Source organism: Centroberyx affinis, unplaced genomic scaffold (assembly GCF_046629955.1).
Source record: "Centroberyx affinis isolate AG114_WGS23_722 - 3 ecotype Tasmania unplaced genomic scaffold, CSIRO-AGI_Caff_v1 ptg002845l_1, whole genome shotgun sequence".
NCBI lineage: Eukaryota > Metazoa > Chordata > Actinopteri > Beryciformes > Berycidae > Centroberyx > Centroberyx affinis.
Genome location: NW_027280985.1, coordinates 122767 through 175903, shown reverse-complemented (window position 1 = coordinate 175903; position 53137 = coordinate 122767). Strand labels below are relative to the sequence as shown.

The following is a 53137-nucleotide window of genomic DNA, read 5'->3' as shown; positions in this document are numbered from 1 at the left end:
CTTCTTATATTGTCTCCCCTCTAGCTCTTCCTCCTTTAGATTCCTTCAAGCAACTGTTGGTAAACTATTACATACAATGTAACTAAGAATTATTTTTCTTTCTTTTCCAGTTATCAGAGAAATTGCCAGACAGGGACAAGAAACAAAAGCCACAGATGGAGACAGAATAGGATTATATGACTTGCAGTTGGTAATTCTATTTTTGTATTGTATATTAGTGACATTATGCATTGATCCAGGCAACTGTATATGTGGATCCGAAGTAGGGAAATGATGGAAATGAGGGGGGGGGAAATCATTAACACTGGTAACTGTTAAATATCCTGAAGTGTGGAGAGTAAACGGGTGGGAGGTTAAAGGGTGGGACTGGGGAGTGAGATGGCAACAGACAGAAATGGAAAAAAGGAAAAGGAAATCTGGCTTCACTGCTCATATCTGTGATCAACATGCACACATCATGCAAGCTCAACATATATATGGAATCCAATCATCACTTTTGTGTGTGTTGATTGTACATTGTCACTGTTCAAAGGAAGAAGTGCTGTCAGCGAAACTAAAGGCCAAAGACTTGGGAGTTGGGTTAAGGCCATCCTAAGAGGATCATGTTTCCTCTTTTTCTTCTACTGCAGAATGCATAATGAGAAAGGGATTAAATGTGTTGTTTTTGGGTGAGGACTCAACAAGGGATGTTCAAACTACAGAGGACATTTCAGGGCTTAATCACATTTCTGGTTGTCAAGCAGTAGCAGCCTCCTCCATCCCATCCCGCTCTTCCAGGAACACAGACATTTTCTAAAAAAAATAAATAAATAACAGGCTTCCTGTTTTTTATCCATATTCAAAGGATGATAAAACACATCATAACTGAGGAGATTTATGGCTGCCTTCTATGCTCAAATTCTCAAAGTCTATGTATCTCAAGTACAAAATGTTCCAAACATGGGGGGATATCAGTGGACTCACTGAAGCAATTTAAAATTAACTTCAAACACCATTCCTACTTTTAATACCTGTCAGAAATCATTCCAGAAACGGCAGCAGCAGAAAAATAGGGATTAGCGTGCTTAATGCTGAGTGTTAAACATCAGATTCCCACTTCAAAATGCTGCACAAGCTAGAGGCACAAGCTCATACAACTGTTTCCTCTGAATGTTCTCACAGCAAAGCATGGGCAGAATACAGCAAAAATGATCATTAGAAAATGCAAATACTATTTAAGCAAATAGTAAAATATATTTTAAAATACTGGAGGCAAATACATGTGGTTTGCATTTTGAAAATACAGGACATACATCTTTGAAACAATGAATCTGAATATTGTCAAATACAGTGCTGCATAGCATAGCTGCATAATTGCATAGTGCATAGCATTTTACAATTACAGAACCCTATTCATAAATACATTACACACGCACTTTAAAGAGCATTATGATTATAACATAAGCTAGTTATAAACTGGTTTTAAGATAGCTATCAACTGTTATGTTAGCATGTCTGCCAACAGGCTACGGAAGCTCCTCTGCTCGATTCTGATTCGTTATCCATTTCCTTTGCTTTCTCTGCCCCTTTTGTGTGAAGTGGGTAGGGAAATTTAACCAGGTTCTTGCTTGCGTATGAAACCCTGGTAGATGTTGCTTCTTGTATGGCAGCAGTGATGAGGCTCGATGGGCTCCAGCTGTGCCTCATCATCCGCTGCTAGCCGTGTCTCCACCAAACTCCGCCTGGTCAGGGTGGGGCTGCCGTAGAGGTTCGGTGTGGCGGAGCGATGCTGTAGTCTCCAGGGAGGTCATCACACCGCGACTGATCATTTTTCCTATAGCATAGTCATTTTTCTATACATTGACTTCCAGCTGAACAATGAGGTTTTATTGGGTGGTCACACTCTAAATGCAAAGAAACAACAGGAACTCCAAGCAAACATTTTGGGTGCCAAGGGTTTTTTGGAGGCTACTGATGCCTTCAACGTGTGTGTGTGTGTGTGTGTGTGTATGTGTGTACCTGTCTGTTTCCACTGCAGCCAGAGGGATGACTGGGAGGGTCTGTGAGGCCATAGTCCTCTCTCTGGGTCTTTGTAGCGGCCGCCAACTCCAAACTGACTGACTGGGTGAGATAAGGCGCTCAGAATCCACACAGTTCATTTGATCTATGGCTATTTGTATTCTAAGGCAGTTTCTCATTTTCACTTTGGGAAAAGGGGAAGAGGCGCGCCACTTTAATGTGGTGCTCTCCCTATCTGATATCAACCTCACGCACGAGAAAGAGAAATGAACTGACTGACAGCACTGTGTAGAGAGAGACGGAGGCAGAGGGGGAGGAGACACTGTGGATGGAGACATTCTGTAAAATGTTCTTTGGAGAAACTCAGAATAAACTTTTCTCTGGCAGCTATATCAGCCTGAGAACTTCCAACCATTTCACTCAGTGATTTGTGTGCTTTACACTTAGGATGTGTTTACCATTGTTTGCTCCGTTGGATTTTGCACTAGACCAAATAAAAGTAAGTGTAATATACATTTTTGCAGTAACACACACACACACACACACACACACACACACACACACACACACACACACACACACACACACCATTTTGATGTATATAAGAGTGTAGTTCTTAATAATAGCTAATAGCAGAAGAGCAAGGGAAATAATCAAATGCTCATTTCACACAAGGTAACCTGGGATACCTACATACCACACATAGCTGGTACAGGCCTGGATGCAGCTGGCTTCAATAATAAATTGTTTGCCAGCTGTCTAGCTTTCTGACATTTTTAAGAGGCAGACTGAAACCAACGTGATCTCATAAGATTTTGTTAAATGAGCATAAAGTTATATGAAGGTTCCTCCACCACAAATTGGATTCTATGACAACAACACAAATTGGAAACACCATTTTCACCTTATATTTAGGCAAGTAAAACAACTTTGGTTAAGGTTTGGGTTAAGATTATGGTTGTGGTTATCACTTTGTATGTGGTATAATCACTGGCAATGGATGTGCCAGTTCCAGTATCTCAGAAATGGCCGCTCTCCAGGGATTTTCCTGTCTAGAGTTTACCGAGGATGGTGTGATACACAAAAAGCATCCAGTCAGCAGCAGTCCTGTGAGCGAAAATCCCTCCCTTGATGATAGAGGTCTGAGGAGACTGGCAGGACTCGCTCGGACACGCTAACAGGTGGGCCACAAGCACGTAAATATCTACTCACCACAGCAGTGGTGCTCAGAGGGCCATTTCACAAAGCACAGCTCATCAAGTCTTGAAGCAGGTGGGAAACAGCAGCAGAAGACCGTGCCAGGTTTCACCAAAACTGGACAATTTAAAAGTGTAAAAATGTCAACAAAACATGTGCTTTTCATGCTGATCAGGGTCAGAATTTGGTATAAACAGCATGAATCCATGCGTCCATCCTGCCTGGTGTCAACAGTACTACAGGCTTGTGGTGGTGTAAAGGTGTGGGGAATGGTTTCTTGGCACCCATTAGATCCCTTAGTACCTATTGAGCATTGTTTGAATGCCACAGCAATTGGCGTTCAATGTTGCTGATTAGGTGCATTCCTTTATGTGAAGCACATTGAGTTTCCTAGTGTAGGAAATGTGCTATATAAAATTTTACTTACTTACTTTATGGTCCCAGCCCGCTGTTTTTCAAATGGAAACTTGGAGGATGTCATGTCACAAAGCACGTATCGTCTCAAGGTTCATGGACATGACCCTATAGACCACCTATGGGATGAGGTGGAAGGGGATGTTCACAGCATGAATTCACAGCATAAAAAATTTAACACTATGGAGTCAGTATGGACCAAGATCCTTGTGGAACAATTCCAGCACCTTGTCGAATCCATGGCTCTAAGAATACAGGCTGTTCTGAAGGCACAAAGGGGGTCCTGCCTGGCACTAGCTAGGTGCACCTAATAAAGTGGCCACCAAGTATATTTTCCAGTCTACTTTTATTATTTCCCTGACTGTGATTGAGGTGACCTTGAAGCAGCGACCTCTTGCTCAGATATAAATTAGCAATCACTCTCTGATTATGTATTTATTCAGTAGCCTTCACTTTCTATGATGTGTGGAGATAAGTAATCAGGAGTGGAAGATACCCTTTGTTCCCACCCATCAGGCAGTAGGTACCTGCTTAGGGCCTTTAGCTGGGTATGAAAACATTCTCTGCTATATTCAGAGCTGTAGGGGCTGATTCTGATTACTGCCAAAGGAACTGTAAACTGTCTGTTCCCAAAGTATACAGTACATGATATGGTAACTTCGGAGGGCGCTCTATAGCCAGTAGCTCTTCAGGAAATTGCCTTCCTGGCGAGTCTCCACATCTTATTTTAATATATTTTAATAACTGGGGTGTTGTGATCAGTGAAATTGCAGAACAGAATGTAATTTGTTCAGTTTTAGATGGACATAAATTATGCAAAACCATTACAAAGTTGCAAAAAATTGGTTTTAAATGGGCATAATTCTTCCAGGGCAGGACGCCCCGCTAAGAGTCTGGATTTTTGGGCCTCACTAAACATTTTTATCTGGCAACGGCCTTGACCAGAGGTTCCAAAATCAGCCAATCCTTTTCCTGTCCTCTGTGATAACTATCTCTCACCATGGTAGAGAGCAGAGGTAGCTGCACTGCAACAGTGTTTTGTTAATGTGTTTTCACCCCTATCAGGCCACACTAACCTCACAAACAAACACATAGAGACGACTCCCGTCGCTTGCACAAACGAAAAGTTGTTCAGGCGTAATTAAAAGCAATGTTGGAAATGGGAGTGATAGAAGAGTCCCTCAGCGACTGGTATTAGCCCCATTGTGTTTTCGCTCAAGCCCAATGGCACTGCTCTCTTCTGTGTAGACTATTGCAAGGTGAATGCCAGTGTCCAAATTCGATCCCTATCCGCTGCCAGGGGTCGAGACACTTATTGGACACCAGATTTGACCGTGGGCTACTGGCAGATTCTCTTGTCACCAGTGCCCAAGGAGAAAACGGCCTTCTCTGCTCCGTATGGGTTGTACCAGACATCATACTCTATAGCGACAGCTTGCAGCAGCATATGCAACACCTGAGGACTATCCTGCAGCCCTGGAGGTGGGCGTAGCTCATGGCCAGCCCGAATAAGTGTTCAGTTGGATGGAGATGAGAGGTACGGTATCTGGGGTACGAGTTGGGCTGTAGGCATGTCCACCCTCAGTTAGATATGACAGCAGCCATTGTGGCTTGCCTTAGGCCCCATGAGCAAAACACAGGACCACATGGCTTGTGGTTGGCTAAGCCTTGGATGAGGTGGCTCCTTTCCAGTCGACACTCAGGAAATAAAAGTCCCTTATGTCCAGATGTGTGTCTTAGGAAGCTGAATCTGAATTAAGTTATATCTTATTATATCTTGTTATATCTTGTTATATCATTTGTGCCTGACAAATTCAATTTAGAATTCATTCATTCAAACAATTTCTTTATTCAGCGGTTCATCATCAGTATGAAAATTTCAAATGTATGCAATTCAAATAGAATATCTGCTGTCACTAATCTCCTTCCATAAACCAGTGGTCTGTCAACAAATGATGAGTTAAAATTGGCCGATTGTCTGGGAATTTTCTGTACTCTGAAGCTGTGAAACTTTCATCTCTGTTTACAATTATTTGTAACTACAGATTTAAGATTGTGTTTGGAGAACAAACTCTATGTTAAGAGGACAATTAAATGTTATTTATGTTTAAAAACCTTTCAAACTTTATTCTTTGGCTGCCTGCCTGTCACAGTTTTTCCCAACTGATTTGACACATTTCTCCAAAAGAGGTTCATGCTCTCTAAACAGTTAACAAAGGCTTGGAAACAGACTCTCATTTTACAAAACAGCACAACTCCATTGCAAATGCGCCACTTTCTTTTCAGATCACATCTTTGTGGAAACAAAATACTGACAACAAAGCTACACATGTCATCTATTGATAAGATAATATATTCAGATATATTCACACAGAAAAACTAAGGATTAAACAAACATCCTTTGTTCCATGATCTGATTTTATGGAATTTTCTCAATAATTTGTTACTGAAATGTTTTCAGTTACAGGAAGCAAAACATCTGTTATTTGCAGTTTTACAGTTTAACAGGTAATATATTTGTCAGTTTGTGAAGATGGTCTATTTGTGATACAGTCAGGAGGTAGAGGTGTTGATGAACATTATAAATCACAATTTGCTTCAAAGGAAAGCAAAAACAAGTTTGCTGTTGTAACCAATGAAACTTTTCCTCATCAACTCTTTTTTATTTATGTCATGCCAGAGTATTTATGGTATATGTAGTTTTGCAATTTGTCTAAAAACAATGATATAGTATTATTCAACGATTACAAGCTACTATTAGTTTTGCAAATGTATAGAGTTTAGACAGCTTTAGACAGCTGAACATTGAATATTTTGAAAGCATTGGCCTTTTGAGAGATTTGTGCATAGTGTTTGGAAAAATGGTGTATGTAGTTTTGTATTTTGTGTTAGTTTTGCAAAATTATCAAGGGATTAGATGGCTGTGTTACTGTACTGTACTGTTTTGAAAGCAGAAATGTGTCAAATCAAGTGGAAAAAAATATATGTTAAATAAGCTAAATAAGTAGGCCTACTATCTTGGTCATTTTGTAGTGATTGGTGACATTATGGGGGCAGTTGTGAGAATGGGTTGGGGTTAGAGTCATAACACCAATATACCATGATCACTGCAAAACAGGTGTGTGCCCACTTTCCCCGCCCCATTTAAAGTGTCTTGGACATACCTATGATACCAGTATGACATTATGGCCATTCATCAGCATGTAGCAATTCTACTTTATTACCTGAAGGGCTTCCCATCTGCACCTGCCAGCAAGCCCAGGAAGGTCGGATTAGTATTCCACACAGAGAAGCGTCTGTCTGACTGACGTCTGATTGATCCAGGAGCTCCTGTGTGTACTAGCAGGAGAGCTTCTTTTGTCTTTCATTTCACCTGGTCTCCCAAGGTCATTAAAGATTCATGTGCTATGGCTTACAGTGTTTGTTAATTTTCTTTAAGCGGAGCGATGCAGAGAGACACTGAAAGGAAGCAGTAGTGCACAGATTTTTGTATCGCCTTTATATTTGCTAAGCCTTCCTCAAAAGTTCTGTTTAACCAATGAAGTGAAAGGAAGATAGCTGACAACTGAGAGAAAAAAGCTACATAAAAAGAGGTATCCAAGGCTAAGGAGCAATCCAGGCTTTTTATTTTTATTAGCAAATTCACTACCACACACTTTGCTCTATTTAGGTCAATGTAAACAAACTCACCATTTGTGATATTGATTGGATTCTTCTGCATCCTCAGTGATGAGCATTATACTATACTACAGATTAAAGATTAAAAATGCTAGATATAGGGTTTAATCATAAATATAGCACAGTGAAATGAGTTGTGATGACATATTTTAATGAAAAATGAATTTCGGTAGACTGGTAGAATAATGAAAAATGCCAATAGAAAGCAGCTCACAAGGTTGATACTATATCATAAACATGGTTGTTACCACAAGTCATTTGACAACAATATACGTATCCAGACAAAACCCTACATGGCTAAAGTGACAAAGATCAAACATGTGAAGCCAACTAGTATTTGGTTGTATGAGATTACTTTCTTTTGTTGGAACACTGGAGAAAATGAAAAAAAATCACCTTTACTTTTTTATTTATTCACTTTTTTTATTTATTACTTTGATACTTTCATGGTAATTACCATAAACCTGCTCATTTTTGGAGCTTATGTGATTGTAGAACTGCTGAAGCTGGCAGCTCCGCCTGACAGGCAAATGAAAACTCAGCTTTTTCAGTTGCAATCCATCAGTGAGCTAAAGCGTGCATTGACAGTTTGAGTCTATTCACTGTTCTGTGGATGTGTTTGCTGCAGACAGGCATTAACCCTTATCATGACACGTTAATCCAAATGATCATGTACCATTAGACCAGAAAAAACCTGCCATGGTCATCGAGGGTTCTTAGTTTTCAGAGTTTCAGACTAAATAACTCTGAGAAACGGGGAGACATGACAGTGAGACATTTTTGCTATTAGTCTTTAGGCAATACTTTGGAAATCGAGGCAGGTGGTGCTGGTGGTACTGCAGGAAGGGGGATAACTTCTCCCCATGGCTCATCATTGCCAGGCCCCGTCCCCCTTCACAGATCAGTCACACACACACACACACACACACACACACACACACACACACACACACACACTGGTGTCCAGACGGCCTCCCAGCCTTCCTACAAATGTAAGAGTTGGAGTCAGAGGACTGCTTGGGTGTCTGCCCTGCCGTTTTTCATTTTCATGCAATGCAAAATGAAAGACAAATGCACACCACACACACACACACACACACACACACACACACACACACACACACAGACACACACACAGACACACACGCATACAGCTGCTCGGAGTAGTCATGCATATGCATAAACTTCAGTGTTTCCCCTAGGTTTTTTGTAGCAGTGGGGGAAGGGAGTAGTTTTGGTTCTGGATGTGCTTCTGGTTCATTTCCAGTTCTACTCAGAATAGCTGCTGCTTAGTTTAAAAATGGCTCTAGTCTGAATACTTATATCAAGACGTATTGACTCAGTGCACTCTAATTGCCCAATTTGTGTTTGTTTGGGGTAAACAATAAGGCTAGATGATGAATTTATTGTTACATTTTTCTTGCAGCGGAGGCAATTTTCCAGCAGTGGGGGATTGCCAGTGCTGAATGAATGCGGGGGAAAAAAGTCACAAAAAAACACACACATGCACGCTCACATATCTCTCTACCAAGTGCAGCTTCTTCCTTTGCCTCCTACAGGCAGGAGGTAAGGAGAAGTCAGAAAGACAGCAAGAATAAGAAAGGGAGAGAGAGTGCAATGTACAGCTGTACTGTGTGTCAGCAAATCAGCGCTGCATTTGCTACAGCTATTCAGACACACGGGAAGGAAAATTAAAGAACTGAAATGGAAATGGTTCCGGGATTGAATACGCTTTTCAGACAGCTGACAATGAAATCTGCTGTCTCTCCAGTGAGTCCATCAGCACTGCTTTCTCATGGCTCAAACACAATCCATTATTCCTTCTCTTTGTTGAATCCAGCAAAAGAGAGTTTTCAAATAGATTCCCGGTGTCACAGGGAATTACCTTGAAGAACCATAAAGCAGCTCGTTGATGACACAGCACTATCTGCCACAGCACAGTAAGCAAGAACGCAAAAGCAACACAGCACATTGCATTCAGTAATGTCATAGTATTGTGTATTTCCCAGTGAGAAGTTTTTCGGGTGTACATAAATAACAGTGGAACAATAAGTTTGCTCAATAAATTCTGTACTGTGGTAAAAATTTTGATTAATAACACACACTATGGATGCATTCTTAGAGTGCTGCTCCAAAAACATCCAAAAAAAGCTCATAAAACTAAGGGAGCAGGCCGTGTTTTCGGAGAGGCTGGGAATTGATGAGTAAAAGAGAAAAAGGAGAGCAGCTTTATGAAGTTGGGCCCACTTCTTATGGGATAATGGAAATTATGCAAATGAGGCCTGGACCGTAAAAATATTAACACAGACAGAAGCCATGCAAATCATAAAGGTTCTTGATGCCGCAAAAAAAACGATAATTCCATTTATCCCCATGGCTTCTCTCTTTAAGCACAATGAATTTAAGTGTATAGTAAAGCAGATATATTAAGCAAAATAGCTCAATTGACATTTGGGAGAAGATTTTCTTTCAGGTGATGAATAACCTTTCTTACGTAGCAATAAAGGACACGATGCTCCCATTTGAGAGCAATCAAACAAAAATAATAACTGGATTCTAGAAATACCGCTTGTTGTCCTTTTCTAGGAAAATGGCCATAGTCTCTTGCAATGTTGCCTCATTCCAACAAACTGTACAGATATCGGCTGTGTGTCAAATCCCCCTCCACCTTATAATTAACACGAGGACAGTCCACTTGGTGATTTCAGTGCTGCAGATTAGCACGCAGCAAATATGTAATTATGCATCATCCACTGTGCTGAAATACGATTAGCCACAGGGCAGGAAGGTTGGTGTGTGTGTGTGTGAGAGAGAAATTGGGAGATAGTGAGATTGTGTGTCTCTATATGTGAGCGTTTGTGTGTGTGTGTGTTTTGTGTGTATGCACGCTTATACGTGCAAAACGCTGTAGCTTGAAAGAATCTGAGGGAGGTTAATAAATGCTAGCAGCAGTGGGGAGTGGCCCATTGTTCCAGATAGAGGTTTACATGAAAAGGGAGGAACTCTCTTAAATGACCAGGTCAATCAGAACGTACGGTGGGGTCAAGTAGCACAGACTAATTTCATATTCATTCATTCAAACCTTCAAACCTTTATTTAATCCTTGGTCACACATTGAGAGAAAGTCTCTCATTTGCAGTGGTGCTGAGGTAACAATAGAACACAGAAAACAAAGAAAAATTGGGACAAATGAATAAAAATGAAAAACGAAAATATTAGTCAAAATATTTTAATTCAAATTCATGAGTTTTGCAATAGATTCACATTTTGTTTAAATGCCCCAGTGATAATGAATCGATCTTTAAAATGCTTTGCAGTTCATTCAGGCGTTGTCTTAATACAGAAGGCATGTTAGGACTTTTCCTGATTTTTTTTTTGTCTGGATACGTACTATTTTTTTCCCCCATGTCTGAGCTATATGGAGGCAAATGTAAAATCTCCCCTTGTTATATTTTTATGGATCAAGTCTCACAGTCTTGTCTGCATCTCATACATTGAGAGAAATCCTATTATTGAGCAGTTGAAACAGAAACAACATCTCCAAATCAAAAGGAAAAAAAGATAACAGGTTTGTTTTGCAAACATCAAGATGAATCAGAATATGAATTCTTGTTAAGGAATTCTAAATATTATTTTTAATGCGGTGTATTTTGAAATGACATGCCAGTGGAAAAGAGGGTAGGCGAAGGCAAGCTAAGCATGAGAGGGAGCGGCTGAGGAGCAGAGAAGCTGCACAGTAAAAGGGACACAACATCTGACTGCTCTAGTTGAGCAGGATGGAGAGGCCTCATTAATATTTAATTGCAGTGCGGGGCTGAGTGCATTGCCATCTACATCAAGCTGCATGTGACCTTGTTTTTCCTCATTTCACTCCTATCAAATGAGTGTGTACATCTCATCTGTCCTCTTGTCACTTCTGCGGTGTATGATTAAATAAAAGGATCAAGGATGCAGCATGAGCTCAGTTAATTTCACGATTTACATTTTTGAAAAATAAACAAAAAAGCACTCAAAGCTAGTCGATATCCCAGGAGTACCATCTGCATTTCATTTTTTTTTGTGGTTTGAGAATGTGGGCTGCTTTTGCACTAGTGGCAAGCTGTTGCACAATAAGCATGAGAAATGTAGAAATATACATAGCTTGAAGAGGCGGATTCTGCACCCAGCAACACCATTGTTGTGGGTTACCAATAACATACAGATATGGCACCAGTCGGCTTGAGATATAATGTGGCGTACAGTGAATCACAAGATTACATTTTCCTTCTGTACACCATGAACATCAAAATGTAGGCATTAATATGTAAACAGCTGCATCCCAAATGATCAGAAAAGGTCCTAAATCCTTCTAAGTGCCTAAACAGCTTCTTAATATGAACTAGTTACCAGTTAAAAAAATTAGTGTGTCTGATTGCCTAGCCTTGACTACACATAGTACAAACTAACCACCCTGTTACTCTAGTGCGTTCTCTAATGATGCAAATCACACTCTAACATAAAGAATAAAAAGTGAGTCACAACGTTCCTCACAGCTCCATGTTTGAGTCACGTGAGCAGTAAACAGGCTGTTCAGTATGCGTGGTGGAGGAGATTAGTGTGTGTGTTTATCGTCCTCCTGTCCTGCATGGGTGTTGCATTACAAGGTACTGTCTCCAAACTGCCAGAATCAATTAACATGAATAATGAATGCCTACTGACTCTGTTAGTCAGTGCTTCTCTTTTTTTTTTTTACCCCACTCCCATTGTTCTCACACATGCAGATCAGTTGAATATTGCAGGAGGTGCACAAAGCTAATTCTTTTATAAATAATGCCCAGGTCCCATTTCTGACACTGAAATACTTTGTATCTAAGTGTGTGTAAACGTTGCTCTGTGGCCACTTGCAGCCTCCGCATGTCTTCCACCTGACTCAAACCACAAACTCTCCGCTCACCGGTTTGAATATGAGCTATCTCCGCCAATCCACCTCTTGAAAAGGGCCTAATTCAGATGGAGAAGCAGGGTTTTTTTCATCTTAGTTGACACCATGGGGTTATATTATACTTTTTTTGGTAGTTTTGTATGTTTTATTGTGTAACCCCTGCTGCCATTTCCTTGCCAGGTCTCCCTTGGAAAAGAGATTTTGAAACGCAATGGGACTTCCTGGTAAAATAAAGGCTAAATAAATAAAATAAATGAATTAAAATCAATGGCATTACACTCGAAACTCAACAACCACAGCTGGAGAGCAGGGCTCAAGCATATTAACCAGGTCAGCAGGTGCTCACCTGTGATCACTGGGCTCTAGCAGACACTTGGCCTTTTGTCCTCACCAGTCTGGTTCCAAATGCCAATTCTCCGCTTCCCAACACCATATAACTACAAAAGTATGCTGTCTTATTCAATCCACTACTTGAAAAGGATCCAATTTATATGGCAATGCAAAAGTGACTTCAGACGAGGGATGTGAAATCTGATTTCACAGAAAATATTCTCAAGTTATGTGATGACAAATGGACTGAGAAGTCTAAAAAGGAAAAAGAAAGGAAATAACTGGCAGCTCTTTCACTGTGTAAGTCAAACACATGCAACTGATCCACAGCCCATGCAATGAATGATTGCTTAATTTCCCCCCAAGTAAATTCAATATATTTAAACGTATGAATTGTGCATTTATATTTCAATTGATTTGCGATGGTAATGTAATAATGTATTACTTTGTTCTTGCAGCTCTGCAAGTTGGTTATATTTAGCTTAAACAATTAACATTTCCATTATTGATTTGTCACCAAGCAATTAACCGAGTTGTCATTTAATTGTTCCCAACCCCTGTTAATTGTTTTAAACCTCAGTCTAGAACAGGAGCTTATATCACATGGTATCAAAGTGCATTAGGGTACATAAGCAATCTACACCACTGTGCTATTCAGGACTTAATAGGGTGAATGTTAAACATTTCAATATGAGAAAGGAGTGTTGCACTCAAGACCAGCCCAGTCAAGATCAAAGCCGGTCCTAATTGATATCAAAAAGACCAAAGTGCAAGACCAAGACCGGAACAAATCACGTCTTATCTGAGAACAAGAGATTAATAGGATGTGAATATTTATTACTGAAACTCTGGCATGCATATGTTTTCTAATCAGAATGTATAGCTCAAAGTAACAATACACCAACAGATCAATGTGTCAGAAGGAAAATCATTTTTTCCTAATTTGATCAGTTTACAGACTCAATGCATTATTCCTCTCTCTATTTAATGACTCAGTATTATTCTGACAGTAGAATGACTTTATTTCCTTTCTATAGTATAATTCTGTAATAGAACATATGTCCAGTGTGACAAAGGACAGCTGATGTTTTAACTTTATACAGCATATAAACAAACCTCCTGGAGTCTGGATCTGAAAGCCTGGTTGGTGCCATGGAAAGCTGCCAACCTACAATTGTGATCCAAACTCTTACAGAGGAAAATCTTCAGTCTAATCGTGTCTGTGCAGCTTTTCTTGAAATATGCAGGCAGTCGGCGGTGGGAGAGGAGTTACTTGGGGACAAAAACGTCTTGAGAACTTAGTAACATTATGAAAAAGATGTTATTGCAACCTCAAAATCTTGAATCCTGAATATTACAGAGGCCTTGCAACAACTCCCCAGGTCATTTCTGTGCACTGTCAACAAGAACATGTTCATGCTCAACTTGCCTGGTTGAATAATGGTTTAAAAAAAACCCAAAAAACTCTAAACTGATGAGACCTTATCTTACATCACCAGACAGCTGAAGGTGTTACAAGGCTTGAATTGCTCCTAAACATTGGAATAAACATAGAAGTGAAGAGACTTTGGTGATTAAATAGAATGAAATGATCATTACACACGAGCTACACTTTGAAGAAACAAGGCCGGGGGGCATTTTGTCAACAACTCCTACCAACTGTATAATCACATTTCGTTTTTATATACCACTATGTTAAGCACATTATTTTCTATCCCAGTTACTGTATCCTCTGTGATGCAACCAATGTTATCCATCCCCATTCAAAAAGCTTCTAAACATTGCATCATCTGTTGTTGCTGCGTCTCCCCTTAACAAATATCGCCCCCTTGTGGTAGAGCAACTTTACTACAATCACATACTGGGCAAGCCTACTGCACTCTAGATGCAGGCATTTTAAAAGCTCTTTGGCATCTAACACCCAGTTGGTGGATGGAAATAATTAGAGGGGGAACTGCTGCACATCTCTTACTCGAGGAATATTTTCATTAAATCATGCTTCATATCTGTTACACCTTTTGGAATATATGTAATTACATTTACATTTGTTGCTCCTGGCTGCCCGCCGGAGAAAGGAGAGCCTTGGATGGGTTAAAAGCAGAGACTGAATTTCACTGACCACCGTTGTCAGCATGTGTGTGTGTGGTCGCTGCATGCAAGTGTTGTGGTGTGTTGTGTGATCACAATAAAGACAAGCTTGCTTGTCCGGTTTCGTTCGTTTTCGTTATATTTATTATATTTATGTGTAAACTCACAATTTTAACAATAATTATGTCATGACTGTCTGATAAAGCCCTTGTCAGGAATTGAGAAAAAAAAGATTGATTTTACCACTGATGCTCATGCATTTTGGAAACTCTACAATGGGTTTTGAATGGGTTTCACCATGGGCCCAAGGATCATGAAACCTGTAATCACGAGATAGGACCATCTGAAAAGGTAATTCAAATAAAAACATTCAAATAAATAAATAAATAGATAAACAACACATTATTAGTTACAGTGTCTTCTTGCAAAGCAGCACCATCACTCTCTTCACCCGCTGTATCATTGTATATCATCTCCATATGGACAAAACAAATTGCAGGCATTTCATTCCCACACAGCCATGAATATTCCTTCCAGGATTAGCAGCTTTACACTTTAATGACTGCAGGGAGTCATATTACATTTCTGAGCGCTGTGCTCTGCTGTTATTGAATAAGAAGACACTGAATCCAGCACTGGGTAGCAATGGTGCAGAGTGAAGCTGACCTTTATAGACAGCTCTTTGGCTGATGCATTGCTGGCTGTATTATCTTTGCCTTCCACCCAAGAGGCTCAAGTGGCATCATCTGAGCACCACTGGTCTGAAGTTAGAGTATCCAAGGCATTCAATGTAAGGCATTGCGTACCTTGCATTGCAGCACAGTTTTGAAAAAATGCCAGTGATCCAGCAGGTTGACACATGTGAGGTTTGTTTTAGGCCTAGCATTAATGTAAAAATGTATGCAACTTTTATGCCTTTTTGCCACTTCTGTAAAAATTATTTGCTATTTGCTGTTTTATATATGCAGAAGTGCCTGAGTAGAATTTGCTTGCAGGATCCCACCAAAATTCTCTGACTTGCCTGCTGGTCTGTGTCAAAAGTGGAAGTGACAATATCCCGTCTTAAACAATTTTCCACTCTAAGTTTTTCGGATAACAAAGAACTAATTTCAGGATGGAAACCAACATCAGCACTTGAGAATCTTCAACAGTGAATGGCTGGGCAGAAAATGCCCATCAAGATCTTTTCAAACAGAATGATATCCGCAGAAAGACTGGCTGTGTGGCTGTACTGAGAACAGTCGACTGTTCTCCATCAGCAATAACTAAAGAAAAGGCTAGCTACAACGCTGTTCTCAATCATGAGGAACCAGTTTCTTACATCAAAAGCCAAACACACTTGAAGACTTTTGGGAGGTCACATATTGACCTGGATTTTGATGAGCAGCATCTTGCTACCTTGCTAAACAAGAATTAGCCTTCAGTGGCGATGATGAGCCTGCTGGGTCCAGTAACAGGAAATTAGGTAGAACGTTTGCATGCAATGGCTGAGAGAAAAAAATGATAAATTAGCTTCACACCTAGCATCCTCCAATGTTTCCAGGTACATCAAACCAGTTTAAAAATGATTTGATAGAAGCAATTGCTGACATGGCAAGACACCATATCAAAGCCAACATTAATGGAGCAACATTTGTGGCAGTGGTTGACGAGTCAACTGATATTACCAACAAAGAGCAGATCTCAGTGGTTTTCTGTTATGTGTCTTATGATGGAATATCTGTGGAGGCACCAGAGCTTAATGGGGTGCAGGCTGAAGTTAAAGAAATGCTCTTTGCTAGGCTCACAAATTGAATTTGGTCCTGCATTTTGGTCGGCATAATACATTCATTTTTCACTAAATCTACCAAATGCAACCATTTACTTGATAATGTTGTGAGATGGTGCATCCCAAGGGTGGCACTTATAAAACACCATCTCCAGCCTGGTTCAGACTATCAACTTTCATCATGTAGCCTAGATCTCCATCAAATGACACCAAACCACAAGAGAGAATCCTGATGACTGGAATGTTGAGAACCTGGCGATTAACGACGGCTGTCAAAGGCATTCATCTGCTTTCTGCTATGAGCCCAATATTCAGTGCAATGGATGGACTCTTTCATGTGCTGCAAAACAAACTTGTAGACAAAAGATTTTGTTGTGTCTGAGTCAGGGACACTATGACTGATTGGATCAACAGCTGCAGGCTTTTGATTGTTGTTACGCTATTATTTATTTGAGGCCAAAAGCAACCAATTGAACCTGAAAGAGGAGACTTGTAGAGAGTCAATCAGAGAGGAAAGCAGATAGCTTTACTACAACTTATTGGAAAACATCACTGTGCAAATGGAAAGGTTTTAAAAGTTAGGAGAACCTTTTAGTGGACATGGATTTTGCCCCAATATTAGCTCATTTTGATGGTGCCAAACCGCAGTACTTTGACCTTATCTGACTCGAGTCTGATCAGAAACCGTCCGGGGTAAATTGCCTCACAAACACAGCCACCATCACAACAGGAGAGAACTTTACCAGCTCTTAAAATAATAAAGACATACTGTATTGTCATTACAGGACAGACGTTCATCATTGGCCCATGTATCAATTGAAAAAGATTTGATGCTGTGATCATCAAGTTCTGGAAAAATCTTTTTTTTTACTGGTTTGTACCCAACAGTGCGACAACACTGGGTGGCGTATCTACTGCGTCTCTTGGTGTATTGTTTGCTCATTCAAAATGTGTGACAGTTGTTTTGGTTTTGCATTGTATAGTATTTCTGTCTTTAAAATGTAACAAAACAAGTAATGCAGTGATGTTGCGACTGCTTGTGCATTATGGATTATCTGATTGTTTTTTATGAATGAAGGACAAGGTGTCTTGGCTGTAAAGTAAAATTGTCCTTAGTCTTTTCTTGTTGCACTGATGAGACGGGCAAAATCAGGATGTGCATGTTAGCGCAGACAGGTGACCTTGTTTTCCTTTATAATATGTTGCAATATCAGGAATGATCACTTGAGAAACTGAAGTGTCATTTGTGTTGATTAAAAATGCTTTCCACCACAGCATCAGAAACTTTACTCACTCGGTGGCCAAATTATTAGGTCCAGCTCCCTATTCAGCTCCAGCTCCCTATTCCAGAGTGGAATTGGTCATTGCAGTGGTCAAAAAACTATAAGACCTTTAATAACAGTATTCAAGACATTTTAATATTCTTTAAGGCCTTAAAGATTCAGTGCAATTGAAGTCACATTCCCCAATGTCATGGTATTATTTAATAGGGCCTGTTAATGTAAAATTTCCCCAAATATTACAACTGTTAGTATAATAGAAATTTGACTGATGACCTTTGAGAAACTCTCCATCTAGTGGCCAACAGAGTCCATTTCCTGATGTAGCTCACCCATACCCAGATTTGAATGAATTTGTGGACTGTACGCATAGTAATCTGGTGCCCTAAGTCTGCAGCAGTCCGATAGGTGCTTACCGAATTAGCCAATAGTACGTTCTTTGATTATGGATGGGTGCCTAGGTTCCAAAACTGGATATTTGGTCCCCAGAAATAAAAATATTGGTATGGTCTATATTAGTATTAAAGGGAAGGATTAGGCTTACTCTATCCTACAAGCTTTGTCTGCACTGACCATTTTCAGAAGAAGGATTTAAGCAACTGGATTAAAAAACACTTTAATTTACTAGTAATTTGGTGGCTATGAAAGGAGCGGGACCATTGCTTTTTATGGACCAAAAGTTACAAACTCAGAGGTAAGCGACTCTAGCGCTAGGTAGCAAGGCTCCACTGGACTTCTCCACAAACTCTGCCTAAAGGTCCATACGTTAAAGGCATAATTCAAGACCTGAGAGCAACTTTTCAGTTTGGCATACTTGTAGATCCAGTACATCTTATTAGACATTACACTGCCCGAGTTTTTAATGAAGTTTGGCATGACATTTTCTGCATACAAGGCAGAACAGCATGAATCAGGACTATGCTTGTCCTGGCATTTGTTAAAGGGAAACATCTGGAAAACTCTGAAAGGTATGGCACTGTTTACCTGCGTTAGAAGCATTTATTCTTCAGATTCAGATTGTGATAAATTTTGTTGCAATTCTATTCTACTCCATTCATTCTCTCATTGGAAAGCTATGACTTTATACAGTGATGATGACCGGTAGTTCTGCTGCCCGTTCTCAATGAATGTGCAAGCATGAGCAGGCAGCAGTGTCTCTTCAATTATGTTCCATTAGCCTCAGAACATAAGAGGAATCTGAATGGGTGCCATGGGTGTAAGAGAATCTCATGGAATGTAGTAGCTAAAAATTACTCACACGGTAAATAAGCATATTATGAATAATCTTTGACTATTTTCCATCACTAATTCACTCAAACCTTTGAACAAAGCGCAGATCGAAAAAAACAATTTGAAAAAATTTGAAAAAAAAAAAAGTTGATGTTGCTGTGATATTGATGCACTTACATGCAGTGGCGTGCACAGACTCTCTAAAGGGCAGGGGCAAAAAATGAAAAAGGGGCACCTCTTCTGCCCGCACCAACCTGAAGCCACCTGGGTTTGGGGGGCATAAGTGCATGCTCATATAGCCCCCCAACTATGTTCAAGTGAATATTAATTTAGGCTGAATTAGGTCACACACACCCACACACCTTACGCAAGAGTGTGTCTTTCAGTGGCATGGACACTTTCTGAAAAGGCACTTTTGTTTCGTTAGTGTTGTTGCAGTTTCTCTGCACTCCATTTGATGAACAAACCAAACCGTCCCTCCTTTCCAGGTTAACCCAAACATGTCACATAAACACCAGTGAATAGGTTAAAATAACTGGGATGATTAATCAAATCAAAACTTGGATACCAACTCTTACTCTACGATTAATGTTTTATTTATGATTCTGAATTCACATTGAAATAAATTAAAGTATATTTCTCTTTCAGAAAGTGCATTTACTCAAATGCTGTATCTCAAGTACAAATTTGAGGTACTGTCACTTTACTTGAGTATTTCCATTTTGTGAGACTTTATACTTTTCATCCACTACATTTCAGAGGGAAATATTGTACTTTTTCCTCCACTACATTTATCTGACGGCTGGAGTTACAAGTTACTTTGCAGAATAAGGTTTTACATGCAAAACATACAATAAGCTCATAAAATCTGTTGCATTATTAGACTCCCCAACCGTATATGGAGCAGTTAGACCTATATTAAAATACTTATACTTAAAATACACGTTGAAAGGGAGCGTTCTTCAAGACGAGTACTTTTACTTTTATTACATAGGCACCAGGATCGTGGACCTCCTCCACTTTTTTGCGGAGGGCTTCATTCTCAGCCTCGCAGGCTGCAAACTTGATGGCCTGCTCCTCCAGTTCTTGACAGAGGGCTTCATTTTCAGCCCTGCAGGCCTTGATCATCTTGGCTAGCTTATAGGGGCTGTGGAACTCCTCCACTTTTTTGTGGAGGGCTTCATTCTCAGTCTCGCAGGCCGCAAGGTTGCCTTGTGCTTTATTTTCTCTTTGGCATCTTGCAGCCACTCACTATATAATATGTATAATGAAAAAATAATGATAATAAAAGGATGCTCTGATGAAGGTGTAATACCGAAACGCGTTAGCAGTCATGGCCAAAAAATAAATTGGTGAAAATGAGGTGACGTCTTTTTGTTATGTCTTTTCCATTATAATATTGGTGTGCTGCTTTTTTGCCGGGCCTCTGGGACCGGCCTAGAAGAGTGAAAGTAGCTAAGTGACTGACTGACTGACTGACTGACTGACTGACTGACTGACTGACTGACTCCCCATTGTTGAAAGTCGCGCGAGAAGTGGCGTCAAGACCTACACAGTTATGGTGGTATATGTGATATTGCGTTGTTTGCATTGTCATGGTGTGTTTCTGCCCCCGGATTTCAAACTGGAAAAACATGGCGGCTCGTTTGGAAACTTGCTCTTATATTACGAAAATGGCTCACCAAAATATGTTTCTGAAAACATTTGAGGCAAGAAATCAGCAATGCAGTTGCTGAATCTGTCCTCATTTTACATCGACCACGGTTAGTTTAAAAGTTTGTACACGAGTTTCGGGAGTTTCCAGAGGCGGCGAGTCACGCTAGGCTACTACATGTGTCCCTTCAAAGCCTGAATGAACATCTGCATAGTAACAGGTGTGTCATCGTTCACTTTATTGTCCAATCATAATATTTCTTCCACGGAAAACGTAGTTGTCAGGCATCGCAACCTGAGAGCGAGAGAGAGAAACCGAAACGAGAGAAGTTGAATTGAAATCAGTGATAGACTATTACAGACTGAAATTATTACTATTGAACAACATAGAAATTAATGGCATATCTCAAATATTAATGGCATATCTCAAATATTAAACTCCATCTCGCCGCGACTGAGGCTCACTAGACTGACTTCATTTCAGGCTATAGTCCACTTTCTAACTCCGGTGCCGGTGAATGTGCGACCTGTTGAGAGTGACACCGGTGACTCTTCCTTGGGGGACTGCCCATTGTTCCGACGGCCCATTATTCCGAAACCCCAATAGTCCGAAAAATGTCCACCCATTGGACCGAAAGCCCATTTGTCCGACAGCCCGTTATCCCAGAGGTGGTTGGGTTGAGGCATGGGGTCACTGAGGTTAGGGTTAGAGCAAGCTTACGGCCAAGGCTGTCAGAAGCCACGGTTGTGGATGGAGCCAGGCATGGAGTTTTTGGACTATTGGGGTTTCGGAATAATGGGCCGTCGGAACAATGGCATGGCACCCTTCCTCGCATCCGTGTGCACGTGGAGTGTGCATGCATACATAACGTGTGCACATAAGTTTGCTCAAGTGCATCTCCATACACAAGTAAGGCTGAACTGTGGTTGAAGTTCAAAATGTGTGTGTGCGTGTGCATGTCAGCTTGAGCGTGTGTGTACGTACATGTCTGTGTGATTATGGGCACTCAAGACTGGAAATTTAATGTTGGTATGTTATGTTATGTTTGAATGATATCTCTAATATATTTGAATAAATGTCTCAAAATAGACTGCAAACTTTGAGGCCCTTTGACTCAAAAACATAGTTTGCTAACAATCAAGACATAAAGGGGCATAAATGCCCCTCTTTCCAACATTGTATTAAACTCAAAATGTCTCCAGGGGTCAATGTGACTGAAAATGATAGAGCAGGTCACAGGCAGTACAGAACACGTATTATACTAGGGTGTGAAAGCCAAGAGGAGCCCAGCTTGCACTAGGTCTGCCTAGTCTTGTTTCAACTTGAACTCTGATCATTGAAGTCCAGCACGCAGCTACAAAGTAGCCTTTTGGAAGAAGCGCACCTGTTCTATTTCGTAATGAAAAAATGATGTTAGCAAACGAGAGAATCTGAGCTACTGGGCTAAGAAAATTTGCAGCAGCATCAAAGCTAGCTAGCAATAGTCCAAATTTCAATTAGCTACATTGATTCACTGACAGTCTACATGCTAAGAAATAATAGCAGGATATGTGATATATCGGCAGGTTTAAGTAATGGCTGCAGGGGCAATGCACTGTGCAGACGATCTCATTTGTGTTTTGCATTTGCTCAAATAGTTTTACTCGTGTCACTACAATTTATTAACTATTCGGAAAATGCCTAAAATAAAATAATAAAATGATACTGGTAGGGGCATTTTGTTCAATTAAGGGAAAAGGGACAGGTGCCCAAGCACCCAGATCCCCCCCTCTGCACGTGCCTGCTTACATGACTTAATGTGAATTGTTAAATAAAAAAGCTCATGTTGTTGTTTTGACAGGTCACTGGGAATTAGCGCTGCATTTCCTGCAGTTGTGAATTTTAACTGTAATTTTAGTATGCTGATAAGTTATTATGTTTGCCCTATTAGGCCTATAACATGGTTGGGGAGACAGATGGCTTGCATGCGTCATATACACTCACCGAGCACTTTATTAGGAACACCTTACTAATACTGGGTAGGTATCAGCTTTCAGCTCAGTGTCAACCGGCTACCAAAGTGCCATCCGCCTCAAGGTTGGACATGTTGTGTATTCTGAGATGCTTTTCTGCTCACCACAGTTGTAAAGAGGTTATCTGAGTTACTGCTGCCTTTCTGTCAGCTCCAACCAGTCTGGCCATTCTCCTCTGACCTCTCTCATCAACAAGGCGTTTCCGTCCGCAGAACTGCCGCTGACTGGATGTTTTTTGTTTTTCGCACCATTCTGTGTAAACTCTAGAGACTGTTGTGCGTGAAAATCCCAGGAGATTCAGAAATTCTCAAACCAGCCCGTCTGGCACCAACAACCATGCCACGGTCAAAGTCACTGATATCACATTTTTTCCCCACTCTGATGTTTGATGTGAACATGAACTGAAGCTGCTGACCTGTATCTGCATGATCTTATGCATTGCACTGCTGTCACATGATTGGCTGAATGGATAATTGCATGAATAAGCAGGTGTACAGGTGTTCCTAATAAAGTGCTCGGTGCATGTATATGAAAGGTAAGCTCCGCCCCTGCCTCTGAATATTATTATTATTATTATTATTTTTAAACGGCCGGTGTTCCCCTTTAATGTTAATGTTGATTAACGTTAGCCTCATTAACAGCGATACATGTATGTCTGCCGTTTTTTGTTTTTTGTTTATAACGCAGCTTGTTTCACGTTAATGGAGCAGAGTAGCGAGTGTGTGTGTGTGTGTGTGTGTGAGAGAGAGAGAGAGAGAGAGAGAGAGAGAGAGAGAGGAGAAAGGCAACTGACAGATTGCCTTGGTGGCTGGCGAGAGCAACGTAGGCTGGTGTGAAATGGCAATAATGCCGTTATTGGCAGTTTCTCACTTCTCTCTTTATCTTGAACATGCATACTATTATCAGACTAATAAAGTTAAAGGGAGTGAGCGAGTATCAAAGCCAGAGAGAGAGAGAGAGAGAGAGAGAGAGAGAGAGAGAGAGAGAGACCTCCATGTTGATAACCCTCGGCTTGTACTTTGTATTTGGCATGAAATTAAACATGTATTGGCCTACCATTTAACATATTTGATCATTTTCACTTCACAAAACGTTTTGTTTTAAGAATTTACTTTAGTACTGATTGTAGCCTACTTGCGCCAGTGAGACATGACTGCCAACACACAATGGGTGGTGCTAAGCCTGTCCGCTGATGGTCCCTGACTCCACACCATGCAAGTATTATTATATTCCAGACTAGTGGCTTTGCTTCCACCTTGTGGATAAACGCTGTATTACCTCAGACTGGGTCCTCCCACTCGTGTACCTAACAAAGTGGCCACTCAGTGTAGGTCTGACTGTCCAAACACATGATCATTGCATCAATCTCTCATTTGGTGAAGTCCCATTACAGAGCCTCGGATGCTTTATTAGGTTTTGATTGGAGTGTTTCACTGTATAAGGCATGCAAGTTTGGGTGTACACTGGGCAAATCAAACGCAGAAGAATTTGTTGTAATCATATGTGGACATGGGGGGTGAGGTAAGTTTGCAGCACAATGGAAAGGAGAAAAATGCTCTACCTCATTACCTTATTTAATTTAAGTGATATACATAAACAGCGACATTTGGCATCATATTGATACCCATTTCCATAGGATGCATTCAATGTAAACTTAAGTTAACAAACAACCAAACTTTGACCACGAAACCCCACCCAATTTTATATGTGTGTTTTCACTGGTTAGCGAGTCTGTAAATCCCTTCCCTCGTTATTTGGCGCCTGGGATTGGTCAGTGGTGACGACAATCCTCAAACATACTCCCGCCCACCGAGGGGATCAAGTTTGAATGAACAACAGCAGTCTATTCAAGAGGTGGTAGTTGCATTTGCAGTAATTACTAAAAGTGTATATCATATCAAGGGTGAGCTGATCAAGGATGGATATGAAGAGAAGAATTCATCTAGAGTTGCGGAACCGCACTCCGTCAGATGTAAGTTAAATACACATCTTGCTGATAATGTTTCAGACTCAGCTAATGGAGAATCTTTCGTGTGATGTCTTGGCGTGGGGATACAAAGTTTCTTACAAGTTAAAAGATGATGGAGACGTGAGGTTACATTGTTGCTTTGCAAACGTGTTTAAAGTCGCCAGGTGCTGCGGATGTGTTAGTTCAACTTTGTAAGGCTAAAACCGCACGTTTTGGACGTGCAGTTTGAGAATGCAGCACAGCTTTTTGCCAGCGGTATAAACAAGGCAGGCAGTATGAGAAGCCATATTTGTAACTTTTGATCTACGAACGCGCCCCTTTTCTTCAATACTGTATATTATTGTTATTTGCTCACTGTCTTGTGTACCTACTATCTGCATGCGTTGGCTAGCAAACGTATTTATCAATTCGATTTAACCCGTGCACTTGGCGCGTAAAGGATGTGGACACAAAGTCATGAAATTATCAATGATGCATAAAGATCCTAGCCTCGAATTATTGCATCAAAACTGTATCGAAGACCTCCAATTATTCAAACTTTAGTATCAAGTTGAGTGCATTTACTACAGCGCAAATGCATTCAAACAACATTTGATACACCGATGTGTCTGCAGCCCGTGCAGCCTACAACTAATGCTACAGTGCGCACAGATGGCCGAAAGAAAGTGATGTTAGCATAGACCGTCCCCATCTACCAGGTTTGGCAAAAACAATCCGGACCTGATTAAAAACAAACATGCCCGCATTACTAATAATTGTTGGGTGGCAATTCGGTCGTTTCACCGAGGCTCTCTGCCATTTTCGACTTGTGAAACCCAGCCACAACGAAAACAATTTTTCGAGCCGCGTTGCTCCAGTTTTCCAGAACTAGGACAAGCCGCCATTTTACTGAGAAACAAAGGCAATCCGAAATACACCGAATGTCCTTTTCATTCGACACAAATTATGAACGATTCCTCATACCTTTTTTATAAATAGCAGTCTATACACGGCATCAATCCAATCGGCAACTGTTTAGCGCAAGCAACAATGTAACGTTTGCCTGGCAGCTATCTAATCGGCTTTAGCTGCCCCTCCTACTCACAAATGACCCAGTGCACGACTCGTAGGTCTGTCTTTGCCTAAGGCTCCTACTTGTTGTGACTAATATGCATCAGCGCCGCACCGCCAATAACCATCTGTACATGTAGCATATTGCATTTTAAATCAGCATCCACGAAATATAAAATGCTACACTATCTGTGTCTATGCAAAAAGTAAATGTGATATTTACGTAATGGAATAACAGCCAATGTATCGCGATACCTAGAGCGCTGAAATGCAGTTGTCCACGGAGTATTGATATATATTTTTTTTAATTGATAAAACGGGTAGTTCCGGTCCTCATTTCTGATTGGCTGAGTCACGTTCGAAGCTGTCGTAAAACACCCGATAACCACACACCTGTGGCCCCGTAACAGACCATTTAAATATTAATGTGCTAACCACCATAATGGTACTTATGTGTTGCTTAGCAACCACTTTGCTTAGCTACTTTTCAGTAACTATATGGAAGAATAACATTTTAATATCTAATTAGTGTTGACTTAAAAAAAATTAAACATTTGTGCTCTCTCTTTTTATTACAATGGGGTGTTACCACCGTTTTATAAGCAACAAGCCAATCAACACATTGCTTTACAGTAATTTTTTTATAACGGCTAATGGGGTTTATAATTTTTAAACTTTAAGCTTTAAAGCACAGCCTCTCATTGGTTGCTGCTTAAATGGTCAGAGTAAGAGTACCAGTCTGGAAAATTACGTGGGTAAAACAATAACTCACTAAAATACTTAAAAATTGAGGCAGATTTAATGTTATGTGTGTTCCAACATTTCTAACAACAACAGATTGTAATTTCTTTAACCTTGAAATATCTTGCATTTTCTGCCATCCAGCTCATGAGGAGAGAAAGTACACACATACTACATTAACAATTGATAGTGACATTGTATTTTAGTGCTTGTATTTCTCAAACGCTGACCAATTTGCCATGTTCTGTCGTGTTTATAGGTAAAAGAACTCGTGCTAGACAACTGTCGCTCAAACGAAGGCAAGATCGAGGGTCTAACAGATGAATTTGAGGAGCTGGAATTCCTCAGCACAATCAACGTTGGACTGACGACAGTTGCCCACTTGCCGAAGCTAAAGAAACTCAAAAAGGTTGGTGTGTTTTTTTTGTTTTTTTTTACATTAAACACATTACAGAACATGCCTTTGAGTTGTACCTGGCTTTGGCGTTTTGCATGTTTTGACGGTTTAATTGATCAACAGCTTGAACTCAGCGATAACAGGATCTCAGGAGGGCTGGAGGTGCTGGCAGATAAATGCCCCAGCCTCACACATCTCAACCTCAGTGGCAACAAAATCAAAGACCTCAGCACAATAGAGCCCTTGGTAAGCAGTAAGACCCTAAAAAAACACTAAAAAAAAAAAAGGATCTATATTGAAGGTACAATACAGAAACCAGCTTGCTGCCTTATTTATCAAACTTCATCCTCGTTTTTGGCAGAAAGAATTGGGGACCCTGAAAAGCCTAGACTTGTTTAACTGCGAAGTGACAAACCTGAACGAATACAGAGACAACGTGTTCAAGCTACTACCCCAGCTCACGTACCTGGACGGGTACGACAAAGACGACAAAGAGGCGCCGGACTCGGACGCCGAGGTTTACGCAGAGGGCCTGGATGACGATGAGGACGATGAAGATGGTAGGTTCAGCAAAACGGCTTCAAATACCATCATGGATATTTCTTTTTAGCATCTAATCATAAGTTTCTTGTAAATTGCTGATATCGTTACAGTTGGTCAATAATTGATATAACTGGCTCGTCTATTACCTGTTTCACCCAGATGTAGATGAGGAAGACTATGATGATGATACAGCACCAGGAGATGAGGAGGAGGACGAGGGGGAGGATGATGAAGAGGAGGAAAATGAAGAAGAGGAAGACGATGACGTCAGTGGAGAGGTAAGATAAAGATAGTAAATAGAGTGTAAATGAGAGTAAATGGGATTTTCGCACTGTACATGCTAAATGTGTACTGTGTGGAATAACAGTTCAAAATGTGAGAGATTTTAAACCGCTTCATCTTTCTCTGTAGGAAGAAGAGGAGGAGGATCTGAATGACCGAGAGGTTGATGATGAGGATGATGAGGGTGAGTAAGATGGCGGCTGGCTTTAAATTAAATGCTGGAAAATTTTGATGGCTTTTTGTCAGTTTCCAAAGTGCCTGTTGTGAAAATAATATACAAATTGAGCCAGAAAACTGATCCACTTATATCTGATCTGTGTGTCTTTTGTTAATGTCACTCTGTCCTTTTAGAAGAAGAGCGAGGCCAGAAGAGGAAAAGGGAACTGGATGAAGAAGGGGAGGAAGACGACGACGATTGAGAAGTCCTCTTTGAAGCTATGTTGTGAACTGACTGTTTTAAACCTGTATTTCCCAGTCACTTCCCAACCCCCATGTATCCCCCCCCCCCCCCCCCCAGTAGGAGTGGTTTTTGTTATTGGCCAGTCAGGTAGAGGGGGTCGTCTGGGGAAATAAGTTTAATTTTATGTACCTTTGATGCTCCCATATTCCAGTCTTTACTGTCCACTTTGAACTGCTTTGTGGACTTGAGTTTTTTGTAATATCAAATAATAGCAAAGATAACCTTTTTAAGAATTGTTTTCTCACCATTTGTGTATGACCAATTTCTGACAATTTGCATATTTTAAGAAACAACCCCCCCTCCCCCTCCCCCAAAACAAAACAAAAGAAAAAAAAACAACAAAAAAATTAGAGTGCATGTCTAATACATTTTAAAGTCAACTACTGGATTTCATGTATGGCTGTCCTCTCCTCGTCTTAAACTTATTTTTGCATTTTTTTTTAATGTAAGTTATGTGTTTGTGGTGTCACCAGTATGCCAATATTCTCTGCTGTCCTGGTGTGAAATTCTGTCTGTCTGAACATGCACAGTGTGACCCTCACAGGGCATATTTTTAAATCATAGCAAAAAATGTCTGCCCTTGTCAAAGCTGCTCCTCCTCCTTAAACCCTCAGCTTTGATAGTTCGGAAATTACGTGTTCTTGTAAATAATGACCAAATCTATTTTTTTGTATTCTCTTTGATGATGGCAGACATTGAACACAACTGAGTTGAAACTATGAATTGTAATAAGATATTAAATATGTATGCTGCTTTATCTAAAATACGCAGTGTGAAATTTCTTGAATTTGAACATACTTTGTATGCATAATCTTTCCATAAAGAGAAATGTTCAACATCAGAATTCATTATCGCTTTTTTCATGTTCTTTTCTGTGACACGCAGGTGGCAACGTATGAATTTGTGGTGGTAGTGTAGAGAACTAGCTGATGATATAAATGGAAGTCAAAACTGCGACTATGTGCATTGAAAATATATTGTTTCAAAGTGTAAACTCTCTGGAAAACGGTCAGTTATTTGGACTTTGTTTTCACTAATATTTCACTTAATGGTCAAATTGGCCTACCTCAATGATTTTCACTCTAAATATGTTAAATCCACTGTCATGAGCCAAATTCTGTTTTTTTTTTTTCTTTTCTCCCATTCACTTCAATAAATCCCTTTTATATATGTTTTGAGATTTGTGGTCTTTGCATAATGACATTATAGTTTAATAAAAAGGTAAATGTTTAATACAGAATTGTAACATTATAGGGTATCACATTAAGATTACCGTCTTAACTTTTCCTTCCTTCCATATGGGAAACTGCTCCCAAGATGCATTTCACAGCAGACACAGAGCAGATGTGATATTACATGTTAAATGAGAGCTACTATCAGAGAGCATCCAGTCTTAACACAGAATAATTTGGAGTAAATCTAAATTGGGTTTTTCTTCCTGTGCTCCACAATGAACTGCTCATCACAAATTCAGTGCAAAATAATTCTGGGTAAATTACCATGGTCACACTCCAGTTTGTCCAGATTAGTAATGCTGTTCAACAACAAACAACTGTAGTGAGAGACAGACTGTGTCAGTCATTTTAAAAGCTAATTACACATTTCTCGCATAACTGTTAACCTGTCATCCCAAAAATAAATGGTGAACTAGTTGATTTTATGTATGAGCACATCCAGAAGAGAGGTCTTGACAGCACAGCTCCAACCTACACATTACTTCTCTTTCCACTGTAACCGATCAATCTCTGGCAGATCAATTTGCCATTTGCCCTTTAACACTTTCACTATAGCCTTTCATTTTGCCTGCAAGGAACACAGTAAACATTATACAATGCGTCACTGGTTCCACTCTTGTTTTTTTTTTTCATCAATTTATCTGAAGCTATAAAATTCTGGACCCAGAGAAGAATCGTGACCTTAAATCCTTACTTACTTGGGTCAAAGTCCGTTATGGCTGTGCATATAAGAGGCCATCTTTTTCCTTCTCTAAGTCCATCAACGGTTAGATAGAGCAGAGCTGATTGTGATTGGGACCAGATTAAAATACACAAAATCTTTTTTAGATTCTTTTTTGGTGATTGCTTGAATTTCAAACTAATCAAATCCAGTCCCCACTTTTCAGAAATTTCAGACTCAAGGAAGGAAGCACTGATGGTAAAATGACAGTATTTCAATTGCAATTTAGCCCAGGTCTGCTGATTATACCAGTGAAGAAAGGAATATGGATGACCTGCAGGCCTTCTCTACCACTCAACAAACTGACAGATCTCTAGGTAAACACATCTTAATAATGGGGATTTTCTTAGAATATTTTAAACTGAAAAGGATGGTTAATATTACAGTTTGCTGTACTGTTAGGCATAGGTAAGAATATATTAACATACCTTATTTAGAGTTATTATGGTGCAGTCAAGTCAATACCATTCAGGGTACAGTTTCTACCAAATCTTGCACCATCTTAGCGGGAAACATCATTCAGCAAAATCTATCAAGCACCACAGTCATTACTTGCGTAGCCACATCATACAAAGACAATGAGATTAACAAATATACATGTGTTAAAAAGGTAAAATGAGACAAATAAATAAAAGCAAATATACATACCCTCCCTTCCCAGAAACTAACCCTAAAAACCAACAATGGCCTGCAAAACTACCCTTAAGACTACATTTGGGTTTCCAGAGGTGGGGGTCTGGATCCACATGTGTCTCCCTCGCCTCTTTCCCACGGTTTAAATAAGGAATACAAACACTAAAGCCGAGTGGACTACCCACTCTGCTTTAAAAAAAAAGAGACTACATTTGGGTAGCTATATGTCAGTCTTGTGAAGTGTTTTTTTTTTTTATAGCCAACAACATTTGTAGGAGAGAAAAGAAGTTACAAGATAAGCAGCTCTGTGACAAACATGATCCATGTCTGCAAAATTCTGGAGCTCCCCTCGTCTGCCAGGTGCAAACTACTTCAAATGTCAGCCATTTTGAGATGTTGCTGCAGCGTGTGGCAGATTGGTTCTGCAGCAGGGTCTAAGGCCTTGGGGAAGAAAAATGGGAGCCAGTGAAAGTCATTTTTCCCCAATTTTGCTTCGGCAAACAATGAGGAGCCAAGGGGGAGGTGGTGTGGCGGGTGGGTGGGTGGGTGTAGGGGCTTTTTTGGGTGATGATCAAGGCTTTGCCACATGGATGGTTAGAGTTGGCATGGTGGTCAAGATTGAGATTCTCAGGCGGTCTGCCTGCCTCAGGACGGACCTCAAAATATGCAATAATTCATCATAAAAGTAGTAATAGTATGATACATCAATGAATATTAATTTGTAAAAACATAAATAATCCCAATAGTGGTTGGATCACAAGCTTTTCTTAGCATCAATTTGATGTTAAGGTGGCAATCCATGAACATTGCCTTGCCTCCATTCGTTAACGTCACTGTCATTATTACAATATTCCAGTAATTGTACCAGTTATAACATTATCCAACAGTTACTACAAGTGTGCGCCATCCAGGGCAGCAGTAATGAAGTTATTATATAATGAGATATATCAGAAAAACAGGGGCTCAGAAGCTTGTTGGAGGTTGGATTCAGGGGCAAAGGAAGCTGTTTGGCCAGTCCAGAGGGGTGAGAGGTCAGACGTTGTTGGGGCTAACGTTCTTCAGGTTGTTGAGCTCCAGCTCCAGCTGGCGTATTCGCACGTCCTTGGTGGTCAGCTCTTCCTTCAGCCGCCGCAGCTCGTCCTGCTGCCGGAAGAACATCCGCAGGAGCTACGCAGAGTCAAACACACACACAGGTACATGCATGACACAAACACACACACACACACACACATACAAGCATGAAAACATAATGTACAATGAGGAAAACATTTTGTAATCAGTACGGAAAGTGGTGTCAAGCGTGCATTATTCACTCATCTCTCATCTCATGACAATACTGCACCAATAAACTAATTTAGCCACCACTTCTTTGTACATCAATCTATTCATGAATCATTGTATCCATCTCTCCACCCAGTCATTGACCCATCTATTGATTTACACAACCAGAATCTTTCTATCCATCTGTCAATCCCTCCCCGTTTCATTTCTCCATGCCAGCCCTCCTCATCCTCACACACGCTCACCTCGTTCTCTGTCCTGGGCGGGACGTTCTCCAGCAGGTCGATGCCGTTCACCACCACGCTCTTCTTCTCCTTGGCTGGGGCTTTGAACACTAACTGGTTGGGCCGGTGGTAGCCGTCCTTCAGGGACATCAACACCGGGTCTGTTTGCACAAGAGGAGCAAACCACACATGGGAACGCGAAAACTCACACAAAGCACAAAGACAAGGAGAATTACATCTTCCAGGTTCCATGTTACAAGGAAGCACAGCAACATTAGAATGGGTGATGCTCATTTTAAAAAGACAGCATGTCAGTGTAATGAGGTACACTGATATTGAGAGAGTGGATAAACCATCTTGCAAAGAGAACTGTTTTGGATTTCCCTCAATACAACATCACCTCACAGACTCAATGACACCTTTGCCAAGACCTTTTCTGTGATGATCTTTACTGATGATGATGTGGTTCAGTTCAAAGCCCAGTTTAAGATGAATGATTTTGATACTAAGGAAGTTACTGTGGCAGTAAAGTGAAATGAACAGTGGGAGCGTGCATCACATTTGTAACAACACTAGCCATATGCTCAGCGGCAATAATTAATTACGCATTATGTGAGGAGTTGGCAATAAAAAAAAAAAAACCCCAAAGAAGAAGTGATGGGAGATGATTGTTTTTTATCACCTACTTTACTGGCACCGTTAAGCCTTTTTTGAAATCACTAATCACAAACAAAGTAAGTTATCTGGGAAATGAGTCCCAGCACGTCACACTGAGCTTGCTAACAACACAAGTGCAGGGCGAGTGAGCTATCTTTCATGAAGCCTTTACAGGAGGATGGAGAAAAATAATTTGGGTCTGTTTTCTGTCCAGATTTCTTAAAGGCATATTTTATTTTGTAATTATTTGGCTTGTGTCATCTTCTTGGACTAATTGCTGAACAACTCAAAAAGTAATTTTCATTTCTCTGGTCTGTAATATGTAATCTTCACAAGTGATGTTTTGCAATTATTTTAATGTTTTGCAGTGAGGCTCATCTTTCCATATCCATGCTGTTTATTATACCTTATAATACTAGAATGACATTGCTCTTTGTAAACATTTGTAAACAACTGAGGATGCATGTTGTGTTGGGAATGATTCACACACTCCCTATGTTTCGTATACAGTATATACTCTCCTTTTCCTTCACATGGGTTTATGCTCGACAAAGAGCGGTTGTGGCTGAAATGTTGCTGAATGAACCACCAAGAGAGCATCAGTCCAGTGTGCGGTATCTGTTTGTTTACCTCTGTCAATGCCACTCAGCCATTCGCTGGCTGACAGGGCAGGTTCTGTTCCTGCTGTCATGGGGTAGATGTCCTCCTGGTACGTGTCTGACTGTAAACCAGGAAACACTCACTTCAGCATGCTTTTCAGTACATTCTCTTTCAATGCATACCCTTATTTGATTATAAGAAAAGGCTTGCATCTGTTAGTTCCATCACAGCTGTAAGTCTAGAGCAGAAGATCATATTAAAGGTGCATTAAGTCAGATTTCATTGTCCCATAGCACAAAATGACCATGATATATCTGATATCTGATGGGGTTGTTGATCAATACCAATGACCTGATAATTACTTTGCCATGTGCGGGAATTTCTGGCTTTCAAAAACTCACTTTCTGGCCTATACTTTCTAGAAGTCAATAAAAGTCAGAAATTGCTTAACGAGTAACTGAACCCTAACCCAAATCTGTGTAAAGCCTGACATCTAATGGTAAAAAGCATGCTGCTGAAAAATTGCCATCTGCTATTGACTGATCTTTGGTGCCAGGTGATGTCACCACCTATAAAGGTGACATCACCTGGCACCAAAGATTGGGTTTGGGGTTTAGTTACTCTAATGTTACTAATGCCCCTTTAACTCATGGTGTTTGATAAGTAGAATCAGTTCACTACAATTCAATTCAATTCAGCATTTCAGTCCCACTGACCCTCCTTGGCACAATCATGGAGATGGGCTCGATCAAGCCCTTGAGGGTGACCAGCTTGTAGAAGCGGTAAACCTCGCAGGCTGCCACGTCCAGCCCGTGCTTTGGCATCACACCTGAGGACAGGAATGAAAGGATGTGAAGATACATGACAACATGAAATCCCTTCCCAGAACCCATGGCATACTTTGAGGCAAATAAAGAAGAGAAAAATATGAACCTGCTGCAATGTGACCTCATATCCTTTATCTATTTGAATGTGCATCTGCTACTATCTCTGACGGTTGAGGGATATCCACAAGATCAGGTAAATGTTTTTTTTTTTCTTTTGCTTTTAATCGATTTTATTCTGGTATCCCTTTCACCCATGCAAGACACTTTTAGAACAGTATCATGACAGCCCATTACCCCTGTGAGTCATTCCCCCTGATATGGACATCTCCAAAGACTGCTAATGAGGTGGTTAGGATCTCTCTACAGTGATCAACACATGACTTACCAAGTCCTTTCTGTGGCGCAGGGGACCTGAACTCCATTAGATACTGAAGGTAGGGCTTCTCTGTGGTAATCTCAAAGTAACGGATGTTGCCGTCCCCCTGCCAAGGCACCAGAATGTGGCTTTTATATGAGGTTTCTTAATGCTCGAAACACAGCCTCATCTTATCTGACACTGCCATAAGGCCACTTTTCTCATGACAAAGCTGTAAACTAGGATAGGTTGTCTTGGATTTCATATCAGTCCATCCTTTTTTTGTAAATATTACCCACATCCTTTTCTTGTAGAAGAATAATACCTTACAAGTTCTAAATACACATTAATACACAAAAACCAAAATTTTGTTTTTTGCCTTATGACTTTAGGTAATTTGTTATTTAAATATGCAAATTAAGTAACATCTGGGAAATGCATGAATTTGCACATTGGAACTAATTTTGTTGGGGGATGACAGCAGAGTGTGAAAAAACATTATCTTAAAACATTTAAATATCATACTTCAGAAAATGACAACATCAAAAGTAGAAGCAGTATGTGAAATACAGTGGTGATGTGTCCACAGAAAGGTGAAAAAAGTATTAAGGGAATAAGGGAAGTATATAATTTTAGTAAAATAGCTTCATAAACACATACTGCCAAGTTGATACTGTATAATTTCAATGAACTCTTTACAGTCTTTGTTTATAAGTATGTTTGTTCATTTCATGGACTCACTCACATTCTATGGACCTCATAAATATGCAAAAATATCAGAATTAACATGTGGATCTGAAAAATCTTCACATATAGTGCTTGGCTTTAAAAATGAGAAACATTACAATTGTGTAACAAGCTGAAAAATCAATTTTTTGGTAGGCCTATGTGTAATTTTTGCATAATGTGACATAGTGGAAGTTCTGACCTTGCCTGCCAGGTACAACATGTGTGTGTCAGCATCATAGAATGGGAACAGCAGTCCTGAGAGGCCGTCTATCTCCTCCTCAACAATTGGCATGGACAAGTCCTCCTGGGAAGAACAACACACACACATACTGTACAATTACACACACACACACACACACACACACACACACACTACCCCCACCCACATTGTAAGCATCAGCCATATGGAGGTTTTGTCTGACCTGATCCCAGAGAGCGATCTGCCGGGTGTTCCAGCGAGACACTCCTGTGGTCAGCAGCCGCTTCATGTTGCCCAGGAACACCACCCGGTTCACACGGTGGTTCTTACAACTGGCATGCTGGTGGAGCAGGAGGCAGAGACAGAACGACGCTTTAATAGTACATATGCCTGCTAGGCGAGGTTCATTCTCCCTCCGTATGGTATCATTTATTTAGACCATTTTCTTATGACAGACAGCACAGAGAGAATATGTGACAGCTTAGCATGAGCTTAGAACCATTTCCCAGTCAAGTGTTCCTGTCCATTCAACTGGGCCAATACAAATACATTTTTTATGATGGCTTAAATGAATTAAAATTCTATATTAGGTTTAATAGAATATAGAACAGAATGCTAAGAGGTTGCTGTTCGGGGTAGCTGTAATCATTTCACTATTTTATTTTCAATTTTGCTAACGCAGTCCTAAACTATTATTTCTAACATGAACTACATTAATGTGACCAGATTTTTTTTCTTCTGTCACCCTATTAAAAATAAATTCTGCCAAATTCTATTCAGCCAAAGTGAAATATTTGGAATACAAAACACTGAGAAATATTTTGTTAGATTAGCTTACATTTTATATTTACAGTGAGGGTTGTTTGGTATGTTGAAAACCTTCGAGAACCTAATGTGTACAGCTTGAACAAAACTTGCACTAATTGGTGTGCGCTTCAAATGTATTAAGAACTCAGGTCAGTGTCTAATGAACTTGTCTGCCACTGACTGGACACTTCATAAACTGGACACTATCATTTTGAATTAATGCATTCAAATAATTTGAGGCTTGTTCCTGCAAATGAGAGGAGCTGTAGAAGTGGAAATTTGATTATTATTCACATCTGATATATGGCCCAAGGAATCAACAATATCTTCAGAAGCAGCAATGTCATACAGTACAGAATAGAATGAGCTCTCACAGTTGTCCTTATGGTGTGCGTGTACACACTTTAAAAATGTTGTATCAGCCTCCACCCTCTTCCAACAGGCCCCCCTCTCCCTCTCACCCCCTCCCCCCATCCCCCTCCTCCACCCCCCCACCCCCCCTCCCCCCTCACCTGAAGGACTCTCCCGGAGCGCGGCTCAATGACACGCAGCTTCTTGTCTTTGCAGCTGGTGGCCAGCAGGCTGCCGTCCGTGTTGAACGACATGTTGAGGATGACGTCAGTGTGGCAGTCGATCATTTTCACCGGCTCACCAATCTCCAGGTTCCAGATCAGGATCTAACAAAGTTATGGAGGATTGTTTGGGTGTGGTGCTTGAATCACTGAGGCCATTATGTTGTGACTTTGTGAATGGAAGGCTGCATTGTAAAATGAAGTAAACTGAATGCGTAGATAATTAACTGTTAAACACTGTTAAAGTACTGTTTTTTTTTTAACACTGTCTAAAAAAATGCACCTTGCATTCTGAGCTCATTTTGTTGTTTGGTGGTGTATTTTTCTTATTCCTGTTTCAGCTATCTAATGCATCAACAGTAATTGTCAGTCCCTCAGAATCAAAGAGCAAGGGCTTCTTTCCAGAGCTGCCATTTTGCATCAGTGTTCAAAAATCATACAGGGAGAAAGCCATCGTAGAAGAGGCAGAGAGACCAATTTCTCCACAGACAGTAGCCTCAATAGACCAGAATGCAATCAGCCACAAGACATGTTGAGTTTTGAGTAGTTACAGTATATTTATATGCCCACACTCCCACCTTTTATTGAAAGAAAAAGTTCACACCCATTTTGTCAGGGTTGTGGAAGGGCATTCTGGGAAATCACTAACTGAAGTAGAAGTAGATGAGGCAGGTTGAGGGAAAGTGGTACACCAAAAATAAAAATGTAAACACTTCATCACAAAATAACAGAATAGATAGTGTGAGTGTATCTGAGGGTGTACATTTCTTTCAACCCACATTAAATGTTAAATTATTGTGTTGGCTGTCCTTCTAACCATGCCGGCCTATACTGCATTGATCTGAGCTTGCTGTGTGCAGGGTTCCTGGCGTGGCACCTTGTAGTCGTAGCCAGCGCTGAAGAGGATGCCGCTGCTGGTGGGGTGCCACTCGATGAGGCCCACGCGTCGGCTGTGTCCGTACAGCTCCAACACGGCCTCCGTCATGCTGCGCCGCAGACCGCCCTCTGGGATCTCCCATACCCGCACCTGCGCAATCACACACACACACACACACACACACACACACACAAACACACAGAGAAAGGAATAGTCAGTGCATGATCATAAAGCACACACACACACACACAGGTGCACACAAACCCACACCCACACACATTCAAGTCATATGGGCAGTATACACATTCACACGTACACACACACACACACACACACAAAGAAAAGCATTTTACAGTAGGTGAATTATTAGTGTTTTTGCAAAGGGCCTTTCATAACGTCTTAATATGACTGGCAGATTATCTTTTGCATCATCTCTCAACCACTATCAGTATTACATAGCGAGAGATCCCTTTGATCAAAAATAGCACATGCTATCAATGTAGCCCACGGCTTTAGGATTAGGCTGGATTACAGCTATGCGTAGAAGCTCTGTGTTGTACCAGAAGAGATTATCCTTCAACAAGTGAAAGTACTGTACAGGATACAGGGCCACCATGGCTTTACTGCAGTCAACAGAGCAATGGTAGTATGTAGCATGTAGCATCTGAGAGTAAGAGTAAACATGATAGTGATAATGATTTGATAGTGTGTCTTTGATAATGACATTTCTGCAGTCAGAGCAGGTCAGGGATTTGTGCCTTGCTCAAAGGCATTTCAATAACATTAGGGTCATCTGCCATTTTCCATTTTGGGGCCATTGGCCCATAACAACAGGGGCCACAGCAGCTGCCAGCTGCAATCCAATCACTAGCTTGTGTCCACGCTCTCTGGGTAGATGCAGGGATTGAACCAGTGACCTTCTGGATATAACCTGCCTCTGTGCCCTCTAAGTCAGCGGTGACACAACCCCTAAAAACAAAGGACTATTTATGAGTCCTAAGTATTTATGATTTCAGATGTATTTCTCCCATTCTCCAAGCCATGATGTCATGACATTACCTGGTAAAATCATCTTGCATCCTATACCAGGCTGAGAACTGCTGACCTACATGAGTCCACCTGCTTACCACACTTCAATTTTATAATATCTAGTATAATACAGACATTAGGAAAGGACATTTGCTATTTACCGAGGAGTCCTCAGAGCAGGATGCTATGATGTTTTCAAAGAAGGGATTCCACTTGATATCCAGCACATTGCCTTGGTGGCCACACACTTTTGGGTGGTGAGGGTCTATGCGGCCAGCCTGGAAGAGAGCGACATAAACACGTTATTTTCCATTTTCTGTTTTAGGATACCTAAAAGAAAATAATAGATTATATTATACTAGGTATAATATAACATATTATAGAATAGAATAGAATAGACAATTTTTCCAAAACCTGGGAAGCAGTGATAAGAAAATAATAGGAAAAAGCAATTAATTTGCCACCACATATATGCAATCAATAATCAGCATTCATCTAAGAGCTTCACTGATGGTGGACCAAAACTCTTCTAAGCTCTTTTTGATGTGAACATTAAAGACCTCATATAGTATAATGGCCAGATGGCAAACAGTTCAAACACGTCACTGAGTTGATTTGATAAATCCACAGCAAAACAGGCCTGGACCTGGACTTCAGAGGCAGAGGATGGGTGCTGTAATAACCCACAGTGTCCACAGCGGGGCGCTGGCCCATAACAACAGTCAGCTGGTGGAAGCCTCTTTATGTCGGTCATGATGTCATGAATGTTTGATGTCCCTTCAATCCACTGGCCTCTTTTTTATTTCCTCCGAGATTTGGCTAAGAGCTTCAGGTCATGCCTCAGTGAAACCTTGGATGTGTGTGTGTGAGTGTGTGTGTGTGCGTGTGCGTGTGCGTGTGTACATGTGTTGTCCTCACTGAACCCTGAGGTGAGGGTATATAATAACACAGATTGAAACATCACAGCAGACCTTGGGGCCGTGTTCCCTCCCTTTACCCATCATCCCTTTATCTTTTCACTTCCTGTGACAGTAACTAGCACTAACAAGTCCTCTCCAGGCGTGCAGAATGACAGACGAAATCATTAGCCTTTTCACCTCTAACAATTAAAACGCCACAGTTAAACTGCAATCCCAATTAAATCTGCAGTCACACATGATTGGCCCTAAAGCAGAGTTCATGTTTGCACTATATTAACTAAAGCTAAATCTGATTTCCCTTGTGAAGCTTAGAATAGGCAAAACAGGCTAATAGATGTCAACGCTTTGATGACACCTGCTAAGGAAGTGTAGAACAATAAAGCATTAGACTTTTCGATGATGTTACAGTGAGTGGGAGGTTTAAGTAGTGCTTCAAAATGTTAATAACGTGAGATCGAAGGGATGACTTGTTTAGTTGGCACCAAATAAATAAAATCATCTCTGTTGGCAACCACAGGGTTCAGGGATCCATGAGGTTTTCCCAGGAGGTCAGAATGGATAATGAAAGAAGAAATAAACAAAACAAAGGGTATCCAGACCTTAGATTTCACTCTTATCTTTCCACGACAAAACAACAACAACAACACTACTAGTACTACTACTACGAATAATAATGTAGTCATTGTTTTATCGGGCCACACAACACATTATCACCTAGCTGATTTTCACATCTGGTGCACATACACACACACACACACACACACACACACACACACAGTTATCTGCATGCACACACACATGCACGTATGAATACACACGACTACCCTAGCTACTAACCTCACTGTTATGCCATTCATCTCCAAGTTTAACCCCAGTGACTGTCCACCACCAGCTAATGTTTAGCTGCTGCATGACTGTGAGCATCAGGACTCAGATTCCTAGCCTCACTGTCTTTCTGCAGCTCATTTCCTGAAGCTATGGTAAAGATGAACACTCCTGGTGACACACAGATGTGCTGGCCTGGGACCAGTGGCTCCAATACACCAGAGGCACCACTTTCAATCATTATGTGGCTCCTACTTGGACTCTGTGATTGCTACCAGCTCTTATCTGTAATTCCAAACAAATCTTATATTAATCAGGCTTACCACTGATGTTCTATAGCTACCGTATCACTACTTAGATATCAGCCCTGCAAGAGATTTGTATGGTTGGAAATGGAATATGGCTCCTCTGGCTAAAATGTAAAATCATATTTGAAGGATAGAATGGGAGCTATAGAAACAATAAAACTAGATGAAATTTCCATGATACTTCAAATTTACAATCATAATTTACAACTGTGTCTTTTCTATGCTGCCATCAATGCCAATTTCTTCTCTGGAGACTACTATTGCTACAGTTACATGTCAGTGCGGCCGCATGCTGATTCATAAGACTGACTGACTATAAATCCAAGCAGAGAAGGTCATAAATATTCTCTGTGGCAGCTTCTCCCATATGGTGGGCTATTATTCATTAAACTAAGAACCTGCTGAGTCATGCTCATTAAGTTGAATTGATATTCTGCTGCTGTGTTTTTATCACGCTGTACTGGTCTACTGCATGCTGCTGGCGCTTTTCATATGCACATCTGCTCTGCCCGCTGTGTGCAGGCCTGCGGTGACCTGGTCAGTCTCAGCGGATCCCGGCTGACACGTGCGCTCGTCTCTCGTGGTCAGATGGGCTTCGGCTAAGTGGTTTTCTGCCTACCTCAACAAACTGTCCGGTAGGACCTTGTTTGTAATAAACTCAGAGTGATGGCTTGACTGAATGGGCATTGACAATGCAACATATGGCAATGCAAAAAATCATTAATTCATCTAACCTTTGTGCACAGTTGTTGGAATTTCCCTTTTTATATATGCAATCAATTATTTAAACAGTAAATTGGACTGTACAGATGATTTTAGAATAGGCACTTATATGTATTTCATATTTTGCATGTTAAGTACAGTTATTATAATACAAGTTTGGATTATCAAGGGTCTGATGTATTAGCTGTGGTTGACCAAAAAAAATGTAAAACCAGCAGTAAAACTGAACTGCACTATGGTTACTGAAGCGTAAGTGGTCTGAACTTGCTGCACAATAACCTATGTGACTGGAAATTGACTCATACCACTGAGTGTGTGTGCTGCTCAGTAAACTGAGCTAATAGCACACTGCCACACTGTATCATGTACATGTGTACCATGAAAAAGTACTGACTTAAGAACCTCTGGTGTTTGGGGATATATTTAGTATTTAGGAAAGAGAGTGTGTGCTGGTGTGCTAGCATCAGAAGCAACAGCAACATTAGCATCATTTGTTACTGTGTTTTGATTTGAAGATTATTATTATCACTATTAATAATATTATTATCATCATCATCAAAGTGGGAAAATTTGCAACAGTGTGCTCTTTGATACTCACCACCTCGCCACTCACTGTTAATAACCACCCATAGGACTTCATTTCCTCTTTTTTACAGTGTGTGTGTGGGTGTGTATGTGTGTGTGTAAGAGAGACAAAGACACAGACAAAGCGAGGAAGGTTAAAAAATAAGACCAAAGATGTCATGAGTAGCATAATGAGTGGGCAGACACAGTGATCCAAAAAAAAAAAAAAGCACATAACTGCAAGCACCACATCCACTATATCTCTCTGCTCTCCTTTCTTCTTCTTCTGTCTAAAAAAAAACACATGAATATTTACTTTCCCATTGTGAAAAGGTGATCCCGACCTTATGTGTCAATTTCTGGGCCAGTCTGTGTGCCAGTTGGTGCCAGCGGTAGTCCTTCCACTCGCTGGCGGGATTGTCTAAGGGCTACCATATGGCCGTCTCACCGGCTGTCATCGTAATACGTCTGCCATGCCTCTACCTCGCCATTAGCCCAACCCAGCACAGATTTTGTTTGTTAATGGAACAAGAACAGCTCATTTTGCAGCAAACATCAGGCAGAAGGATGCAGGCTGTAAAGACTGCAAACTGAAAGGAGAGTTTCGATTTTCTTTATTTCAAACTTGACTGAAAAAATACGAGTTAACTTTCCTCTCCTTTTGTCAGTTTGCTGCCCATTGTGAGTGATCTCACACACACGGCGCTCCACAGACTGCTTCTGATGACCGCTTCTGCCAAACAGGGCAGACGGCAATTGATTTTCCGATGGTTAAAATGTGACTGGTGACATCACTGTGCATACCATGCCTCCTTCTATTTAAAATTTTCCTCCCTTTCTTCATTGTGCAGTATGGTCTAGTTTCTGTATTCTGCTTCCATTCTGCAACTGTAGCCTTAGTTTTACACTCTGCGTTTAGTCTTTAAAGCAGTTCAAAGGTTAGATACATAGTCAGTGTAGGAGAATGGTAAGTGTGTGCACTGTGAATGTGTGTATTGACAAATGTAAATGTTGTGTATCATGTAATTCCCATGTGAATGCATCATCATATAGAAATGGCCTAATTTGGAAGCCATTAAAGATGTACTGAACTTAATCTTTGATACAAATTTTACCAAAAACAAACAACCATTTGCACATCTTCACCATTTTCTCCATCTATTTCATTCTAGTTGCTGTGACTTTGACTCAACACCAGCCTTTGTCACAGATCCAAGAAGCATGCTGCCATAGACAATGTGACTCTGTGAGCAGGTTTTACTGTTCATCCCAATGTCCCTGGTCTCATACCAGGAGTCAGTTCACATTGTGAAGGCCTTGATTGTTGAGACCAGAGGATACTGCAGTACTGCTAATGCTAAACTCGTCAGCTCAGCAGAAACATGAGGAAATGCTTTGGAGCTGTTCTTTCACTATGAGGAAATTAATCCACTCATGATCTTTGGAGGGGGGTCAAGGACAGGAGTCATAAGACAGCATGAAAAAACAAAATAAAATATGGTCTTTCTTTACAAAGAATTACAGTTGTGTGAGGTTGGTTCTTTTTACCCTACACTCACAAAATTTGTATTTCTGAAAAGATGATTTGAGCCAGAAGTATTTAGAAAGACAATTTTAATGTTAATAGCCTGACACTGTTGATTGCTAATAAGCACATCTACACATTTATTTAGATTATGTTAATCTTCTGGAAGTTAATTCATCCAAATACTCATACATAGCTGACTTTGGGATAATGACCGCATTAACTGCCCTTTTGCGACTGGGTTTTTAACAACAAATGTATAATCAGAAACACAGTCATACTTTTTCCCCGTATTCATCTTTAAAGCAGAGACTGTTGTGAGTTTTCTGACTCACAATGCTCCCCATTTCATGAGAGGACCTATACAGCAAAAAAAAAAAAAAAAGAAAAACATGTGACTGCCTCAATACATCTGCCACTGACAATGTATCGTCTATTTATCCCTTTTGCAATGAAGCCGCCTTGCTCCCACATCTGAAACTAGCAGTATGGCCCAATTATAAGGACAAAAGCCATTATTTCTTCCAGAGACAAACCTTGAGCTGTTCTGTTCCTAGCAACTCTTGCTAGAACCTATTCCAAGCAACCTTTTGTTTAATAAGTGTAGAAGAAAGTTTTACATTGCCCACCGACGCTGTGCAGTTCTCTTTCAATTCTAAAGCTTAAAGCAAAGAGGAGTGATTTAAAACAAAGGCTGTTGTATCTCAACTACCTTCAGACCTTCGTTTGCTACTTGCAGCCTCACTTGAAAATTTTAATAGCCAGGTTTGAGTCAAGAAGTGTAGGTAGAGAACTATATATCTGTATAGGAAATAATAATAATAAAAATTTAAAAAAAACTTTTAATGAGATTATAAAAGGCTTATATCCAGCACGATTTAATGTGAGCCTTTATAACATGCTCATGTTCTGTTTATTAAAATGAAAGAAAGTGGCCAAAATGGATCAAAAATAGATTTTGTTGTGAGTTGTATTTGCTAATCTGGCATCATTAAATTTGTGACTTGTGTTTTCTGATTTATTTATTTAAAAAAAGAAGTCTAAAGATTACACTGCATGATTTCAACCAAATGACACAGAGCACACACACGCGCACACACACACACACACACAGAGCCTTAAAGCTGTCTTTTTCCATAGTTGACTGCCATAGCTCATGATGATGTCAGTAGAAGCTAGTAAAATGTAGCTGAGTCTCCCTGCCACAACAGTAGAAGTGCTCAGCTCAGTGAATACTTCTGCCTGATGATAGTTTGTCTTGACCTGCTTGGCAGCCAAGAGCCTCTGAAGAGCCTTGGCAGAGTCTCTCTTAAAGAGGCAAGGCACCAGGAACATTTGTGATTTCTCAGACCTAGAATCCAAATGTCATTTATTTAATCTCTAGAAAACAAAAATGACCACATTTTAAAAAATCAATAAATAATAGCTATATTTGTATTGCACTTTTCTCAACAAAGTCACAAAGTGCCATAAGATATTGAGAAATAAATCAAACATAGCAGCGATCTTTACTGCTGACACCACTAACTCACAATATCCATTGAGGCACACTCAGCAGAATTCAAAACAATACTGGACTCCCAAAAAAAACCCATCACCACCAACACCACTAGGCTATACATATAAAATGAGCCAAAAGCAAGTTTTCAGTTAAATGCAAGTTTGTAAAATGTTTTTCCCGATTCTTAAAAGATTAATGTACTATCTGCATAATGATTCTAAAATATCCATGAGACCCTTAAAGACCCATCTCCCGTATTTAAATCAGTAGTACTTATACATATTTGATGTCCTCACTGAACGAAAACATCATCCAGGACAACTTCCATAAATTACAGAATGTATTTTAAAGAGACTTCTCTGTAGATTGGTAGAAAAATATTCCCTTTTTCCTATTGCAAAAAAAATATGTGAAAACTACACATTTTCCTTTACAACAATGCCCTTTTGCAGTATTTATGGGCAATGTTACTATGCCTATTATGTGTTCCTATAATGGTAATTCAACATTGTTACAACTTTGGCTTTAGATCCTGGCTTGGAGATAAAAGGCTGGCACGGTTTGCAATAGCAGGAGGGTCTGTGCTGTATTTGTGTGAAAACAGCTCTAACATCAGATCTTACAGTGCTGTGTGGTCATTGAAATAAGAGTAATTTGACTCTTGACTAACTGTAAAATGACTAAATGTGTTTTGACAAATGTATCATGCTCTAATACTATATGACATACTTGATGTGTACGATTTGTTCTGGACAAACAGAAAGTGAGTGGCATTTGAAACACAGCATAACAAGAGGATTTTCTTCACATATCACTCCCCTGACTCTGTGATTCACAGTCATGCAGACACATAGCCACAGTGGTTAGTGTTCATATAACCACAGAAGTTAGTGTTCAGAGTCAGCATCAGCGTAAGACATAACCATTTTTAATTTCACAAGCATTATTATGATTTCTGACCCTGGTCCACACAGCAGCAAACAGCAAATCAAGAGCGTTACAGTATAATTATGCTGATCTGAGGCGGTTACCTGGGATACAGGGACAACGATGAAGGAGCCTCCACCGGCGCTCTCGGTGACGATGGCCAGGTACTTGGCGTTGACGGCGCAGAAGTGGTTGTCGTGGACGTTCTTGGTGATGGGGATACCGTCGAAGCAGTGCTCCCGGTTGGCCACCTTTCCGTACACGTTTCGAAACTTGGAGCTTCGGTAGGTCGGACGCCATGACATCTGAGAGAAAAATCACACAGCAAGGGGGAAACATTTAGACTTCCCTGGTGCGTCAATAAACACAGTTATACTGAAACAGTTCTTTGTTTTCCAAGCTGGTTTTACCATTGCGCTTACTACTGTACTGCGATATTGTACATAGGCCGACTTACAATTTATCTGCTATGATGTTCATGTAGCCTAAACATTAATATGATTGATAAGCTTTTCAGCTTTAACAGGACATCCTAACAGATTATACACTATGATTAAACTACACACAGATGTCCATTAGATAACACGCTTACTTTTGTGATCTGCTAAGTGTTCACACATAATTGACATTGTGAGCAGTTAAGACTATAGAAGACATTTAACCAAGATGAACCAACCAAGCTGGTAGTATCTTTCAAATGAAATGAAATTACACTCTGAAGGAAACATCACATTTATATCAGTGTTGTTAGGAAGTGGACTAAGATACACACATGATGAAAATACAGAAAGTGTCACCGAAACCCTCATGTCAGATTCCCACCACCCAGCCCCATAGTCGCAGGGCGGGCTGTCCCATCTGTGCAGACATGATAAGAGTCACAGATGCAGTTATGGGAATTCATCCAAATTGGTCATGGGTGTGAGACTCTTGAAGTGTGAAAACTGTTTTGACACTAGTTTGTGATGCCTCAGATCCACTGTTTAATTTTTCAAGAGGGAAATGCAACAGCAAAGCAGTTTCTTTCTCTATCGCATACAATGATTCTGGTTCTACCAAAATGATTAAGGAAATGCAATGGCAAGAAAGAAATGCAATGGCAAAGCAGTTTCTTACAAATGTCTCTATCACATACAAGAAGGCTGGTCCCACCAAAATGATTAATCTCTGACAAACACGTCAAACTATGTTCTGTCCTCTCCCACTCTATTTTGGTCCACAAATGCCTTGTTCAACAGAGAAGCAGCCATAGTTCACGACCACTCCACACAACACAAGGGCACAAGGGAAGTAGTTGACTTGTGACATAAGAAATTCACTTTGACTCAAGCCCCTACTTTTGTTTGTCACTCCGCCACAAGAATGTGTTGATGGGCTTCCTGCTTTTTTGGCATGAGCCGGCTCTCCAGAAGGAGACAAAGTCGCCTCAGCCACAGAACGGGATGTGAAATGCATGGACTGGTATTGCCCTTCCGCTATTCATCTTCATCAGTGCGCTTTTGGAATTTCTCGCTGATGAATACGACATACAATTGGGAGAAATTTTCGGAAATACCAGATCCGTTTTTTGAGCACGATCTCGGGGAGACCATTGACAGACTATATCAGTTCAGGACAGGAACTGGAGGGGGAAGATTTACGACTCTTGTCAGATCAGTGGCAGCGACGCCGGATGACATCAGCCGATCCTCTATGCAGCATTGTTCTGTGGACTTGGAGGGGAACTGGTGGGAGTGGTGTGTGCATGCAAATAGAAACGTCCCCAGACCATCCTGCTGCCATTGTCTTTCCCTCTTACTCCCAAACCACGCTGGAGGGACGGCATCCGATACACAAGTGTGGGCAATCGCTTTGCCATCACTTCATCACTCAGCTGTGGCCATGCTACAGTGTTACAGCACCACAATTGTAGGACCACTGATATTACATGAAGCCATACAGCAGTTTTGTGTTTTGAATCTCATATGAGGGGGTTGTATTCACCCACATATACAGGTCTCATCCTCATCCCATTCAAACCGAGATAGACTGGTCTGAAACCATCTCTGTATGAGCGGCATAATGGCAGCTTGTTAAAGAATTAATGTAGAACAGAAGAGCAGCAGAAAGCGGCCTGAGGGACGGTTAGAGAGAGGGAGAGGGAGACTTGCTTGCTTTGAGCTCTCTTTACAAGGATGCTCATTCATTGGTCACCGGCGTATGGCACGGAGAGGATGTGTGTGTGTGTGTGCGTGCGTGCGTGTGTGTGTTCTTTATCTCCCAAGGGTTTCCACATAGAAACACATGCATGCACGCACACACTCGCGAGCATGCACACACACACAAAAACACACACGATCAGCAACGCAGTGAGGAAACTACTGTATCACATCAACACAGGTCACAAGACTTAGTATCTGTTCCTAGCATGACTCCTTCTGGGGTTTACCAGTATGAGGTCTTCCTAACAAGTCATGACTTTGCAGCCAGTTGTACCATATATTAGTCATACAAATACTTTTTTTTTTTTTTACCAAGCTGAATTAATACAAAATCCCTCTCCATCTCTGACATCCATATCTGAATAGCACGCTTTGTAATGCTCTCGTAATCACCTTATTGAAAATGGCATCTTACCTTACCGGTGTCCTTACAGTGACACTATAGCCACTGTTGCTGCGGCCTTCTCAGATTGCAAACACCCACCCTCCCTTCTGAGAGAGAGTCGCCAGGATCTCCTCTCTTCCTTCCTTCCCCCCTTCAAATCCAACCAGACGGCCTGCGTCTGCTCTGCCTCCTTCTCTCTCTCATGTTTTCCTCCCCCCTCCCCTTTACTCTCTCTCTTCCCACCCTCTTCCCCTCCTACTAGTACTGATAGCTCGCCCTCCCTCTTTCCTCCTCTTCCCCTGCTCCCCCGTCCTGTCACTCAGTTCTCTCCCTCTCTCTCTCTCTCTCTCTCTCTCTCTCTCTCTGTCAAAGTGGATGTAGTAGCCCTGGAGCAGTAGCCATTCGGCCTCCTCCCTCTCCCACCCATTGCTTCTTGGGAATCACAAGGCCCGTCTGGCAGATTCCCAGAAGCTTCAGCGGCTCTCCACTCGCTCCATCCAACCCCTCTCCTAATCTCTCACTCTCTCATCCTCTCCTTTTCTCCTCTCCTCCCCTTGGTCTAATCCATGACTCCATGGGACTGAAATCTACCTAGTTTTTGTAAAGATTTGTGGACCCCAGAAGGAGAGTCTGCAACCTTAGACCTTGGTGGAAACTGCAGTACTACCTCAGGTGGGATGATTCAATTTTCAGAACTCCAAAATGGACACAAAACATTTACATACACTGAATTTACAAAACATTATGGACATCCTCCTGATATTGAGTTACACAATCCACATCTCAATTGTCTCAAAGCTTAAAAAAATCCTTCTCACTGCTTTTCTTTATCAACATCTCCTTTATGAATAGTATAGATTTAACAAGGGAAACCAATAAGGGGTAATGGCTTTTACCTAATATCTGTATATTCAGTGCATGTAGCTACATTCATAAATGCTTGATATTGTGTAATTAGCAATTTTCATCTTAATTAAAATCAGTTATGCATCAGTGGAATATGCTGCCTTAAAAAAGCAAAAGTGCAGTAACTGTGAGTGATGCTAATGAGCAAAATGACTATTCCGGTCCCACCAAAAATGTTTTTGGTATGAAAATGGACTGACTATTGTTTTGTAGCATTTAATGGTATATTATTTCATGGTATATTTTTTATTGATATTAAATCCAAACCCTACCCCATGACCTTTTAACTTTAAAACACTCAAAAAGTAGTTAATGTGTAGTTATGGGGAGGGAAAACTGACACATATTGTATTCAAAGCTCAGTGAGAAAAAAAAAGGCTTAAACTTTATCTAACATTATATTACAGACATTGCATTAAACATGAGAGCGATTCCATCTCCCTTTATTCATTGTAATTGCTTTCGTATTGCTCAAAAAGTAGGTTTTAATGCATTACGTGTCATTGTTATAGTTTATTCTATGCTATAATATTGTTATAGTTTGTCATAGTTTAGAACTTTATCTGACTCTAACTGTACTCTGATTTATGCTTAATGAGGTCTTTATGACCAATAACATTATTCCTAGTCTGGATAGTCTCTGATTTATCATGGACTGAAAAGAGTCTGCAAGGTGCAAGCAACACTTGAAATATCTGCAAATAAATTAAAGCTTCAGTGTGTGTTCCTATTTAAGCCCCTCACACTACATGACACCACAAGGAACACTAATTATATTCTATAAACAACATTGCCAAGAATGGGTGAGTTTCTTTCCACTGACAAAATAGCTTTAGAAGGAACCTGTAAACCCCAAAAAGTGTCTTTGCATCCTGTCTCAACGCATATTTAAAAAACATTTTTAAAGATGTAACAACATATTTAAAGACATATTTAAAGATAAGGATAATTGCTTGAATGACTGCAGCTCCAACATCATTGACTGCTCTCACTACCGAGCCTTAAGGGTTTCTGCTCTCTCACTGGCCATGCAGAACCACAGCTGACCCTTTTGGGAAGAAAGAGCTTCTTCAACAACCCCAGGTCAGGTTGGTATGCTGAGGCAGGTGCTGTAGTGAAAATAATATCCCCTGATAAATCCTACTGTCAGTGTTGTGAGTGTGTGTGTGTGTGTGTGTGTGTGTGTGTGTTTGTGTGTGTGTGGAGCCCTGCAGGTTCACTGTGAAAGAGGCTTGGGAGAGATGGAGGGCGTTTGATTGTACTGTGTTTCTCCATCCATGTCTGTCCATGTGTCTGTATGTTTGTATGTGTGTATATGGGTATGCGTGTACATCATGTGTACATGGTTGTAGGGCAGAAGACTCCAGAGAGTACAGTGTGTTTATTGAGTTTTCCACATCATGCCTCGAGGCACTGCTCTGCTCTCTGTTCTTTTCTTTCTCCTTCTCACCTTGACTCTTTTTCCCTCCCTCTGATCTCCTGAAAGCAGCCAAGCTTTGTTTTCGATGAAAAGCAGTCACCGAAAGATAAAGCTCGCTGGGGAAATGCAACAACCCATACAAAACCCACTGCTAACTAGCTAGCTTCATAACAAAAAAATCTACATTTAGCTGTAACATTCTTCCTTCACCCCAGCTGCAGTCAAACATCCACTCTCTCTTCAAGTTGCACACAGTCTATGGCAGTATACAGAAGCAGACAGATTCTGAGTCATGCAAATCCATTCAAACACCGCCAAATCAAATCAATGGGTATAACTATTCCAATCAAGACTTTCTCAATGCTGTTGCCAACTGAGGAAGTGGGACCATCTGAAATCACATTCAAAGGACACAAAGGGAAAGCCACAGGGCGACTGCAGCTCTTGTCACTCTGTCTGTAGACAGGCTTTGTGAGGCTTTTATCGTGCCACCATGTCATGTTCTGCCTGTTCCTCTGCTCCTTTGGCAGTGGCAGCGTACAGTCATTTATGATGACTTCCCATCTCTGCAAGGAGTCAATATCACAAAAATAGAGATGCCCTGCTGGCTCTTTTGGACAAAATTTCTCTCTCAGTGTGGAGTGCAGAGAGAGAGAGAGAGAGAGAGAGAGAGAGAGAGACTCTCTCTCTCTCTCTCTCTCTCTCTCACACACACACGCACACACACACACACACACACACACACACACACACAGGAAGTGTCACATTTTGGCTGAAATCGCTGGAATATTCTTTTAAATGCCTATGGCAATGCCTGAGAGGGCAATTATGATTATAAAAGGCTTTTGTGTACTCAGACTATTTGTGCATAGTATTTACATTTTTACTTATTAGTTGACAGTTAGCTTTCAGTGTGCACTCTTTTGTCTTACTAATCTTTTTCAGAACAGAATTGCAATGTCACAGACATTCAGTACAGAGATTTCACTTTTTTGACAACATATCTAGGCCAAAATAACAGTTCATACCATCAAACTAACATTAATGTTCATTGTGCAAGTTAGCTGCAATGACAGAACAGATTGTGGATTCAAAAATATTGCCAGAATTTTAAGTAATAGGTGCCAGTATATAAGCCATCTTATCTGCTATTTTAAGACAAAAAAATCCATCTATCTATCTATCTATCTGTCTGTCTGTCTGTCTGTCTGTCTATCTTTCTATCTATCTGGTATATTTTCAGTAGATGATTTTATAAGCTACAGCATTATTTAGACCGCCTAAAGACCTACAAATGAACTGAATGCATTAGGATATGAGCTTGAACAGAACAGCTATAATCAATATAAGCAAGCTAAAATGCACCTCAAGTTAAAGCCTACAGTTTGCACCAACAAATGGGTGCAGTAATAGGTGAGGACAAAATTTGATCAATTAATAAATGAGCTACAGCAGAAGTTGGCGCCCCATCAGAAGGCGCACTCACGGGCTTCCATACAACAGCTTAAATGAGCTAAAATCAGCATCCAAGCAATGGATGCTCTTACAGGACAAGTCCTACTTCACAAATAATAAGCCAGAAATGATGCATAATGGCAGATGCAGCCAAAACATGCATTAATACCACTAAGGCTGGTGAAACAGCAGCCAAGTGTATAATGTCTGCTTGAAACAACTTCTTTCTCACCCTTTTCCTGCCACTCACTTACCCACACACACACACACATACACAATGCTAATGCATACACAATGCTCTTGACCAAGTAGAAATGACAGCAAAACAGAATCGAACATATTTTTTTTTTTTTTTTTTTTTTAAACACCTGATCCTGCAGCCCAGAGTTATTTGGCCCATGTGGATTTTGCCAGATTTGCCAGATGGCCAGTTCAGGCACGTTGGAAAGGTAATCTATTATTTGAGCCGACATTAATTTCAATCAGATGAAAACAGACGTCACTGGAGCTCTTGGAACCCAATCAATCCCTATTACCTTGAATATTTTTGCTTATTCTCACCCAAATATTACGTTATTTCTGGGTTTACCTCACAATACCCAAGCAAATCAATAATGAGACCCACATGTTCTTAGCTCCTTTTTCTCATAAAGTCCAACTTTGTTAATACCTTACTACCTAACAACAAGTAACCAATTGGATGAAGTCATACCTATAGG

The 53137-nt window shown here is 40.6% G+C and overlaps 2 protein-coding genes across 8 annotated transcripts; one reads left to right on the top strand and one right to left on the bottom strand.

Moving 5' to 3' along the window:
* Nucleotides 1–24397: 24397 nt before the first annotated feature.
* Nucleotides 24398–29167, top strand: anp32a (acidic (leucine-rich) nuclear phosphoprotein 32 family, member A). Of its 7 annotated transcripts, XM_071536228.1 has the most exons (8): nt 24398–24542; nt 26590–26739; nt 26851–26973; nt 27089–27287; nt 27436–27548; nt 27682–27736; nt 27904–27915; nt 28723–29167. In XM_071536228.1, the coding sequence occupies exons 1-8, from the start codon at nt 24489–24491 to the stop codon at nt 28821–28823; spliced, it is 807 nt and encodes a 268-aa protein (XP_071392329.1). In that variant the 5' UTR covers nt 24398–24488; the 3' UTR covers nt 28824–29167. The 7 variants fall into 7 exon arrangements, with proteins under 7 accessions (XP_071392329.1, XP_071392330.1, XP_071392328.1 ...); XM_071536229.1 differs by having other exon boundaries at nt 27904–29167; XM_071536227.1 differs by having other exon boundaries at nt 27430–27548; nt 27904–29167.
* A 1524-nt stretch (nt 29168–30691) lies between these two features.
* coro2ba (coronin, actin binding protein, 2Ba) lies at nt 30692–48789 on the bottom strand. Its single transcript, XM_071536221.1, has 12 exons — nt 48668–48789; nt 46156–46356; nt 38920–39036; nt 37730–37879; nt 36793–36957; nt 35697–35813; nt 35474–35578; nt 34576–34672; nt 34080–34192; nt 33394–33484; nt 32128–32267; nt 30692–31768 (listed from the first exon to the last, which is right to left on the bottom strand). Exons 2-12 carry the CDS (start codon nt 46354–46356, stop codon nt 31634–31636), a joined length of 1431 nt encoding a protein of 476 aa, XP_071392322.1. The 5' UTR covers nt 48668–48789; the 3' UTR covers nt 30692–31633.
* Nucleotides 48790–53137: the final 4348 nt, after the last annotated feature.

Excerpts from the sequence above, each read along its gene's own strand:
- coro2ba (XM_071536221.1), bottom strand. The coding sequence starts at position 46,356 with ATGTCATGGCGTCCGACCTACCGAAGCTCCAAGTTTCGAAACGTGTAC. Across the intron at positions 36,958-37,729 it reads GCGCTGGCTACGACTACAAG|ATCCTGATCTGGAACCTGGA; the intron begins GTGCCACGCCAG and ends TAACTTTGTTAG. Across the intron at positions 35,579-35,696 it reads AGATCGCTCTCTGGGATCAG|GAGGACTTGTCCATGCCAAT; the intron begins GTCAGACAAAAC and ends TGTTCTTCCCAG.
- anp32a (XM_071536228.1), top strand. The coding sequence starts at position 24,489 with ATGGATATGAAGAGAAGAATTCATCTAGAGTTGCGGAACCGCACTCCG. Across the intron at positions 26,974-27,088 it reads TCAGCACAATAGAGCCCTTG|AAAGAATTGGGGACCCTGAA; the intron begins GTAAGCAGTAAG and ends CGTTTTTGGCAG. Across the intron at positions 27,288-27,435 it reads CGATGAGGACGATGAAGATG|ATGAGGAAGACTATGATGAT; the intron begins GTAGGTTCAGCA and ends ACCCAGATGTAG.